The sequence below is a fragment of the Carcharodon carcharias genome, chromosome 1 (genome assembly GCF_017639515.1).
Source record: "Carcharodon carcharias isolate sCarCar2 chromosome 1, sCarCar2.pri, whole genome shotgun sequence".
NCBI classification, from domain to species: Eukaryota; Metazoa; Chordata; class Chondrichthyes; order Lamniformes; family Lamnidae; genus Carcharodon; species Carcharodon carcharias.
In genome coordinates, this window is record NC_054467.1 from 111,986,130 (window position 1) to 112,058,218 (window position 72,089).

The 72,089-nt window shown below is 43.8% G+C and overlaps 1 protein-coding gene across 2 annotated transcripts; it reads right to left on the bottom strand.

The window, feature by feature from the left end:
* Nucleotides 1–35,336: 35,336 nt before the first annotated feature.
* LOC121281891 (homeobox protein Nkx-2.5-like) lies at nt 35,337–38,387 on the bottom strand. Of its 2 annotated transcripts, none has more exons than XM_041195025.1 (3): nt 38,130–38,387; nt 37,243–37,567; nt 35,337–36,452 (listed from the first exon to the last, which is right to left on the bottom strand). In XM_041195025.1, exons 1-3 carry the CDS (start codon nt 38,130–38,132, stop codon nt 35,836–35,838), a joined length of 945 nt encoding a protein of 314 aa, XP_041050959.1. In that variant the 5' UTR covers nt 38,133–38,387; the 3' UTR covers nt 35,337–35,835. The 2 variants fall into 2 exon arrangements, with proteins under 2 accessions (XP_041050959.1, XP_041050967.1); XM_041195033.1 differs by having other exon boundaries at nt 38,280–38,290.
* Nucleotides 38,388–72,089: the final 33,702 nt, after the last annotated feature.

Genomic DNA, 72,089 nt, shown 5'->3' on the forward strand with positions numbered 1-72,089 from the left:
ACCATCAAGCAGCACTTACACAGCAATTACCTGCTCACTGGTGCCTAGTTTGAGTTCCACCAGAGCCATTCAGCTCCTGACCTCATTACAGCCCTGGTCCAAATATAGACAAAAGAGCTGAACTCAGGAGATGTGATGAGAATGCCTGCCCTTGACATCAAGGCAGTATTTAACCGAATATGGCATTAAGGAGCCCTAGCAAAACTGTGGGAAAGCTCTCCACAGTTGAGTTCATACTGAGCACAAAAAAAGATGGTTGTGGTTGTTGGAGGTCAATCATCTCAGCTGCAGGACATCACTGCAGGAGTTCCTCAGGGTAGTGTCCTAGGCCCAACCATCTTTCACTGCTTCATCAATGACTTTCCTTCTGTCATAAGGTCAGAAATGGGAATGTTCACTGATGATTTCACAATGCTCAGCACCATTTGTGATTCATCAGATACCGAAGCAGTCCATGTCCAAATGCAGCAAGTTCAGCTTGGGCCGATAAATGACAAGTAACATTCGTGCCACACAAGTGCCAGGAAATAAGCATCTCCAACAAGAGTGAATCTAACCTTCTCCATTGACATTACCTTCGCTGAGTCCCCCACTATCAACATCCTGGGGGTTACCATTGACCAGAAACTGATCTGGACTAGCCATATAAATATTTGTGGATACAACAGCAGGTCAGAGGCTAGGAATCTTGCAGTGAGTCACTCATCTCCTGAAACCCCAAAGGCTGTCCACCATCTACAAGGCACAAATCAGGGGTGTGATGGAATACTCTCCACTTGCTTGGATGAGTGCAGCTCCAACAACACTTAAGAAGCCCAACACCATACAGAACAAAGCAGCCTGCTCAATTGGCAACCATTCACCCGTTTAAACATTCCCTCCCTTCAGCACTGATGCATAGTGACAGCAGTGTGTACAATATGCAAGATGCACTGCAGCAGTACACCAAGGCTCTTTCAACAGCACCTTCCAAACCTGCAACCTCTACCACCTAGAAGGACAAGGGCAGCAGATGCATGGGAACTCCACCATCTGTAAGTTCCCCTCCAAGTCACACACCTTCCTGACTTGGAAATGTATCCCTGTTCCTTCACTGTCACTGGGTCAAAATCCTGGAACTCCCTCCCTAACAGGACTCTGGGTGTACCTACACCACAGGGACTGCAGCGGTTCAAGAAGGCAGCTCACCAACAACTTCTCAAAGACAATTAGGGATGGGCAATAAATGCTGACCTAGCCAGTGATGTTCACTTCCTGTGAAAGAGTAAAAAAAAACTGTCCTTAAAAGAATGGTGAGCATGGAGGTGGCCAATTAGGAAATGGCCTCCCAGAAAGTTATGCTGGTGGCTGAAGTGATAACTTGGATGGGCTCAGGACCCTCATTTGCCCTTGCCATTATAGTACCAAAATGGCTCTTACTTAAGTCACATATTATATCCCAGTTAACTGTGACAAAGGTGAATTATCTATCTTCAATCCCTCTGAGCTGCCTTTAGACTTTGACATGATTGACCATGAAATTTTGCTCGAAAGCCTCTCCACCATTAACTATCACATTAGGACCAGAAAAGCACCTGCAATGTCTTCTCTTCTTGCTTCTGTACCAATACCTCAGGTGTCCCTCAAGGATCTACCCTTGGCTCCCTCCTATTTTTCATCCACATGCTGCCCCGGACGACATCACCTGAAATCAGGGCGTCAATTTTCTGTCACTCACCCAACTTCGTATTTGTGCTGCCATTGTAACTTTTATTCCGTGAGCTTCAACTTTGCTAGCAAGCCTATTATATGATAGTTTATCAAAAGCCTTTTGGAAGTCCATATATGCTACATCAATTGCATTACCCTCATCATCCCTCTCCGTTCCCTTTTCAAAAGCTCAAGTGAGTTAGCAAAAAATGATTTGCCTTTAACAAGTTTGTTCTGGCTTTCCTTAATTAATCCACACTTGGTTCCAAGTGACTGTTAATTTTGTCTCAGGTTATCAGGCTGGATTTTATTGGGGTGGTGGTGACCTCAATGACGTGCCAGAAAACTGGGGGTAAACAAACTCTGGCAGTTTCGAGAAGGTTCTGTGGCAATTGACAGCTAATGAGTTGCAGTCGAGGTTCCTGCACCTTTAAGGATGGGATTCCACCTCCGAAAATAGGCTGCTCTTCCATTCCAGCAGCGTCACTGGGAGCATTGACACTGCTGGCACTATACTGAGCTGGGAAAAGGAGCTTGGACATTGTCCTTGGAACAAGGTAAGTGGGGTTGGGATTTCTGGGGTCAGTCAGACAGGCCATGTCGAGGGGGAGAATGGTGGTTGGTAGGGTGGGAGGAGCTGCTTCCGAGGGGTGGCCAATACCATGGAGGGCTCCTCACTGGGCCACAGGGTTCCCGATTAGGAGTGCAACCGCACCACCACCTCCCCCCCCCCCCCCCCCCCCCCCCACCCCCACCCCCACCCCCCCACCACCTCAACCCTTTTCTGCAGGGACCATAAGATTTATCCTGACTGTTAAAAGCTTTCCCATCACAGAGATTAAACTGACTGGCCTGCGATTGCTGGGATTCATCCTTCCACTCTTTTCTGGATAGGGTTTTAAAATTTGGAATTCTCCAGTCCTCTGGTACCACCCGTGTATCTAAGGCAGATTGGAAGATAATGGCCAGTGTCTCTGCAATTTTCACCATCACTTCCCTCTATATACTTGGATGCATCTGCTCCGGTCTCTGGTGTCCAACCATTTGGAATTTATAGGAAATCTCATCCACAGGCAAGATGAGGTTTCCAACAGCAATTAAAAATTCAACAAAAATTTTTAAAGTTAATTCAAAACATGTCCCTGCTCATGTGACAAGAGTCACATGAGGGGACATGTTTTTAACAGTGGTAATATTTTTATTTTTGTGTTTTTAAATCTTCAGCTCCCTGAGGCAGCTTTCATTGTGTGCACCCGCATGCATATGTGAACTTCTGCACTCGCCACTCTTCCGCCCTCACCCCGGCAATGCTGTGCGCTGCAGTGCACGTTTTGCACTGGCTGGCCATTAATTGGCCAGCCAGTGTGAAATCGATGTCGGGGCCCAATTGCCTGACGGTGGTCATCTTTGTGACCACTCCCTGGCTCGCCTGAGTGCCCTCCCAACATGGTAAAAATTCTGGCCAGTAAATGCTGGAAAAACTTAGCAGGCCTGGCAGCATATATGGAGAGAGAAACAGAGTTAACGTTTTGAGTATGTATGACTCTTCTTCAGAACTAAAGAGAAGTAGAAATGTGTTGAATTTTATACTGTTTAAGAGGGTTTGGAGCAGATCTAAACCTGTCATAATCTCATCAAATCTCTCCTCAATCTCCTTTACTCCAAGGAGAACAACCCCTTTCCCAACCTTACCTTACAGCTAAAATTGCCCTTCCCTCGGAACACTCTGATAAGTCTCCTTTGCACCCTCTCAAGGAGCTTTACATCCTTCCTAAAGTGTGGTGACCAAAACTGGATGTAATCCTCTAGCTGTGGTCTAACCAGAGCTCTATCGAGCATTCAACAGCTTCCTCCCATTTATACTCACTGCTTCTACTTATGAAGCCCATGATCCGTATGCTTTGCTAACTGTACTCTTAAACTAACTCTTGTCACTAACCTGCCATCTTCAAAGATCTATGCACATGCACCCTCAGATCCCTCTGTCTCTGTACACTATTTAGAACTGTGCCATTTAATAAATATTACCTCTCATACCTTGTGCTAAAATGCATCACTTCACACTACTCTGTATTAATTTCCATCTGCCACTTAACTGCCTATTCTGCTAGCCTGTTTATGTCAAGTTATAAATGATTGGTATCATCCACACTGTCAGCCACACTGTCAAGTTTGGTATCTTCAGCAATTTTTGAAATTTCACTCTATATTCTAAAATCCAAACCATTTTTGTATATCAAAAAAACAATCATCCTATCACTGATCATGCCATCTCCTTATTAAAGGCAGCCCATTTTTCCATTTCAGTTTTGCTTAGCAATATTTCTTTCCAGTTTACTTGGGACAAATCTGTTCTCAACCCACTGAAATTGGAATTCCTCCAATTAAGTATTTTTACTCTAGAATGCTCCTTGTCCTTTTTTCATAGCTGATCTAAACCTTATCATACTATGACCACTGTTGTCTAAATGTTCCCTGCTGACACTTGATTCACTTGACCTCAACTCCCAGAACCAAATCCAATAATGTCTCCTTCCTTACAAAAGCAGACTATACAGCTGCTGAAATCTGAAATAAGAACAGCTAGTCTATGATTTTATTTTATAAAATGCCGGAAATATTCAGCAGGTCAGGCAGCATCTATGGAGGGAAACAGAGTTAATGTTTTGGGTCAATGACCTGTCATCAGAATGTCACTCACCTGTTATGCATCCTTTGACCCCCCTTGCCCCACAATTAGTGGCTGTGCCTTCAGTCATCTTGGCACTTCACTCTGGGATATCTTCCCTAAACCTCTCCCCCTCCCCCTCCCCCTTTCTTTCTGTAGCATGTTCCAGAATGTCCCCCTCTTTGGCCAAGGATTTAATCATCTCATACTTCGCTTTGACATTCATTTTTATTTGATTATGCTTCTGTGAAGCGCTTTGGTATGTTTTTCAGCATTAAATGCATAGGATCATAGAAACTTAGGAGGAGGCAATTGACCCATTGTGCCTGTGCTGGCTCCTAGAAAGAGCAGTCATGCTTAGTCCCACTTTCCTGCTTTTTGTCAATAAACCTGTAAGTTTCTTATCCTCAAGTATCTGGCCAAGTACCTTTTACAAATATTTATGGAACCTGCTTTTTTAGGTATAGTGTCCCAGATTCCATCTGAGTGAAAAAAAAAACCTCCTCATCTCCCTTCTGGATCTTTTTCCAGTGATTTTGAAGCTATGACCTCTAATAATTGACCCATTCGCTAGAGGGAATAGTTTTTCTCTGTCAAAACCTCTCATCACCTTGTAAATTTATGTTAGATCCACTCTTAACTTCCTCTGTTCCAAGAAGAACAGTCCTAACTTTTCCAACTTCTCTTCATAACGAAGATTTGGCATCCCTGCTAACATCCCAGGCAGCCTTCTCTGTATCCTATCTCATGCCTGCAGCTTTCCTGAAGTCCGGTGCCTAGAAGTGTCTAAAATACTCCAGGGCCTGATTTTCATGCTTGGCGTGCGCACCAAGTCAGCGAGAGCGGAAGCGGATGTGGAATCCCCTCCCAGCCATTGTCATGTTGCAAACATGATTTCATGCTGGATGGACAATTAAGGTCTGCCCAGTGTGAAACACATCTTCTCAATGGTCAGGAAGGGCCGGGTAGGGGCGGGAGCCTGTTGGGCACCGGGTCCAATGGTAACCCACGGGCACTTTAAAACCAGCAAGGGCAGCTCCCGGAAGGCTGCCAGGGGAGAATCTTTGGAGTCTGTCCAGGAAACCATTTCATTTGAACAATGGCCTCACAAGCAGCTGGAAATGTCAGGCAGGAGGGCAAGTCGGGTGGGCACTCGGCCCCTCGTTTCGCAGACTAACACCTTGCAGTCCTTGTGGAGGAGGCCGGTGTCAGGTGGGACTCTCTAGTACCCAAGGATGGCTGGAGGAGCCACCGTACCTGACCAAACAAGCCTGGGAGGAGGTGGCAATCGAGGTCAACAGCTCCAACATTGTGTGGCGCATATGGGTGCAATGCCGCAAAAGGTTCAATGATCTGCTGCACTCAGCAAGGATGAGTACTGAATTGGCATGGTTCAGTCTGGAGAAATGTTAAGGGTTGGCTGTCCCCCTGTGGAGCTCGGGGGTGTTAGAGTCTGAGTGCCAACTGTCACTGACACTGGCGCCGGCCAAGGGGGTGAGCTCTGGCTGCTTGGCCTGAGTGCCTTGCAGTTTGAGGGCCACAACTCAGATGTGCCCTGCAAGGTGTCCCAGAGTGGGGTGTTTTGCCAGGCTGCAGTGACGCTGCAGGTAGAGAGTGGCCAAATCAATGCTCCTCTGCCATTTCAGAAGAGAAGCCATAACACCAATGAAAGAACTAAGACAGGCGGCGGGCCCCCAAGCCTCCTCATTCTGACAAAGTACGAGATGGATGCCTTGGAGCTGGAGTGCTACCACCCACCTCAGTCAGTCAGTTGCAGAGAGGCAGGGGTCTCTGATGAAGGCAAGAATGCAGTCCCAGAGGTGAGAGGGTCGGATTGTGCAAACATTCTTGTGTAGTCTCGTCATTAATGGGAGCCTCAAACCTAGAGTCCCCATTGACCATTGAAAGATGGTGGCACCATGATGCAGAATCCATTGTCTGACCAGGGCACCTGGCATGCACAGTAACAGTGTAATGACTTAAACTGGTGCTGACACACATGCAAGTCTTCAGTCGCCATGGCAATGGTTGAGGCTTGCTTCAATGGGCAATGGGTGGAGGAGATGCTGCCTCCCCCATCAGAAGTGTCATGAGAGGAACTTCCAGAAAGGGGCAGCTGCTGCTCGCACCGCCCCCACTCCCCCCCCGCCCCCCGCCACCCCTCCCCCACTACTGGAAGCAATTGGTCCTCCATGCCAACCAGTGAGGTTCCAGGAGCTGGGTAGACGACCAACCTCCTCGTTCCCCTGTCACACCAGATCTCAAAGCCATGGCGATGGTATGCAGGTCTGAGCACATCCCAGTGATTGCATCTGCAAAACTCTCGGTTTGCTCCTCCAGGACAGGCACCAGTCTGTCCATGGAGGAAGCTTGACACTCCGAAGAGTGGATGACTGCAGGGTTCAAGGTCTGGATGGGCACCTTCACGTCCAGGCCAGAGCACGCAACCCCTCTGGTATGCCTGCCAAACCTTCACAGATCTCGCACTGAACATCCAGCATGTTTAAACTTACGGACGACTCCAGAGGCTCATGATCCAACTTAGAATAAGGCTCTGGATCACCCCAAGCGCTCCACCCTCCAGCACTCATTGGGCAAGATGATGGTCTGTAACCTGCCCTTACTGCCAATTGGTGACAATTAAGGTATTATCAGGCGCGCATCGACGGCGGGCCCAGAGGTTGGAATGCCACCGACTTCTGGATGCAGAAACTGCTATTGGCGCATAAGTGTTCTGCCCGTAGTGCTAATGGTAGGGAAAAAGAGCAATTTTTGATATGTGCATGGAAGAGCTTGATCATTCAATATATACAGTGCCACAAGGAAAGAAGCGGTGTTGGATTTCTTTTTGGGAAATGAAGTTAGGCAAGTGGACTGTGTTACAATTGTTGAATATCATGCTATCAGCAACCACAAAATAATTTGATTCAAAGTAACTTTGAAAAGACACCAGAAAATGTCAAATGTGAAAATGCCCAGCTATGAAGAGTAAATGTCAATGATTTAAGAAAGGAATGAGCACAGGCAGATTGGAAAAGGTGATTGCTAAAGTGGTTGCTGAGCAATAGAGGGCATTCAAGGAAGAGATAATTCAAGTGCAAGCTAGGCATATTGCTCTGAAGAGGACGCCTGCCGAAGTCATCCAGGGCAAGGGAGTTAGCAGATCAGACTCTCCAGTGCAGCCACACTACACCGGAGCACTCATAAACTCATGAATAAGGGCACGTGGGTGAGATTATTATTTATTGATACTATTATTCCTTGAAAGCTTGCAGATAAACACCAAACTCACATTCCCTCATGCTGATGTTCTTATTGATTGCTATGGCTTTGTGACTTGTGTCACTTGAGGGAAGAAATCAAAGGTTGAAGAACAACAGGAGGAATCATGTTCTTATGTGGGGTGATGGACAATGTTTGGATATAAGGGCTACAGGACTCATTGCAACTAGGAAGATGAGGGGTGACATTTCACTAAACCCCTTCTATAGATGTGGCAAGGAGTTCTATAGAAACCTTTGCCGTATTAAAGCATCCCTGATGTCCTGGCGATTCACTCGATCATGGCCAGAGCCATCAGCAGGAGCATCACCATAGTCCCCCAAATCATCATCACCATTGTCCTCAGACAATTGACTCCCATCTGGCCAGTCTTCATCCTCTAGGGAATCTCCTCTTTGAATGGCGATGTTATGGAGTGCGCAACAAATCACAGCCATCAGGGACACACCTCCAGACCTGTCCAGGCATCACAAGCTAATTTTTAGGAATCCAATGGTTTGCTCCGCTATGGCCCTGGTGCTGGCGCAGCTCTCACCACCCCCCAGCACCCCCCCAACCCTCCCACCGCCCCTCACCGCCCCGCGCCCCCCACCCCCGTCACCCCCCCCCCCCCCCCCCCCCCCCCCCCCCCAACAACCTTAAACCAGCTTATATTTCACTCCTCTCCTAATATTCACTCAGTTCTGTTGAAGGGTCATGAGGACTCGAAACGTCAACACTTTTCTTCTCCGCCGATGCTGCCAGACATGCTGAGTTTTTCCAGGTAATTCTGTTTTTGTTTTTTTATTTTATATTGTCTGTCTATGTTCTTCCTATCAAAATGCACCACCTCAGACTTTTCCACATTGAACTTCATCTGCCACCTATCTGCCTACACCAACTTGTCTATGTCCTCTTGAAGTTCCACACCATCCTCATCATAGTTCACAACACTCCCAAAGCTTTGTATCTTCTGCAAACTTTGAAATTGTCCCCTACACACCAAGATCTGGATCATTAATATATATCAGGAACAGCAAGGGTCCCAATACCAACTCTTGGGGAGCTCCACTACAAACCTTCCTCCAGCCTGAAAAATATCCATTAACCATTACTCTCTACTTCCTATTTTTCAGCCAATTTTGTATCTTGATTGTCCCTTTTATTCCATGAGCATTGTTTCTTCTCTCTGTGTCAGATCTTGGCACCCTCACAAGCATCATTAGCTATCTTTTGAGTGGATAGGCCTTATCACCGACTAGCTATCTCTCCAACACATCCAGGCCAGTGAAAAGGTCTGGAACCTGTGAGTCCCTAAGAATATACGCGTCATGACTGCTGCCCGGGTACCCAGCACACGCCTTTATGACCCGCCGATTATGGTTGTGCACCAACTGCACATTGAGCAAATGGAAGGCCTTTCTGTTGGTGAAGGTGCATGGCTGTCCCACAGGTGCCTTAACGGCTATGTGTGTGCTGCTGATGGCTCCCTGGAGAAACCTGCAAATCCTCGGGCTCTATCCATCTAGCCTTGGACATCCTATGTGAAGTTGATGTAATTCTCTGCCCTTCGGAATATTGCACATGTGAACACAATGATGCAATGGTGTGCAGCAGGCTGTGTTATCCCACTAAGGTGTGCCTGGAACGAGCCTGTAGTGAAGAAGTTCAGCGCCTCTGCCACCTTTAACGTGACAGGCATCAGATGGCTCCCAAGGCAGCTGGATGTATTCTCCCCTGCAAGCATCTCACAAAGTGATATCACAGTTGCTCTTGAAAGCCTGAGTCTTCTCCTGCACTCACTCAGTCGCAGGCAGCTAAATCATTGCCTGTACACCCTCAGGGCGGCATAAGTTCGCCTGTGCCTCTGCTGAGGGTTTCTGGGCTCCTCCTGACTCGCAGGGTCTGGCGCTGCTCTGTCCCCTTTCTGAGGAACTACAGCACCCTGAACCTCCCTGTGTTCCCTTCTTCCTCTCACCCTTCACCCCCTCCTCCACCTCCTAATCCTTCTCTCCTCCTTGCTGCAGGTTGTTTCTCCAACTGAGATCACAATCCCCATCTGCCTCAGAGGCTTTTCACCCCTCAGCGCTGGGTAAAGGACAGGAATATACACAATCAAGAGAGCCCTCTGAATCAGAGGAGAGTCTCCCTCATGAAAAAAATTCTAAAAGGTTGCTCTGCCCACTCAAATGAGCTGTCCCTGCAGTCAATGGAGTTTGAACTGCAACGCCGAGACTCTGGTCCCTGTTACAGTTTTAAAACCCACCCGAACAAGCTTTCCCATGAAAAAGCGGGTTCCCCAACTGTCGCAAATCTCACCCTGAAGATGTATTATTGCCTTCTGACCATATTATGGGAGTGAGGTGGGTAGTTAATTACCTTAATTGGGTTTTCAATTGCTATTTGAATGACACAGGCAAGTTCCTGACTTTTTGACCCACTCGCTTATCATTTTATTGGGAACCATTGTGATGATGTCATAATCGGCGCCCGATGTCATCACATCCTATAAAACGCTCTGTGAAGCGGCAAACGCTCCCAATCTGGCAGCATATTATTCAGTCCTATGTTTTTCCCACTCCTCATTAGGATAATTAAAGTTTTCTAACATTACTACTACTGTAGTTTTGTTACACGTCTTTGAAATTTGCCAACAAATTTGGTCATCTATCTCCTGCTCACTGAACAAGTTGCCATTGTTTTGGTTTTGTTGTTCATCATCTGTCCTGTTTAACACTATAAAAATAATAAATTGTATTGTGGTTTTATGGAAAATCCTGAAGAAAGGAAAAGAGATAGTGAGTTGGAGGGGTTTAGGGATGGAATTCAGTTTGACTACTGAACTCTTCCTTCCTCCCTGCTTATTTGTTGTTTATGTTCCTGTATATGATTTAGTTAATTTTGGACATTCTTGTAAATTTTGACTTTCTTAGTTAAACTGGAAGCTTTTCTACTTATTTTTCCAACTCCTGTTTGCTGCTCTGTGAAAATAATTTGCACTATGATAAGAAATCATTCATTTTTAGTTTCTATTTTCACCTTATCTACAGCAGCCTAGTTACCAGATCAAGGATAGCTGCACAGAATAAGGTCAATTGACCTATCTTAATTCATCCATAGAATCAGAGAACCACGGAAGGATACCATTCGACCCATTATGTCTGCACTGGCTCTCCAAAAGTGCATTATGACCTAATGCTATTCTCCTTCCTTTTCCCCGCACCCCTACACATTTTTTCTGTTCAAATAATCATCGAATGTCCTCTTGAGTGCCTCGATTGAGCCTGCCTCCACCACACTTCCAGGCAGTGCATTCCAGACCCGAACCACTTATTGTGTGAAAAAGTTTTTTCTCATGATACACTTGCTTTTTTTGCAAATCACTTTAAATCTGTGCCCTCTCATTCTTGATCCGTTTATGAGTGGGAACAGCTTCTCCCTATCTACTCTGCCCAGCCCCCGCATGATTTTGAATATCTCTATCAAATCTCCTCTCAGCCTTCTTCTGTCCAAGGAGAACAGTCCCAACCTCTCGAATCTATCTGCATAGCTGAAGTTTTTCATCCCTGGAACCATTCTTGTAAACCTCTTCAGCACTCTCTCCAATGTCTTCACATCCTTCCTATATTATGGTGCCCTATACAATATTCCAGCTGAGGTCTAACGAGTGTCATATATAAATTCAGCATAATCTCCTTGCTCTTGTACTCTCTGCCCCTATTAATAAAGCCCAGGTTACTGTATGCTTTATTAACTGCTCTCCACCTGTCCTGCCACCTTCAATGATCTGTGCACATAGACACCCAAGTCTTTCCACTCCTGCACTTCCTTCAAGATCTCACCCTTTATTTTATATTGCACTCCCCCCCACCTTAAACCAGCTTAGATTTCACCCCTCTCCTAATATTCACTCAGTTCTGTTGAAGGGTCGTGAGGACTCAAAACGTCAACTCTTCTCTTCTCAGCCGATGCTGCCAGACCTGCTGAGTTTTTCCAAGTAATTCTGTTTCTGTTTTTTATTTTATATTGTCTGTCTATGTTCTTCCTATCAAAATGCACCACCTCAGACTTTTCCACATTGATCTTCATCTGCCACCTATCTGCCTACATCAACTTGTCTATGTCCTCTTGAAGTTCCACACCATCCTCATCATAGTTCACAACACTCCCAAGTTTTGTATCATCTGCAAACTTTGAAACTGTCCCCTGCACACCAAGATCTAGATCATTAATATATATCAGGAACAGCAAGGGTCCCAATACCAACCCTTGGAGAACTCCACTACAAACCTTCCTCCAGCCTGAAAAATATCCGTTAACCATTACTCTCTACTTCCTATTTTTCAGCCAATTTTGTATCTTGACTGTCCCTTTTATTCCATGAGCAATAACTTTTCTCACGAGTCGGTTGTGTGGTACTGTGTCAAATGTCTTTTCAAAGTCGATGTGCACCATATCAATAGCATTACCCTCATTGTCCTTTTCTGTTACCTCTTCAAAAAACTCCAGCGAGTTAGTTAAACACGATTTCCCTTTAAAAATCCATGCTGGCTCTTTCTTATCAACCCATATTTTTCCATGTGACTACTAATTCTATCCTGAATAATTGTTTCTAGAATCTTACCCACCACTGCAGTTAATTCAGAAAGTCCCCAGAGGGACCATGATACTGTATTTAATTGGTTCTTAAATAATTTTAGGGTTTTTACCTCAATCACTTTGCTCAAAAGTACATTCCAAATGTTGATCACCTGTGTGAAGGAGGATCTCCTGCAATGAGTCATAAAGTTGCCTTTTACCACTTTGAAATGTGTCCCATTTACCAACTCCCTCTGTTTAATTTAAAGTGAAATTCCAGCTTAATATTTTTTGCAGAACGCTACATTAAAATAAACTGTGGGAGTGAGATAAAAATGTTAGGATTCTTGCGCTTGTGATTTTATACGATGATAAATCAACTTCCGTTGAATATGTTTTCTTTTGGGGAGAACTAAATTTGAATTGCAGCCGGCTTCCTTTCTGAGAGTTTCTTCCAGCAAAATGCCCAAAATTGACAGCTTGTGGGTCATTTCCTCAACTCAGCCAAAAACTGAATGACAGAGTAACCTTCATCAAATTCAACAGCCTATTTTAATGTTTTACTTGATTAAATTAGTTTCTCATCAAGCTCAAGGTTTAATTTGCAGTCAGGGGAATACAGCACTACATAACAGCATCTGTGATTCATTTTGTTTTAAAATACTGTACCCTTCTTTGAATTATTCTCTTCACATACCTTGCCAAATTGATTTGATTCTTGGCTTGTATTAACCATCCTGACACTTAAAACATTTTTGTCAAAAAAAGTTTCATCACCACTTTGCAATACTTTTTATCATTGTGATAGTGAGAAGCCCACGACAGGCTGAATTAGAATTTATTTTCCTCACATGCTCTTTCAAAATGTCACTCCGCATTCACTGAGACCAGCAATTTTTCTATTTAAGTCACTTTCATCAGTGGAAAGGCATGTAAATGTAATTACAACTTCATTGCTACAGCAGTACTGTTCTCAGAGCAGTGGTCAATTCAGAATAGAACTTTAACCGGTTAAACATGATAAGTTTGTAGGTATTTTATGACACAATCTTTTAAAGTTATTAACGCCTTGTTCTGTTCTATGGTGGAGCTTTTGTTGCATAGATGTTGGGCAGGAAATTGGGCTCAGTTGGGCACCACAGATGATGCTCAGGGATCATTTTAGCATCCAATGCGAGCATGCACAATTTTGCGGCAAATCACGTTGAAAACCGTCTTGTTGAAGGTGTGAGAGCGCACGCACAACTAATGTCCATCAGAAGTATTCGGAGCAGTCAGATAATGATGTCAACCAGTTATGCACTGCTGACTTAATGCTAGTGGTGCCATTTTGAAGCTGAGCTGACAACCTCTCTTAATCTTGCACAGCTAAACATGGGGAGAATTTTCTCCCCATTGGGCAGGCAGTTCGGGAGCGGGCACCGGCGGGTGCATAGCCGATCACCACCCACGATTGGCTGCCCGCCTCCATTTTGCCTGGACAGTCCCTGGAAGCGCTTTGCACTACCTGTGCGGGTGGGGGGATGAGGGCGAGTCGGGGCCTGTGCTCTGTTGTGCGTGCACATGAAAGAGTGCAGAAATCTCCCTGAGGTAGCTCAGGGAGATTGATTTGGAAAACGTGAAAAAAAGAATTTAAAAAATTATTCAGACATGTTCTCTCATGCGACAGTGTCACATGAGCTGGGACGTTTCAATGAATTTTACTAAAAAATTTTATTACATTTATAAACCCTTCATGAAACCTCATCCTGCCTGTGGATGAGGTTCTATGAAAAATGTAGAGGCCGCCTGGGCTCTTCGCCTGCCCGACAACCTTAAAGTTGGATGGGCAGCCCTGTTAATTATTTCAATTGCCATTTAAATGGCCTTAATAGGCCTTTGACAGTTTGGTGGGCGTGCAGCCAACTCCGGTGCGCGCCCACCTAACTGAAGATTGGAATGACGCACGGTGGCATCAGGCTTGCATCCCGCACATCATTTTACATGTCGGCGAGAGGGGCCCATCCCCGCATGCAAACCAGAAGATTCTGGCCCAAGTGTTCAGTAACATGAAAGAACCTCATCAGTGCTAATTAGTGGGATAATCAATTACTTAATATTTGTTGCTGGTTGATTTCTTCTGGCTGTTGTGATGTTTCTACAAGGGTTTAGAGTTTTCCATCGTTCTTATAAGTTGCAAAAGTCTACAGGATGTGGTGTGGAAGCTGCTGAAGGACATTTTGCTGATTTCAAAGTTCTGCACAAAGCAGTTTCTCAATGTCCTGGGTGTAAAAGTAGGCATTCCCCTTGGAATACAGAATGACGGGGAGAATGAGCAGAAGCTATCCAGAGCAAGATAAGTTGTTAGAAGAGTGAGGAGAAGAGAGTGAAGGGCTTTCAGCAGGAGGCCAACTCTGCCCAGGATGTTCAGGGAGGTGCACGGTCAGTGAGAGGAGGCTTCCCCCTGAGCGAGACAGAGACAGGGACCAAGTGGGTATATTTGGGAATTTGGTTCAAAGTGGGAATTTGGTGTATAGGAGGAAAGAGGTAGTTTAGGTAAGGTTTACTGCAAGAAGTAAAGTGGGCTGAGTGGGGAGTTCGCTGAAGGGTGGGGAGGAGGTGCCATTTTTCTTCTACTCTTTTTCAGCCCCCAATGTTTGAAGAAGCAGGTAAACCAGTAACTGGTATTATTAGTTTTATCAGTACTGTAAGTACTGTATTGCTTTATCAGTATTGCAAAGTTCACTGGCAGTGCCGAAACCTATTGGGAATTTTAATTAATTAGCAACTAATTAATTAACACATATTGGGGATGGCAGGGCAGGCGATGCAATGTGATTGCAGGATGTGGGAGCTTCTGGATACCGGTGTGATCCAGGACAAACACATCTCACAGAATCACAGAATCTCACAGTGCATAAGAGGCCTTTCGGCCCATCGAGTCTGCACCAACACGTGAGAAACACCTGACCTACCTACCTAATCCCATTTACTAGCACTTGGCCCATAGCCTTGAATGTTATGACGTGCCAAGTGCTCATCCAGGTACTTTTTAAAAGATGTAAGGCAACCCGCCTCCACCACCCTCCCAGGCAGCACATTCCAGACCGTCACCACCCTCTGGGTAAAAAAGTTTTTCCTCACATCCCCCCTAAACCTCCTGCCCCCTCACCTTGAACTTGTGTCCCCTCGTGTGACTGACCCTTCAACTAAGGGGAACAGCTGCTCCCTATCCACACTGTCCATGCCCCTCATAATCTTGTACATCTTGATCAGGTTGCCCCTCAGTCTTCTCTGCTCCAACAAAAACAACCCAAGTCTATCCAACCTCTCTTCGTAACTTAAATGTTTCATCCCAGGCAACATCCTGGTGAATCTCCTCTGCACCCTCTACAGCGCAATAATCCTTTCCAAACTGTGGCGACCAGAACTGCACACAGTACTCCAGCTGTGGCCTCACCAAGGTTCCATACAACTCAAACATGACCTCCCTACTTATGTAATCTATGCCTCAATTGATAAAGGCAAGTGTCCCATATGCCTTTTTCACCACCCCATTAACATGCTTCTCCACCTTCAGAGATCTATAGACACACACGCCAAGGTCCCTTTGTTCCTCAGAACTTCGTGGTGCCATGTCATTCAATGAATACTTTCTTGTCAAATTATTCCTTCCAAAGTGTATCACCTCACACTTTTCAGGGTTAAATTCCAACTGCAGCTTATCTGCCCATTTGACCATCTCATCTATATTTTCCTGTAGCCCAAGACACTCAACCTCACTGTTAACCACCCGGCCAATCTTTGTGTCATCTGCAAACTTACTAATCCCACCCCCCACATAGTCATCTATGTTGTTTATATAAATGATGAATAATAGGGGATCCAGCACAGATCCCTGTGGATGCCACTGGACACTGGCTTCCAGTCACTAAAACAAACTTTTGTCATCACCCTCTGTCTCCTACAACTAAGCCAATTTTGATTCCACCTTATCAAATTACCCTGTAGCCCATGTGCATTTGCCTTCTTTATAAGTCTCCCATGTGGGACGTGGTCAAAGGCTTTGCTGAAATCCATATAAACTACATCAACTACACTACTCTCATCTACACACCTGGTCACCGCCTCAAAAAATTCAATCAAATTTGTTAGGCATGACCTCCCTCTGATAAAGCCATGCTAACTATCCCTGATCAAACCTTGCCTCTCCAAGTGAAGATAGATACTCTCTTTCAGAACTTTCTCCAATAGTTTCCCTATCAATCTCGTGAGACTCACTGGCCTGTAGTTCCCTGGCTTATCTCTACAACCCTTCTTAAATAGCAGAACCACATTAGCTGTTCTCCAATCCTTTGGCACCTCCCCCGTGGCCAGAGAGGAATTTAAAATTTGGATCAGAGCCTCTGTGATCTCCTCCCTTGCCTCCCTCAGCAGTCTGAGACACAAATCATCCAGACCTGGAGATTTGTCCACTTTTAAGCCTATCAACACCTCCAATACCTTGTCACTCCCTTTATCAATTTGCTTAAGAACCTCACAGTCTCTCTCCCCAAGTTAGATACCTTCATCCTCATTCTCTTGAGTGAAGACAGATGTGAAGAAGTCATTCAACACTCTAGCAATGTCCTCTAGCTCCACCCATAGATTGCCCCCTTGATCCCTTATGGGCCCTACTCTTTCCTTGGTCATCCTTTTCCCATTGATAGACTTATAGAATATCTTGGGATTTTCCCTACTTTTACCAGCCAGAGCTTTCTCATATCCCCTCTTTGCTCTCCTAATTGCTTTCTTAAGCTCCACCCTTATCCACTTATCTGCAGTAAGTGTTTGCAGCTGCAGGAACTTTGGCTCAGAATTATTGAGCTGGAGGCCGAGCTGCAGACACTGCAGCATATCAAGGAGGGGGAGAGTTACCTGGACACCTTATTCCAGGAGGCAGTCACATATGTTAGGATTGGGTGTTCAGATTTGGTCAGTGTTCAGGGACAGGATGGTGTGACTGCAAGTGAGGCAGGCAAGGGGACCCAGAGGGCAGGAGTGCAGGAGCCTTGGCCTTTGCAATTGTCCAACAAGTTTCAGGTTTTTTTCAGCTTGTCTGGATTCTGCAGGGTGGATGTGCTAACTGACCATGGCTTCAAGGTACAGGAAGCCATTCAGGCAGGGGGAGTTACAAGGAATGCAGTGGTAGTGGGGGACAGTATGGTCAGAGAGATTGAAATGATTCTCTGCAGCAAAGAGCGTGAGCCCAGACAGCTGTGTTGCCTGCCCAATGCCAGGGTTCATGACATCTGCTCGGGGCTGGAGAGGAACTTGCAGTGAAAGGGGAGGACCCAGTCGTCGTGGTCCATGTTGTTACCAACAACATAGGCAGGACAAAGAAGGAGGTTCTGCTTAGTCAGTATGAGGAGTTTGGCACCAAATAAAGAAACAAAGGTCATAATCTCTGGATTATTACCTGAGCCACATACAAATTGGCATAGGACAAATCAGATTAGGGAGATGAATGTGTGGCTCAAAGACTGGTGTGGGAGAAGTAGGTTCTGGTTCGTGGGTCACTGGTACCAATACTGGGGAAAGTGGGATCTGTACCGTTGGGACAATCTACACCTGGACCTTGCTGGGACTGGTGTTCTTGTAAGCTGTATAACTAGAGAAATAGAAAGGCTTTTAAACTAAGTAGTGGGGGAAAGGGATCAAATTTGGGAAGATGTGGTAAATCAAGGCAAAAGAGAAAGGTATTATTACGGGAAATGAAAAACAGACCATGACAGGAAGGGATAGAGAGTACAAATCTAATAGTAAATCAACAGATGAGACTAGAGGTTATAAAAAGAATAAAAGGATAAAACTAAAGACTCTGTATCTGAATGCACGAAGCATTCAAAACAAAACAGATGAACTGAGAGAGCACATAGAAATAAATAAGTATGATTTGATAGCCATTGCAGAGACATGGGTGCAGGACGACATGGATTGGAACCTGAATATTGAAGGATATGTGACATTTAGGAAGGACAGGAAGCGAGGAAAAGTGGAGGGATGATTCTGTTAGTTAATGATGGTAATTGCACAATAGAGAGGGATGCCCTAAGCTCAGGAAACCAGGATGTGGAAACAATTTGGGTAAAGATGAGAAATGGTAAAGGCAAGAAGTCACTTGTGGGAGTCGTATAATAGTAACCACATGGTACGATGGAGCATAAAGGAAGAAATAACAGGAGCTCATCAGAAAAGCACTGCAATAATCATGTCTATTAATCTACATATAGACTGGAAAAGTCAGATGGGCAAAGGTAGCTGAGATGAGGAATTCATAGAATGTTTTCGGGTTAGTTTCTTAAGATACCTTGTTCTGGAGCTAACCAGAGAGCAGGCTATAATAAGCCTGGTATTGTGCAACAAGATGGGATTAATTAATGATCTCACGGTGAAGGTGCCCCTACATAACAGCAACAATAATATGATTGAATTTTACATTCAGTTTGAGGGAGGAGTGGGTCCAAGACTATGTTTTTAAACTTAAATAAGGGTAATTATGAGGGCATGAAAGCAGAGCTGGCTGAAGTGAATTGGCAAATTAGGTTTGGGGATAGGTCAACAGAGATGCAGTGGCAATTATTTGAGGGGATCTTTCAGAATACACAGAATAGATACATCCCAATGAGTAAGAAAAGATCCAAGGAACGGACGCACCATCCGTGGTTAACTAGAAAGATTAAAAATAGTATCAAACTTAAAGAAAAAGCATATAATTTTGCAAAGATAGATGGAAAGTCAGAAGATTGGACAGAATATAAGGAACAGCAAAGGATGACTAAAAGATTAATAAGGAGAGAAAAATTAGAGTATGAGAGAAAGCTAGCCAGGAACATAAAAACAAGTAGAAAGAGTTTCTATAAATATTTAAAACGGAAACAGGTTAACAAAGTGAGTGTTGGTCTTATGGAAAGTGAGTCTGGAGAATTGATAATGGGAAACAAGGAAATGGCAGATGAATTGAACAGGTACTTTGCATCAGTCTTCACCGTAGAGGATGCAAGTAACATCCCAGGAGCAGCTTTAAATCAGGAAATTGAAGGGAGGAAGGAACTCAGGAAAATTACAATCACCAGAGAAGGGGTACTAAGTAAATTGTTGGAGCTGTGGGCTGACAAGTGCCTGGGTCCTGATGGACTTCACCCTAGGGTCTGAAAAGAAGTGGCTAGTGAGATAGTTGGTGCATTGGTTTTAGTTTTCCAAAACTCCCTAGATTCATGGAAGTTCCTATTAGATTGGAAGATAGCAAATATAACTCCATTATTCAAAACGGGAAGGAGACAGACAGCAGGAAACTGCAGGCCAATTAGCTTAACATCTGTCATAGGGAAAATGTTAAAATCTAGTATTAAAGAAGCAATAGCAGGGCACTTGGATAAGCTCAAGGTAATCATGCGGAGTCAACGTGGTTTTGTGAAAGGGAAATCATGTTTAACCAACTTGTTGGGGTTCTTCAAGGAAGTAACATGTGCTGTGGATAAAAGGGAACCAGCGGATATACTGCACTTGGATTTCCTTTTGCTAAAGTGCCACATCAAAGGTTATTGCGGAAAATAAAAGCTCATGGTATAGGGGGTAACATATTGGCATGGATAGAAGATTGGCTGGCTAACAGAAAGCAGAGAGTAGACATAAATGGGTCATTTTCTCAAACAAAAACAGAAAATGCTGGAGAAACTCAGCAGGTCAAACGGCATCTGTGCAGAGAAAAACAGGCTTAACGTTTCGAGTCCATATGACTCTTCTTCAGAGCTAGAGTCATTTTCTCGTTGGCAAGATGTAATGAGTGTTGTGCCACAGGGATCAGTGCTGGGACTTCAACTATTTACAATTTATATAAATGACTTGGATAAAGGAATGGATGGGATTGTTGCCAAATTTGCTGATGACACAGAGATAGGTAGGAAAGTAAGTTGTGAAAAGGACAAAAGGAGGCTACAAAAAGATATAGATAGATTAAGTGAGTGGGCAAAGATTTGGCAAATGGAGTATAATGTGGGAAAATGTGAAATTGTCCATTTTGGCAGGAAGAATAAAGGAATAGCATATTATTTAAATAGTGAGAGATTGCAGAGCTCTGAAATGCAGATGGATCTGGGTGTCATAGTGCATGATTGCAAAAGGCTAGTATGCAGATACAGCAAGTAATTTGGAAAGCTATCATTTATTGTGAGTGGAATTGAATACAAAAGTAGGGAGATTATGCTTCAGTTATACATGGCACTAGTGACACCACATCTGGAGTACTGTGTACAGTATTGGTCACCTTATTTAAGGAAGGATGTAAATGCATTGGAAGCAGCTCAGAGGAGGTTTAACAGACTAGGAAAATACCTGGAATACCTGGAATGGGTGGTTGTCTTATGAGGAAAGGTTGGACAGACTAGGTTTATATCCACTGAATTTAAAAGAGTAAGAGGCAACTTGATTGAAACAGATAAGATCCTGAGGGGTCTTGACAGGATGGATGTGAAGAGAATGTTTCCTCTTGTGGAAAAATCTAGAACTAAGGGTCACTGCTTAAAAATAAGAGGTCGCCCACTTGAAATGGAAGTGAAGCAAATGTTTTCTCTCAGAGGGTCATGAGTCTGTGGAACTCTCTTCCTGAAAAGGTGGTAGATGCAGAGTCTTTGAATATTTTGAAAGTAGAGGTGAATAGTTTCTTGGTAAGCAAGGGTGTGATTTGAGGTTACTATCGGATCAGCCGTGATCTTATTAAATGATGGAGCAAGTTTGATGGGCTGAATGACCTACACCTCCTTGTTTGTATGAACCTCAATGAGGAATAATGTGTAAGATATCTGTGCATCAGTAAGGATGTCCTCACAGAAATTTTGCTGCATCCACCGCTGCAACTTTAGAGCAGGACAGCATTGGCAGTGGCTATGAAAGTGAACGTGGTGATGAACTTTTATGCCTCTGGCACGTTCCAGGATGGAGTTTAATATATTTGCAACTTTTCACAGTTTGCCATCCATGGTTGTGTAAGGGAAGTCACTGAAGCATTCTATTCAAAAAGATCTAAATACATTTCATTCTCTCTTGCCAGAGATCTCAGGCATAGTGAGCACATAGCTTCTCAAGAATTGCAAGTTTCTGCAAGGTGGAGGATGCCATTGACTCCATGTGCATCGTTTTGTGGGCATCACATCTCAACTCTGCCCTGTGCCGAAACTGACTGGGATTCCACTAACTCAACATCTACCAGGTGTGCGACCATAGGCAATGCAGCTCAATACCTGGTATCCTGGAAGCAGTCACAATGCCTTCATTCTGTGGCAAGCTGCTTGGTCACTTGTATTTAAGCCACCTTGGGAAAACCAAAGTGTGCCTATTGTATAACAAACTATTCGCTGATGACATGGCTCATGAGTCCAATGCACAACCCACAAGCACATTCACAGCGCAGATATTATGATAGCCTTGCTGCCACATAAAATGTGATAGAGCAAGACCACTGTTGTGCTGAAATAACATTCTCACTGTCCGGACCACTCTGAAGGAGCCCTGCAGTATTTGGCAGAATAGGCATTAAGATTGTCATGCTGCGCAGCCTCGCCATCATGAGGGGACATCCATAAGTGTTCTCATGGAGTTGGCTATCACTTCCACACTGGAAAAGCAGGGCTCCAAGCTCTGCATAAAGCCCTGTGTCAAAGTGGTGCTGAATTCCTCCATTTTTTTGACACTGAAAACCAAGTTTCTAGCAATTAGTCATGCCTACCAATCAGCGATTTTCCCCATCAAAACCTTACCTGAGTCTTCTGCAGCGTGACCTTTGTATGACTTCACCCTCCAGTGAGCTGATATCTGTGATATTCTTTCCCTCTGACCTGGCTGATGCCTATTCATGCCCAGTGTCTCGTCATGTGCAGATCCTGTCTCTAGTCTATCTCCTAAGATAGAGTGCAATGTCAGTGCCAGAACTGGTGGCTGTGAGTGAGAGATCAAGTGATTGTGCTGGCTTTTCATTATCACTCCCTTCTTGGAGTTTACCCATCACCTGGTCAGGTTGCACTTCTTGGGTGTCTGAAAGGGAAAAGACACAGGAGTAAGGATGCGGTGAGCGAGAGGGATGGGGGAAAGAAGAGGTGCATGTTTACACCATCAGATCTGTGTGCGGGATGAGGATGAAGTGGGATGAGGGAGGAGATTTGTTGTGAGGATACTGTCATCTGCAAATGGTTCAGCCTCGCAGCTGGCCATGACCTTAGCAATGGTTGTTTCAATAATGGTGAACAAAATCTCCTCCATGGAGGTGAGGACATGCAGATGTGCCTGTCCCCTGCAGATTAGCTCTTGCTGCCTCTCATCATATATCACCTTGTCCTGGCAAGAGAGAGAACATATTGTCAATGGCTGTTGTGCAATCTGCTGGATGATGTGCCTTTCATGGTAGAATACCTGGTAGTGCGTGCAAGTTGTGAGATGTGGGTGTGAGGCTTGCAGTAGTGCTAAGTGTGTTAGGTTGCAGTGAAATTTATGAATGTTAGGTATGAGTGCTGATTGATAGGAGATTATTGGGAGATGAGGGGTGGGTGTGGTGAATTGAGACTAGTGGTACAGATGGTAGAGTACACCACTTAAAAATGCATTCATTGACCTTAACCACTCGTGTGAGGTCATTGAATTTCTTGCGTCATGTACCCAGGTGCTTGGGGCTTGACTTGTGGTGTTGACCTCCCACTGTCTTTTGACCATGTGTTTGGAGGGCTTTCTGCCCCCAAGCAGATGTAGGACATCTTTCCTATTTTCTACCTCCTCCACCAAGACCTCCAGTGCAGCGTCAGAAAACATTGGGGCTCATTCTCTCCCCTGTGCCATTCCTCTCTGTTTCCCAGGACAGATACGCTTTCTGCATGACTCCCAGCATCTGCTCCAGCCACAATGCACCTCTCTCTTAAGAGTTGCAGCCTAGCTTTAAGTGGTGCAAGTTTGCTTTATGTGGTACAGGGAAGTGACAATTTGGACCCTCTGTTGGTGTGTACAGTCAGTGAGTGATGTGTTTAGTACTGGCTGCATGCAGGTTTCATTATAATCAGCAGGCAGCATGAAGTTGGCATGCTGCACGCATTTCAATCAAGACCACAGGTTAATTGTGCGTCATAATATCCGCATCCATTTTTGAGGGCTGTTCACTTTAGCTCCCATTGTATTCAGTTAACCAATGTCATATAGTTCAAGACAATTATCTATTGTTTCAACCATTTTTGTATTTAATTCTATTGAATAACTTTGCTATTATCCCAGGAGTCAATGCTGCCCATGTCACAGTAAAGAATGAGGCATTAGCAATATTGGATAGGATAAACACATATAATACCCACATCCTCAATGATGGACCAACCCTACACATTAGTGCAAAAGATAAGGCTGAAGCATTCACCACAATCTTCAGCCAGAAGTGCCAAGTGGATGATCCACCATGGCCTCCTACAGAGGTTCCCAGCATCACAGATGCCAGTCTTCAGCCAATTCGATTCAATCCACGTGACAATGGCTAAAGGCACTGGACACTGCAAATTCTATGGGCCCTGACAATATTCCGGCAATAATACTGAAGGCTTGTGCTCCAGAACTTGCCACACCCCTAGCCAAGCTGTTCCAGTACAGCTTAAACACTGGCATCTACCTGGCTATGTGAAAAATTACCCAGGTATGTCCTCTACACAAAAAGTAGGACAAATCCATCTAGCCAATTACTGCCCCATCGTCTACTCTCCATCATCAGTAAAGTAATGGAAGGGGCCATCAACAGTGCCAAGAAGTGGCACTTGCTTAGCAATAACCTGCTCACTGATGCTTAGTTTGAGTTCTGCCAGAGCCACTCAGCTCCTGACCTCATTACAGCCTTGGTTCAAACATGGACAAAAGAGCTAAACTTCCAAGGTGAGGTGAGTGACTGCCCTTGACACCAAGGCAGCATTTGACAGAGTGTGACATCAAGGAGTCCTAGCAAAACTGGAGTTAATGGGAATCAGGGGGAAAACTCTCCACTGGTTGGAGTCATACCTAGCACAAAGGAAAATGGTTGTGGTTGTTGGAGGTCAGTAATCTCAGCTCCAGGACATCACTGCACGAGTTCCTCAGGGTAGTGTCCTTGGCCCAGCCATCTTCAGCTGCCTCATCAATGACGTCCTTTCCATCATAAGGTCAGAAGTGGGGATGTTCGTTGATGATTGCACAATATTCAGCATATTCAGATACTGAAGCAATCCATGTCCAAATGCAGCAAGATCTGGACACTATCCAGGCTTGGGCTGACAAGTGGCAAGTAACATTTGCACCACACAAGTGTCAGGCAATGACCATCTCCAACAGGAGAGAATCCAACCATTGCCGCTTGATGTTCAATGGTATTACCATCACTGAATCCCCCATTATCAACATCCTGGGGGTTACCACCATTGACCAGAAACTGAACTGAACTAGCCATATAAATATTGTGGCTACAAGAGCAGGTCAAAGGCTAGGAATCCTGCAACGAGTAACTCATCTCCTGATTCCCCAAAGCCTGTCCACCATCATCTAGAAAGCACAAGTCAGGAGCATGAAGGAACACTCCTCACTTGCCTGGATGAGTGCAGCTCCTACAACACTCGAGAAGCTTGACCGCGTCCAGGACAAAGCAACCCACATGTTTGGCACCACATCCACAAACATTCACTTACTCCAACACTGATGCACAGTAGCAGCAGTGTGTACCATCTACAAGATGCACTGCAGGAATTCACCAAGGCTCCTTCGAATGCACCTTCCAAACCCACGAGTGCTACCACCTGGAAGGACAAGGGCAGCAGATAGATGGGAAGGCCACCACTTGGAAGTTCCCCTCCAAGTCAATCACCAGCCTGGCTTGAAAATATATCGCCGTTCCTTCACTGTCGCTGGGACAAAATCCTGGAACTCCCTTCCTAACAGCACTGCAGGCGTACCTATGCCACATGGACTGCAGCGGTTCAAGAAGGCAGCTCACCACCACCTTCTCAAGGGCAACTAAGGATGGGCAATAAATGCTGGCCCAGCCAGCAAAGCCCACATCCCGAGAATGGATTTTTTTTTTAAATAAAGAGGACCAACTTAAAAGGTTGGCAGGCCTCAAAGCAGAAAAGTTACCTGGTCCAGATGGGATACATTTTAGGTTACTGAAGGAAGTATGGGTGAAAATTATAGAGGGTCTGGTGACAGTCCTCAAATCCACCTTAGATGTGAGTGTGGTGCAAGAGGACTGGGGGATTGCAAATGTTACTGCCCTGTATTACAAGGGGGACAAGGGTGAACCTGAATAGTACAGGATATCAACTTCATGTCAGTGTTATGGAAGCTTTGAGAAACAATAATCTGGGGCAAAAGTAATTGGTATTTGGAAAAATATGAGCTAATTAATAGAAGTCAGCACAAATTTGTTAAAAGCAAATTGTATTCGAATAACCTGATTGAGTTATTAGATGAAGTTACAGAGAGGGTTGCTGAGGGTAGTGTGGGCAATGTTATGTATCAGAATCTCAAAAAGTACTTGATAAACTAAAACATGGGGCAGGATTTTATGGCCCCATTGCAGTGCAGGGGCATAAAATGCATTGCATTCACAAGTCCATTAACTCTGGCGGGACTGCAAAATCCCATAAGTTTAAAATTCCACCCATAATAGGTTTTTTTTTACGATATTGAAGCCCATAAGATTAAAGGACAGTGTGGATGTGAAGCTGACTAAGGAACAGAATGTAGAAAGTAATGATGAATGGTTGTTTTTTTAAACTGAAGGCAAGAATGCAGTGGTGTTCCCCAGATGTCAGAATGAGAGCTACTGCTTCTTTTGATATACATTATGAGTTAGACTTGGGTATAGGGGGCATAATTTTAAAATTTGTAGAGGGCACAAAACTTGGAAATGTAGTAAACAATGAGGTGAACAGCAACAGGACATAAACAGAACTGTGAATTGGGCAGACACATGACAGATGTGGTTTAACACAGAAAAATTGTGAAATTATACATTTTGGTAGAAAGAAAATGGATAGACAATATCGTCTATAAGGCACAATTTCACAGGAGAGACCTAGCAAATATTTAAAGGTGACAGCATAAGTTGATGGGCTATTAAAAAGCCTGTGGCTTTCTTAATAGAGGCAGAGCATACAAAAGTATGGAAGTTATGCTAGACCTTTATAAAGCAATGTTTAGGTCCGATCTAGCATATCATGTTCAATTCTGGATACCAGACATTAGGAAGGACGTCAGGGCCTTAGAGAGAGTGCAGAAGAGATTTATTAGAATGATACGAGGGATGAGGGACCAGTGATGCTGGGTTGTTCTCCTTAGAATAAAGATTGATAGGAAATTCGACAGAGGTGTTCATAAGCAAGAAGGGTTTTGATATAGTAAATAAAGAGAAGTTATATCAAAGGCAGAGGTTGGAAACCAGGACTCAGGTTTAAGGTGATTGACAAAAGAATCTGAGGCGACATGAGGAAGCATTGTTTAACACAGTGAGTAGCTGTGATCTGGAATGCACAGCCTGTAAGAAGCATTTTCAATGGTAATTTTCAAAATGGAACTGGATAAATACATGAAGGAAAATATTTGTAGGGTTTTGGGGAAAAGAGGGGGCATGTGACCAATTAGATAGCTTTATCAAAACCTGGCATAAATATGATGGGGTGAATTATCTTTCTCTATGCTGCATTCTATGACTCGACCAAACTATTCAATGAGTATCTTTTTTTGCTCAAATGTTTAGAATTCAAATTAATTTCTCTGTCACGTGTTGCAAGCTTGTTGTTTAATTATTGGCATCTACAAAGCAATAAATTAAAGGTAATAATAGTTCAAAACTACATTTGTAAAATTCTACAAATTACAATTTAAATCATATAATAAATTCCAGAAGAAATAAAACCTTAACATCTCACATTGAATTCCTCATAAGGGAATATTTTTGATAAGTGAACAGTCTATTTAGAACAAACTGTTATTTCCTTATCAGAAATTTATGTTTAAAAAGTGTTTGGACATAAGACAGATACATAGTTCAACCTAGCTTTGTGTGATAGAGACAACTCTCTTCACATGAGCTCATGCAGGCCAGCATTTTAGGAAAGATTGTCTGGCATGCGGCTATTCACTGTTGCCCTATTATTAGTCTCGAGCCACCAAACAATGTAAGATACACAGTATATAAAAATGCAGTCATATAAACTGAAACATCATACTATTCCTTTAGGCCAGTATTATTTGTGCCTATGCTATAGCAGCTGTCACAACTTCTCCAATAATATTGCATCCCATGCCAGACAAAAGGTGAATCTAGATAGCTTACAGGTGTGGGCTGACATGTGGCAAATAATAGTTGTACCACATAGGGCTCATATATGTTTACAGCACAAAAGGAGGCCATTCAGCTCATTGTGTCTGCACCGGTCAACAAAGATCTGACTACATTAATCCCATTTTCCAACACTTGGACCATAGCCCTGGAGGCTATGGCAATGCGTGAATATCTAAGCACTTCTTAAATGTTACGAGAGTTTCTGACTCAACCACCCTTTCAAGCAGTAAGTTTCAGACATCCACCACCCTCTGGGTGAAAAAAATTCTCCTCAACTCCCCTCTTAGCCTTCTACCTCTTACCTTAAATCTATGCCCCTGGTTATTGACCTCCCTCCTAATGGAAAAAGTGCCTTCCTATCTGCCCCTCAATCTTATACACCTCTATCAGATCCCCTCTCAAACCTTCGCTGCTCCAAGGAAAACAATCCCAGCCTATCCAATCTTTCCTCATAGCTCAGACCCTCCAGCCCAGGCAGCATCCTGGCAAATCTCCTCTGCATCCTCTCCAGTGCAATCACATCCTTCCTATAATGTGGTGACCAGAACTGCACGCAGTACTCCAGTTGTAGCCTAACCAGCATTTTATACAGTTCCAGCATAACCTCCCAGCTCTTGTATCCTATGCCTTGGCTAATAAACGCAATTATCCCACATGCCTTCTTAACCACCATATCTACCAGCCCTGCTACCTTCAGTGATCTACGGATATTCAAATCAAAGTCCCTCTGAGCTTCAGTACTTTCCAGGGTCCTACCATTCATAGCATAATCCCTTGCCTTGTTAGCCCTCCCCAAGTACATCACCTCACATTTTTCTGGGTTGAATTCTATTTGCCACTGCGCTGCCGACCTGACCAGTCTATTGATATCCTCCTGCAGTATACGGCTATCCTCCTCACTATTTACCACCCTATCAATTTTCGTGTCACCCACAAACTTGTTGATCATACCCGCTACATTTGTCCAAATCATTTATGTACATCACAAAGGAAGAGCCCCAGCACCGGGCCCTGCGGAACCACACTGGAAATAGACTTCCGATCACAGAAACATCCCTCTACCATCACCCTCTGCTTCCTGCCTCTCAGCCAATTTTGGATCCAATGTGCTACTTTGCCTTGGATCCCATGGGCTCTTACTTTCTTAACCAGTCTGCCATGAGGGACCTTATCAAAAGCTTTGCTAAAGTCCATATAGACCACATCAAATGCATTACCCTCATCAATACTCCTGGTTACCTCCTCAAAACATTCGATCAAATTTATCAAACACGACCTTCCCTTAACAAATCCCTGAACAAATCCCTGATTAATCCATGTCCCTCCAAGTGCTGATATATTCTACCCCTTAGAATTCTTTCTAGTAACTTCCCTGCCACCAAGGTTAGACTGACTGGCCTGTAATTTCTTGGTCTATCCCTTCCTCCCTTTTTTAATAATGGGACAATGTTAGCAGTCCTTCTGTCCTCTGGCACCTCACCTGTGGCCAGAGAAGATTTGAAAATTACTGCCAGGACCCCTGATATCTTTTCCCTTGTCTCCCTCAGCAGGCTGGGATACACCTCATCCAGGCCTGTGGATTTATCCACTTTTAAGGTCGCTAAACTGCTAGTACCTCCTCTTTCTCTCTGTTAATTTCTTCTGATATTTCACAGTCCTCCACTCTGATGTCTAAACCTGCATTGTCCTTTTCCATTGTGAACCCGAAACAAAGTATTCATTGAGGACTGCACCCACGTCTTCCGGGTCCACACACAGATTACCCCTATACCTGGTAATGACCATCCTAGACCTTCAATGGCACTACCATCACTAAGGCCCCCATTATCTGCATCTTAGGGGGTCACCAAAGACCAGAAGCTGAACTACACCAATCATCTCAATACAATGACTACAAAAGTAGGGCAGAGACTAGATGTTTTGCCATTTGTGGCTCACCTCCACACAAGCTTTGCTATCTACAAGGTTCAAGTCAGAATTGTGATGCAATTTGCCTAGATGGATACTGCTACAGCACACTCAAGAAGCTTGACAACATCCAGGATACAAAAGTTTACTTGGTTGACATTCCTGTTACCTGGCTTAATACCCACCACTCCCCCACTGGTGCAGAGTGGCCACAGTGTGTATAATCTACAGAATGTGCTGCATAACTCACCAAGGTTACTTTCATTGTACCTCCCCACCGTGAATGCTTTATCACAAAGAAGGGCAGGAGCAGCAATGTCATGAGAGCATCACCACCTTCAAGTTCCCTTCCATGTCACACACCATCCTGACTTGGACATATTTTGTCAAGTTTTCACCATCACTGGAAGAATATTTGGACCATTGTAGGAGCAGCAACAATTGCAAGGTGTGCAACAAATCACAGAGGTTTGCCACCATCCTCTCAGAAAAACTAGGGATGTGCAATAAATGCAGTCTTGTCTGTGCTGCCCAAAAATGCCATTTCTGACACCTGTGAGATTGAACCTGGAAATTTAAATCATCAAAATTTCTTTGGGATGTAGAATGAAGACCACTCCTTAAGCTATTAACCTTACATCTGCTAACAAACATTTTTGTCACCAGTAACGATATTTTCCCTTCTTCTATTCCATTTTGATTATGAAAACAAAATTACAATTACATGAAGAAATTACAAGAATGGAAAACAGTCACTTGAACTTTCAAAAATAGCAAAAACTTCTCTCACAATCTCTTTGGAAAAGGAGCACAGGTTAAAATAATCCCAGAGTTATTAACATTTTGTAAGAAAATTTACTTTACACTGTTCTCATTTTTTTTTCATTTTACAAAATTTGCAAATTTGCATCCAATTGTAAATTTATAGCTTAATGCATTGAAACAAAATATATATTGAAATGCAGTGGCTTGTTTTTTCAGGCAAAGCATGACTTACTCATAACTACAGATCATAAGTTAGAAGTTTTCTAACATTATTTGTTTATTAATTACAGGAATTGGAAGTATCACTGTGGAAAATACAAATGTTTCTAACACCAAGTAATTTTAATTGGGTAAAAGTGCATCACAATCAGTGTATAGGTTCCATTTCAGATAATGAGCTTCCAAACTACTTTTCCATGCCATCATTAAGATGGCCTATTTCCACCTCCGTAAAATTGCTCAACTTGCCACCTGCCTCAGCTCATCTGCTGCTGAATCATCAATGCCATTGCTACTTCTAGAGTGAATATTCTAATGCACTCCTGGCCAGCTTCCCACATTCTGTAAACTCGATGGCATCCACAACTCAACTGCTGTGTCCTAACACATACCAAGTCCCATTCATTCATCACGCCAGTGTTTGCTGACCTACAGTGGTTCCCAGTTAAGCAACATCTTGTTTTTAAATCCCTCCATAGCCTCCCGCATCCTATTTCTGTAATCTTCCCCAGCTGCACAACCCCCTGAGATATCTATGCTCCTCTAAATCTTGCCTCATGAACATCCCCAAATTTTACTGCTTCACCAGTCAGCTACCTGGTCCTTAGCTTTGGAAATCCCACCCTAAACCTCTCAGCTTCTCTACCTCACTGTCCTCCTTTAAGACACTCCTTAAAACCTACCACTTTTATCAAACTTTTGGTCATCTGCCTTAATATCTCCTTTTGTGACTTGGTGTCATATTTTGTTTTACAACATTCCTGTAAAGCACCTTGGGAAATGTTATTATGTTAAAGGTGTTATATAAATACAAATTGTTGTATCAGACTGTAATAAACTTCTCCAGTGCATGAATTCTGTGTGAGGTTTTCAGATTATGTATCTGTGATACCTTTACTTCTGATAATACCTTCCTGAACATGATGAAAATGCATCATCTAGCATTGTGGCCCTTATACTTTTCCAATTGCTTTGTCCTGATCTGACCTCTTCCTTTAACCTCGACGTTTTAAAGACATCTCATCTTCTATATTTTTGTGCAGCAATAACATCCTTAAGTTGCTGTTTATAAATATGTTTCTGCTCATTACTGTTGTTGTCATTAATTAATGCCATAATATATTTTACATTATAAAAAACAACTGATATGTGTTGTTATTTGAAGACAACAACTGCATTTATTGCCAAATTATGAGCAATACCTAGCTCTAGTCATGGATTCAACAGCCACACAAGTCTCTGTAAAAAAACATTTCCCCTGCTTTCTGACCTAAGTCTCACATGTAATCTTATATTTTTGTTCATAATTTAAAAACATCTATCAAATCATTTCATATCATCTGTTTGAATGAAACACCCTGATTTTATATCATTCCCTGTATTTTCCCATGTAAAGAGCCAAGGCTAATAAGAAAATGTGGGAAAGTGCAATATCAGGATATGCCTATCTAAGTGATAATACATAAATAAACCTATTGAAAATGCTGACAGCAATTTGTGTCCTGATTCATCCTTTGAAGCTGTCTTCTGGCAGCTACTCACCCAGGGACCACATGATGCAGGAGCATTTTGTTTCTGCTTCAACATTGTGTACTGAAATAAACATGGCAGAATATATACCCATCTCAATTCTGGTCTTGTTTTCTTGCACATGATATAGTATTCCAAGATAACAGTTGTATTTATTGCCAAAATATATGCAAAATAATTTAAATTGATATTTTGAGTCTTTGTGCTAAAATGGAAATTTCATATTAAAACGAGTTATCCTCATCTTAGTCTGTGGCTGGCTTCCACCTCACCATCCCAAATGATGGTGTCATTCCACAAACAGATCTCAATCTGATTGCAGAGCATATAAGCATGAAGAACACCTTGATGAGACCATCTCATGCACTGAGGTGATCATATGGAAGTCACCAGAATGCAGACTGGTGAGAAAGAAATGCTTGGACGGAGGTTGGGCCCCACACATCTGAGGCGCTGTATGAATGAAACGACAACCTCTAAAAAAATACTTTGGTTCTCTCAATATATTTAAATTTAACAACCCAGATGGATCTCTTTCTGAACTTTGGCTAATACCACACCTCAAACCAACCGCATACAATTTCACCACTTACCTTGCATTTCGATGGGAGTCCAGACGAATTGCTGATGAATTTACTTCAGGCTTGAACGAATTCTTCAGAGGCCTTGAAATCCACTCAGAGCGTTTAGTGATTCAATAGCTAAAAAGTATTTCGCACCTTATCCCTAGGATGAACAATCAATTGTGAAATGATCTGAGACAATTATTCCCATTTTAGCCCTGCTAAACTTTGACTGTTACGGTCCAGCTCCATTGTGTTTACGCTTTAGTCTTTAAAATGCGGAAAATTCAACATCTGTAATTCCTGTTCCAATTGTCTCCCTCATTTCATCCGGGGACAAAGTTTATTCCTGGCTCCTCCTATGCAATCCTACGGGAGATAAACAAGTTGACTGAAACACAATCGAAACATAATAAAGACAAAGCTATTTTATCATTGCCAGTTTCTTTCCCAAATAAATAGTGTTCAAAATGAGTATTAAAGCAATTGCATGGAGGTGTTTGGGATTGTTTTTCGGAGGGCAAAGGCTTGGAGTGGCATCTACGTTATATGAGAGGATATTCTAGTACCATTTACTCCACAACTTGTGTCACATGCTCTTCACTAATGGATGTTTGCTGATTGTATTCATTAGTGAAGAATATTGGTAAAAGTAACTGCGATTCTTAAAGGTTCTTGAGAGTCAGTGGCAGATCTCTGGAAACAGTTTAGATTGTGCCCGAAGGGCTGTCATTTATCTAGCTCAAGCATCAATAATTATGGCCTGAAAGACTAATGTTTTTGATCACTATTGCCCTAAATGATCGATGCTAAGAGCATAGACAGTTTAACATTTTAGAAAAACGCTTCACTAAAAATTAAATTATTTTAATGTTCAATCACTTTTATGGACTGCAGATCCAGATGAGTAAACAGGCCCGCAGTGGATCTTAATTCTACTCTTATAGACATAAGAAAATGATTAGTGAGTTCCACTTCTTAATAAATGATATATAACCATGATTTGCGTTTTAACTTCACCAGTAGATCCGAGCATTTGTCTGATTGCCCGGGATTTTTACCAAACTAAATTGAAAGCTTCCCGTTGGATTAACTCCTGATAGAAATCCGAAAATAACAGACTAGATATGTGTTCCTGTAAATGGTCTGTTTAGTTTCTCTCGCCCTGAATAAATACAAACAGGATTATAAGGGTGATAAAAGCGATTTTTTTCTCCAGGCAGCGACAGGCTGACGCCGCTCCTGTTTACTCCATTAGCTCCATTAGCACTGAGTGAGATCCCACTGCCGATTGTCATTGGGCAACAGTCAGAGAATGTCGAGAAACAACAGTCTTCAACATCTTGACTATAGACAGTTTAAAATATTGTTTTCTCCAATATTAGTCACGTTTTCCTCAAGAATAACGAACCGTGTAACTAACAGATGGCAATAAAAGCAGGACAATCTGTTTCAGAGGAAGAGCCACGTTAAGAGGTTACAGTACTGGAAAGCACGACTGGGTCATTTATAAAACGCTTAATGGGCGCTTTGCGACTGTTCCATAAATAATAGTTGTGTATGAAGGGACATCATTGCGACAACAAAGAACACCGCATAAAATTAACTCCAGTGACAGACAAAACTGCTCCACGTAATTTTAATTGCACAGGGCGCTAACTTATAAGAGAAACAAAAATACGTTAAAACGTTGGGGTTTGACAGTGTAAAGAGCTCAGGTACATCCAACAAGGTAATGCACTCTTATCACACCAGGCACAATCAATAGACTCAACTTGTTCTTTAAGCAGATTGGACACAGTTAAGATTCTTTTCATTCTATCGGACTTATTGTTTATATAAAAGCCATATTAAAAGTAAATTTTAATGCCGTCTTTCTAGATTAGACCCCATGAAGTACGCATATCTTTCTGTATAATTAAGCACGATTATACAGCTTTTCTTGGTCGTAGGTATTTGGCGATTAAACATTAATATAATGGCACAGCAAAGGTACAATTAGTCTACATGCAAATCCGCGAGAAATCAGTATCACGCAAAGTGCTCGTGAGTAATAACTTCAAACCACCTTGCACTGTCTTCCAGAAACAAAAATCAATAAAACATAATTTCAATTCCATCAGTACCCGTGGTTCGTGCTGGGTTGCTAGCGGTTGTCAGATCAATAAACGCGCCCAATATTAAATAATACAACAGCCGCGTAGACTTCGTCAGTAATAACAACAGAAAGTGCTGGGAAAACTCAGTAGGTTGGGCCGCAGCTGTGGAGAGAGAAATAAAGTTAACGTTTGGAGTCTGTACGACTCTCTTCTTCAGAGACTGTCAGGACCTGTCTTGTTAGGGGCAGCAAAGAGATTCCACTGAATGGACTCAAATCCATTACTGCTCGGTTATTTTAATTATTACTGCATCAATGTGTGAGTTACTAGTGAAAAATATTTTAAAGAATGACATAAAGGTTACAGAAATCAGATTTTGCTGAGTTTAATTCGATTTAATATTCGTTGCAAACACAATTCGCTTGTTGCCAACATTCCCATCACAGAGTTCATCCAGCTCCCGCATCTTCCTGGCGTTCGGATAATAATTGGTTAACCGGCTATGGGTGACCCGTGCCTCCCTGGCGAAAAGCCTATTTTAGCTGGAATCTGGTAGCGAATGATCTGAGCCAGAATGTGCAAAGTAGGCAAAATAATAAATAGAGCCCTACCGATTCATGTAAACGACACATTTTCCCCTTTTTACGTCTGATTTGCAACCAAATATCTCATTTGGTTCTCAGGTTTGAGTTAGCTAAAATGGAGGGATTTTACTTTCAACACTTTCTGGCGAATTCTGAACGATGACATTGACATATTTAAATAAACAGTTGAGTTTCAAACATGGCATTACCAATTAAATAATATCTCGTACATCCGTTTCAACAATTGAATTAACACACTGCTTTATTAACTGTTCAAAAGTTACAAAATGTTTCTGTTATTGAGGTGGCGAGTCCAAAGCCTTACGTTTATCAGAAGACAGATCGGAAACTGTTTGACACTTAAGGACTATCATTAGCACATCTGAAAACCTCCTTAGTTTCCTGATCAAATAGATCCGACCACACGTTACAAACAAACCGAATATTAAAAGAATTAAAATACTATAATAAATAGAGTTCCTCGATTTCTTTTACTCAAATTTCTTACCATTCCAGGGATTCATTGTCTTCTTAATTTATTTATAAATTGAAAATTGCTCACATTATACTAAAGTCACCAGCTTAGCTGTCTCAGTCTCGTTTGCCAAGCAGGCTGGTTGTAATCTTACCACGCTCTGATTCCATGGAAAGTTCCTTGCAGAGCCGAGACCCCGGGGTTTTGGTGGGCCTGAGACTGCGCTGCCGAGTAATTCATGTTGCCAACGTTAAAATTCATGCTCATGTTGGCAAATGGGCTGGCAGAAGCATTCTGCTGCACGGCGGGCATGCTCGAATACATGCAGCTGTAGTCTCCGTCACAGGCTGCAGCGTTGTAGCTGGGGTAGATGCTGTAGCTGTACGGTGCCATGCTGACATTATATGGTGCACTGTATGAGGGCGATGCTCCCAGGCAAGGCTTCCCATCATGTACCAACACAGGCACTGCAACCCGGCGAGGGGCAGGAGGGGCTGGGCCCAACTCCAAATGCTTGTCCTGGCGCTGCCGCTTGCACTTGTACCTGCGATTCTGGAACCAGATCTTGACCTGTGTCGATGTCAGTTTTAAGACATTTGCCAGATGATCCCTTTCTGGGGCGGACAGGTATCTTTGCTGCTTAAAGCGTCTCTCCAGCTCATAGACCTGGGACTGAGAAAACAGGACTCGCGGTTTCCGCCGAACTCTCCTTCCAAGGCCTTCCAAAGCGTCGTTTTTCTTTGCTTCGCGCGTTAGATGTTTTCCTTCTAGGTCACAACACAAACACGAGAATGAAAGGAAAGTAAAGCGAACGGTCTATTATCGCGTTCATTTAAACTCTCGGTCTTTATAAGGTGACAGCCCTGCTCTCGCTTGGCATTCGCTTTAAAACTCGCTGAGATTAAGCGCTCAAAGGTATAGACTACGGAAAGAATGAACATTTCAACCTGCGGGCTCCTAAATTTGTGTCATTTACCTAGATTGTTTTGTACCTTATTCTAACTGAACGAAGGTAAAATCAGACCATTTATTTTTTTGAATTCCTGCTGGTCTTGTTGATGAAGGTTTAATGAAGATGTGCAACATTATCAGGTCTCGATACCTTCCTACCCATTCCAGTCCACTTTAATAAACAGCCGACATCAATATCATTCAGGGACTCACATCAACCACTGACAAGCCTTTCCTGACACATTCCCCTACACACTTCAAAGGATCACAACAATTGTAACTTGGCCCTATCATCCAATCAAGGGGGGCACAATATATTGCAGGAAAATACATTATAACTGTGGCCTGCCACATTGTGGAGCAAGATCAAAAGCGGACTGAGCAGAAATGTGCAGTTAAATCGATCCAGTTAATCCGATTCAATAGCACCACACTTCGATTTGATGATTTTTCTAGCCCTTTTGCCAAAATCAGCTCAGTGCAGTGCTCTCGGTTGTACTGGGGTACTTTCCTATGCGGTCTTTAATGATCGGGTAAACTACCTGAAGAGGCTCTGCTCACTGATAATCACTTAGCAAGTATTCGCCCCAGTGTTAGGGCATTTACCTTGACTGCTGCTTTGAAAAGACATGTCCATCTGCGATTCGCTGGAGTTCTCAGTATCATTGACGCTCAGGCCAGGTGAAAATGCCACACGATTCCTCTGGACCTGGGGTTTGCCAACTTCATTTCCAGCGCCTGAGAGGAGAGCGTTTTGAGGTTGAGTCGCCTGCTCCAGCATATAAGGAGAAGACAAGAGGTCCAAAGTTGCACTCAAATGATCTGGAATCCACTGCTTTTGCTGGCGATGTTCGAGATTGAGAATATCCTTTACAGAGAATGGTGTCGTCGATATTGCAGGGCTTGGAAGCATCTCGGGATAACTCCTGGGCTGTAACGGTACTTCTAAACTGTTAGGAGGACGGTGTGCAAATCCTGCCCTACTTTACTGTTTTAATGACGTCAGCTTTAATGGCGCTTACCCAGTTAAAGCGTGACTGACATTAACAGAGGCAGAGTCGGAAAGCTTCAAGTTAAATACGGAGATTTCTATTGGCCACAAGATAGCCCTGGGAAAACATGGCTTTATCCTGGGCTACGAACAACGACCAATTTCCCCTTTGAAGAATGACATTGGCGACGATTTCTTTAAAAGCCAGCATTCTTTTTATCTGGGCTACACTAAAAATATTAAAATGCCCAATTTTCCAGTCGGATTTAATAACCCTGCTACAAAATTAATTGCAATAAAAATTCGTTTAGTGATATTGCATGTTTATATAAACAGAAAGACCCAGCTTTTTAAAAAGTGTCAGAAATTAGCGAGATTTTTACAATGAGTTTTAACGCTTGAAGGTAACAAACACACCCTTTTCAGTTATAGGACCTTTTAGATGTGCTATGAACTAGGTGTAGCAAATATTTATGCAATGAATATCGTAAAACTCACCTACCATAAGGATGCCCTGCGATTTTAAAGCGCCTAGCAAATGTGTACAACGCGATTCTTGCACAGCCACCTGTTGTTGGTGGCCCTTTCCATTTAGATAATGTTTCCAGTGTCATTGAATGGAAGGCGAATTTAACTGAACGGATGCTTTCACCTGAAGTAGCGTTTTCCCGTCCACTGCGAGACTTCTCCGTCCTTCGATCATTCCTCCTGTTCCTCAGCCATCCTGAAAACACTGACAATCCTGTTGCATTTCGTTTATACAGACGTCAGTACATTATTTGCATCTATGTTAAATTCCCGATTCTGTGCTGTGTTATATTAGCCCAACTGCAGCGAAGGTTCCTGCGAACTTAACGTGCGCTTGATAGATAGGCGGGATGGAAAAGGATTTATCTAATCTTGGAAATGTGCTGGCACTTTTAAATGACCTAACTTATTGTGGAAACTTCAAGAGTCAAGTGAAGGATGTTTTCAGATGAAGAGCAGGGGTTTAAATTTGGCTGCAATCGCCATTCATCTAAGAACGAGAAAATAAGGGACTTGCTTTAATGGGTTCTAAGTGCTAGAGTTTGGTTCAAACAAGAAAAAAGATCACAAAAATTATATTCGTTATATTAAAGTTTTTTGTTTATTTCTGTGCTTAGAATTGAAGAGGCTTTAATAAGCTCCCTTTAATGTGCCCCGATTACTAATGTAATACATTTCTCCGCTGAAAAAAAATTCCAGAATTTTGGCAAATACCTCGGGTTTAAAGTACACACATAATTTTATTCAGCGAATGACAGAAAGGTAATTGTATAATTAATGCCTTAGGTGAGTAGGATCTGAAGCACCGACAAGCGGTTTTAATGGTTGACTTTGTCACAGATACAGTGTTCCGGTGGATCATAGGGCATGATAAGTGCTGACCTGCAATCTCTCCCTCACTCAATTAGCATTTTGAGAAGGACATTGTCGAGCTGCATGTCTGTCTTTCTGACTGAGTAATTAAACGCCAGATAGTTGAAGAGGCGAAAGAGCTAAAACATGTACCTCCGCTGTTTTACCGACTGACATGCTGAAAAACGGTTCCGTGCCTACAGTATTATGTAAATTCTATTGAATTAAAGGACATCTGTAAATTGACAAGAAATCTTCCGCAAGACAAGGAATATTAAAATGATTTTTAAAAATTCACAGTGGAATTAATTTAGCAACAGAATTCGATTCGTGGATTATCTGTTTGTTTAATCGATCAGGAGTATGTGGTTTGAAATTGTCTAAATAAAAATGGTCACTTTCTAGATTGCAATGTTCATGTAGACGCACTTATTCCTGTCATAAGTGTAGGGCTGTCATCAGGATTATATTTTGAGTATTTACTTCTACAGACAATAAGGCCAGAAAATCAAATCAAGAAATTAAACAGACTATTGCTATAACTTTGCTTAGTTTAAATTGTGGAAGCTATGTAATTCTAAGAACCTGTAAATAAAAATCAAAGGAATATATGTAGGAAAAGCTCATACAGAATGCAGATCACAGTTTCAATGCCAATGAATTTTCTACTTACAGACATAACGTGCGATACTTGATGTATTACTTATGAATATTTTCAATGTAAAACTCGCAATTGAGATCACACTGTTTGTAATATTGCTTTCCACAATTACACCTCCATAAATTTTGAATTGTTTGTCTAGCATGACATTGCGGGCATATTAAACGACTCATCCATGAAAAGTAATCCTCCTTGTTGTGACATCCATTCTATTAGGAATTCTTGCTGTTAGCACCGTTAAAATTATTTACTTTAAAAGCGCATTTTCTTGCTAAACAAACAGTACACATTATTGTTTTATTTGGAAATAAATATTCCGAATGGACATTCATGGCACATACCATTTGAAGGTGAATTTTGTTTTGGACCATATGTTCCTCAGACAGATATCTCTTTTAATTTAAAGTAATTTCCGATCTTTACCAAGCCGATTATTTTGATCTGATTTTTAAAGAATGATAAGTAAAAAATCGAACTTCGGAAAGTTAGCTCGTATCTTCTCCTTCACTTCATTAGCTGTGGTGCTGATAGTTACAATCCAGGGTCACCTGATAAAAAAACACTTTATCAGCAACGCATTAATACTTTTATCAAACAGATATCACGGCGTCTGTTTCAATTAAAATTCCTTTGGCAAAAATAATGAGTGATAATGCTCGGCAGTTTTCTGATGCAGAGCTGTGTGGAGCTGCCAGCCTGGGCATTTGGACAGCTCACCCGCCTGCAGCAGCCTGCCAAGCAGAAATAAAAAGCCAAATCCAGAAAGTAGAAGGGCCAAGGACAGTGTCGGGTCTGTTCAAAGCAATGAGCTCAATTCGACCTGACCGTCCCTTGCACCGTGAACATCAAATATGTTAACAGCAACTAGAAGCAGTGCGATTTTAGAACGTTTCACTAGAGAATGGTGACCTGACATTGCCCCGTATGGTGTGTGAACCCTTTTCCTTGACTTCTTCAGCCGAAGTGACGGAGTGGTTAGATTTCAGTGAATAACATCTTTCGAGAGGGTTTTTTTTAGATAACAAAAGTTGGTCAGTTTCAAGATATAAACTGCCTTACAATGGCGGGGCGTTTTGTGTTGAAGGATAGTTTTCGATGGCGGCGGAGAGCTAATCGGCTCCCAACACAAGGCACCTATTTCTCAGAAAGTAAACACATGCCCAAGTATTATTTAACTGTTTTGCTTTAAGATGATTAATAATACCCCAGACTGCCCTCACACTTATTAATAAGAAACTTGGAATACATTACAACCTGCTCCCACCACAATCTCACACTCCACGTCCTGAAATCTGTCCAATATCATTTATATAGAATTTAAAAGCAGTATAAGAGTGTTTTTCAAAAAAAAGTTAGTCTTGATTTTTGGGGGCTGGAGTATTTCACTTAGATAGTCACTGACAGAATTATACCTTTGAAATATCCCTTCCCCAAGTTAATTTGTCATAAAATAAGTTAGGCGAAAAGGTGCACATTTATTTGGTTAAAAAAAATCAAGCTAAACTAAATATGGGACTAAACAAGGAAACATGAATAAATGTCGATTTTGGATATCTTCTTGTACATAGTTTACTACTTCAACAAATACTCCAAACTCTGTGCGAATATATTGTTATCTCAATATTGGATTCTTTATAAAGTTGTTTATAAGTTCTCTTAATATGGGATTTCGAGTAAGAGGATTTTTCATCGCGTTTAAAATGCTCGAACGTTGTTGGATTTAATGTAGCAAATATGATTCGAGTTTTTTTGCTTGGTGTAACATAAACTGAAGCCGCTCCTGACCAACTAAATTACCCCCAGTATTAAATATTGTCTGCTAGTTATAAAGGCGGCCGACGATGTAGAAATGTCAGGAGGCTTAACTTCTTTATCAGAGGCAAATCTCCAAGCCGCCGCTGTTCGGTTGCGCTCTGGGACGCATCCATTTCATGCGGCTGAGATAGGAGAGAGGAAGTCGCCAAAAGCATTAAGTGTCGGGCTATTTCTTTTCCGCCCTCTTTAGCTACTGTCAGTCAACATTTCAGAGGCAGCAGCTAATCACTGACCCGGCAATCGACATATTCCCAGCAGCTGTTAGTTGGATGGCCTTACGTGCGTTAACTCGGCATAACTCACTCAAACAAGCGGGTCAAATCTGTCTGGTTTCAAAGCAGCCAAAATACAGTGGTGAGTCATGAGGCCGATTCATGTCCTACGCTGGACAATTGGGCATTTAAAGCGTTTTACATCTGTTGCTGGTTTTTTTTAAAGCCGGTTCATATGAACACGCTGAACTATATGAAGAGGTTGATGTGGAAGCCCAGATAAATACATATCACAGTGCCTTGTAATATTAAGATAAGAATCAGCTTAGAAATGTTTAAAATGATGAGCGTTTCCATTGCGCAAATTTTATTTTACATAGGGTTAACAGCACAAAATAGGCCATTCAGCCCAACCAGTCCATGCCAGCGTTTAAACTCCATTCTAGCCTCCTCCCTTCCCTGTTCATCTAAATCTATCAGCGTAACCCCCTATTCCCTTCTCCCGCGTATGCCTGTCCAGTTTACCTTTAAATACATCTAGACTATTAGCTTCTGTGGTAGCGAATTCCATTCTCACCGCTCTGAGTTGTAGTAAAGCTGAGTGTGACAATAACACAGTATATTCCGCACACATTAAATGAGCTTTAGACTTTGGAGGGCAAAATTAGATCCCAAAACGAATAATGCAAGTTTCAAAAGGCTGGCCATTTATTCCATAGAGTTCCCAACTCGAATCGATATAGATTTTCTTTTGCGCCAGAATATAGGACTCGTTTGTGCATGAATAGGTTTTTGGACGATTCAATGCACGAAAATAACCGAGCTTGCTAATAAAGGGGGTCTGCTACTAAAAGCAATAACACGTGTATTTAGGAATATTATTACTAAAATATTGCAGGGTTATTTTGTTACCGCATCTACAAAAAACGTTCGTTTTTTTTTGTAGTGACAGCGGATACATTTGAGATGATAACTGACCTAAAGGCGATGGGATGGGCATTTAGAAGTACACGTTATTAGGTGTGGTTCATTCAAATATCAACAGGAAGAGCAGCAGAAATCTAAAGGGTTTTCACAGCAGTACTTCATGTTTATTTTCATGTTTTGGAATAAGGGACAAATTTTTTGTTCTCTTCAAAGTGAGAGATATAATGGAGTGCTAAAGTACCCAGTCAGCATTAATCCCTCATAGGTCTGAATATTTCAGTGACAAAGCTAAAAGAAACTTTACACCAATCAAATATGCACTGAAAAAATAAATAAAATGAAATATTTCAAACATATTTGCTTAAATTAGCTTTACATTTCTTCGTCTTTCTTTTCCACAGTTCATCTTTTTTTAAATCATTTTACCTTTGCCTTTTCCCCTAAAGTAATTCCAACCTATATATATAATTTTATGTGAAATTAACCTTTATCCAGTGCCTACCCCTCCAATTGTGAGTGGCTCAAAACCAACCTCAAGAGCTGGAGTTTTAGTCACTGAAACTGTAGATATCTGAAGGTTGACTTGGTCAAGTCTTGGAAGCCAATAAGTCAGATGTGAGCTCCTGCCCTGAGTCAGAAAGAGGAACTCTACCACTGTATAAGTTATCTTGTCCAATGTATAAGATAAAGAGCAATGGGCTACATATATTTAAAGTGCATATATAAAATTAAAATGTGACCAACGGAGGAGGGAATAAAACTTTTTATTAGTTATATTCACAGAGGCGGGGGCTCCAACGTTTGAAAATAGTTGTATATAAAAGGTTCACTGGTTCTTAAAATATATCGTTCGTTACACTTTCCTAAAATCAAAATGAATGACAAATGAATGCTGAAAATAACATATTTTTCTCACTTTGGCCAATCCGTATCAGTCTTAAGCCACAAGCACTTGCTGGTCAGCTGTAGCACAGATATGGAGACCAACATGTCCGAAATACAAGTAGCCCTTCCTTACATGTACAGGAGTTATAACTCATGTGGGCTTTCGAGTGCACCGGTACCTGCGCAACAACAGTTGATGGAACTCGCACTTGATAGTGAAACCCTTAACTTCCAAATATCCTTACTGTCAGAAGCAATTTTCTTCAGCTGGGTCGCTCTGCTTACAGAGGAATCTTCTAACTTGACGAGACAGTGTGTGGAATCCATCAAACACAGGATTAATAAGTCTAGCGGTTACCGTTTCATCTTTAAGAACTGATTTCAAGGCGTGGGACGCATATATAGGTAAACAGTGAAATTAGTGATTAGCGTTGGATTGTGGCGAAACAATTTATGAACAGAAGACATGACGACACTCCCAGAAAGACTTTCGAGCACTTTACTTTGTACAGAAAGTCTCTCAAAGCGTTATTCCCAAGACTTTAATGGACCTTACTAGCATTTATGGTAGATTGAAGTAACGGCTCTCAGTGGTACAACCCCATCACCATTAATATCGATCTCTGTACTTGAGGTGCCCGCGTTAAGCTCTAGCATACAAGAAAGTGCACTCGTCAGCAATAGTCTGTGAAAAGTCCGTCAGCACTTAATTATATTAACCAGTTAAATGATTAATTATTGCCTACACATTAAGGTAATAGTGTTCATGGTTAATAGAATTATATTTTAAATAGAACCTACACAAATGATACACAGTGCCACAGCCTGCTGGTAGAATTGGAAATACAATTGAGATGATTCCGACACTATTTGCTGAAGTGATGTACATAATTGTCTGTTGACTATAAAAATGAAATAACTCAAAATTAAACACAAGATGGGAATACTATAAATATTTTTAAGACAACCTAATGAAATATACCTGTAGGTTCTAGTTTAAGTTGCTTATAATGAACATAACGGCCAGTGAATGTATATCATGGTCGGGTTTTAGCAGCAAAAGAATGGGATGTGTATCAGGTCAGTCAGTATCTGGAAAGGCAGGCTGAGATTTGGGTTATCAGACAAAACCTAAGCTGTGGCTCAGTGAGAGCACACTGGCTTCTCCGTCAGAGGGTTGTACTTTCATATACCATGGCCCCCACCCCCAAAGACGTGATCATATTTATCCGGACAAAACCCCAGTGCAGTACTGAGAGTTTGTACTCTCAGAAGTGCCTTCTTTTGGATCTGAAGCTAAACAGAGGCCATGGGCGGAATCCTGTGCCCTCTCCGTGGTGAGTCTGGTGATGGGGGCCAAATATTCAGGCGGGAGGGTGGGGAAGCCGCCATCTTCCCACCTCCACCCCGATTATACTCGTGGTGGGAAGGCCCGTGGGCGGCTTTCCTGCCCCACTGCCAATTGTGACACTTTCCTGGGCAATTAACGTTCACTTAAAGGCTTCACCCCACTGCCGCTGGCATTCAACCTTTTTCCTTTATTAAGGGGTTTTAACAGTGGCATCCCGTCATCCGGACACACACACTGGGCTGGGGTTCCCGCAGGCTCACCCCGCCTCCGCTAAAATGTCGGGGGGGGAGCCCATCCACGATCCTGATAGCTGCCGAACAGCAATTTAGCGCTGGGAGCAGCATTAATTGGTCTAAGGTGAGACCTCTTTCTTGGGAGCGCAGGCAGCCCCACCAGCTGAGAAGCCCAGGAAAGTGCGGGGTCGGGTGTCTCAGCAAAATTGGGTGGGGGGAGGGAGAAGAGGGAGGAGTGGGTGTGGGGAGAGGTGGGGGGGGGGGGAGGGAATGGAGTGGGAGGAGTGGGGGGAGTAGTGGAGTGTGGGGGCAGGGGGAGTGGGGGAGGGAATGGGGAGAGCGTGGGGCAGGGGGGAGGAGTGGGGGTCGAGTGGGGGAGAATGGGAAGGGGGGAGCAGTGGGAGCGCGAGTGGGTAGAGTAGTGCGGTGTGGGGGACAGGAGGGAGGAGTGGGGGGGAGTAGTAGGGTGTGGGGGCAGGAGGGAGTGGGGGGTGGGTGGGGTGTGAGGGGTTCTGAGGGGAGGGGAGCCAGGGCTGCAGATGGGGTGTTCAGCAGCATCAGGGGCGACAGGAATATGAAGACACTCGACCTGATTTAAAGAACTGCATTACTAGCAGGTTCTATGCCTGTTAGGAACAGCGCTAACGAACCAGGGCAAGAAGTAGGAAAGTCGGTGGGCAAACAACCCAAGTCTACATGCTAACAGGATGGGAGCCTTTTTGCTGAACTGGAAGTTCGGAGTTCCAGCGTAAGTCATTTCCCCGGAACTTCCGAATCCAATATGAGCCTCAATGGCAGCGAACGTTTCAGCGTCCATCCTTCACAGGACATCTTCGGATAGGGGAGTCAAACGGCAATTGAGTTTCCACCGTTTACCCACAGGAATCACGCCGAGAGACTGGGATAAATAGTAAGCAATTGCAGGGACTGATCTGTCATTCTAAACCTTGCTGACTGGACCTGGAAGAACTGAAGACTATTTTGTAAAAAGTCAGCCAGGTTAGATGTAATGGAGCTTTGACAATTGTGCCATGTAGTATGATGTTTTTATCTTCCGGACGCAAAGGGCATGGCTGAAGTACTAAATGAGTGTCTCCTCTTAAGAAAGGCACATTGCCAATGTCACAGTAAAGGGGAAATAGAAGAGGAAATTGATAGAATAAAAATCGATGAAAAAGAGGTGCTTAAGGTGTTGGTAACCCTCAGGGTCCCGATGAAGTGTGACCTGCTTTAATGAGGGAAGTAAGCATGGAAATTGCACTTGGAAAATGGGGCGGTGCCAGAGGACTGGAAAATTAGAAATGTCACAGACATGTTTAAAAAAGAGGTGAGGTATAAACCCAGCAACTACAGTCTAATGTCAAAAGGAGTGACATTTTCAGAGACATCTCTAGGAAAAAAATGCCACTTGGAATAATATGAGTTAATAAATGAAATCAAACACGGATTTACTAGCAATGGAGAGGGAGAATGAGGGTAGGCAGTGTGACTGAAGATGTGTATATGGCCTTTGAAAAGTCATTGATAAGACAATGCTTCCCAAACGTTTCCTCAGAGAGTGTGACCCCATTTTAATACCTCACATTTTGTGTCATTTCAGTGTGAAAGTTTGGGAGGTAAAAGAGATGTTTACTAGGGTGGGGGGTGTGGCGGGGGGGGGGGGCAGTTGTGGGGGGAGAGGCTTCCACCTACTTCACTCCCATCTCTCTCTCCTTCATTTCATCGCTCCCTCCTTCATCTCATCTCACCCTCCTTCACTCCCATCTCTCCCTCCTTCACTCCCATCTCTCCCTCCTTCACTCCCATCTCTCCCTCCTTCACCTCATCTCTCCCTCCTGCACCCCATCTCTCCCTCCTTCACCCCATCTCTCCCTCCTTCACCCCACTTCTCCCTCATTCACCTCACCTCTCCCTCCTCCACTCCATCTCTCCCTCCTTCACCTCTCCCATCTCTCCCTCCTTCACCTGCACATCTCCCCTTCTTCATGTCCTCCATCTCCCCTCCTTCAACCTCATCTCTCCTTCCTTCACCTTTGCATCTCTCCCTTATTCGCCCCATCACTCACTCCTTCACCACCCCATCACCCCCTCCTTCACCCCATTTCTCCCTCCAACTCAGCATTCATCCCTCTTTCACCTTCCCAAACTCTCCCTCCTTCACTTCCCCATCTCCCCCTCCTTCAATAGCCCCATCTCCCCCTCCTTCATCTCCATCTGCCCCTCATTCACCCACATCACCCCGACCTTCGCCCCAATCTCTCGCTCCACCTCCTCATCTCCCCTTTTTGCACCCCCAATATCTCCCTCCTTTACCTCATCTCTCCCTCTGCTTCCCCATCACCCCCACTTTCACCCCCATCTCTCCCCTCCTTCACCTCCCCATCTCACTCTCCTCCCTTCATCTCTCACTCCTTCACCTCCCCATCATTGCCTCCTTTACCCCCATCTTTCCCTCTTTCACCTCCCCATCTCCCCTCCTTCACCTCTCCATCTCCCCTCCTTCACCTCCTCATCTCCCCTCCTTCACCTCCCCATCTCCCCTCCTTCACCTCCTCATCTCTCCCTCCTTCAACTCCACATCCTTCATCCCCATCTCTAACTACATCACCTTCCCATCTCCCCTCCTTCATCTCCTCATCTCTCCCTCCTTCAACTCCATATCCATCATCCCCATCTCTAACTACATCAACTCCCCATCTCTCCCTCCTTCAACTCCATATCCATCATCCCCATCTCTAACTACTTCACCTCCCCATCTCTCCCTCCTTAATCCCCATCTCTCCCTCCTTCATCTCCCCATATATCACTCCTTCACCTCCCCCATCTGCTTCTCCTTCAACCTCTTTCATCCCCACCTCTCCCTCCTTCAGCTCCCCCTCTCTCCCTTCTTCACCTCTATCCCCTCCTTCACAGCCCCCATCTCTCCCTCTTCATATCCCCCATCTCCCCCTCCTTCTCCTCCTCCATCTCCCCCTCCTTTGCTTCCCCATCTTCCCTCCTTCACTTCCCAATCTCTCCCTCCTTCACCCCCAACTCTCCCTCCTTCTGATCCCCTCTCTTCCTCTTTCCCCTCCCCATTTCCCCTCCTTCACCTCCAAGTCACCATCCTTCACCCGCATCTCCCCATCCTTCAATCCCATCTCTCCCTACACCTCATCATTAGTACCCCTTCTTTCACCTCCCCATCTCTTCCTCCTTCACATCCCCACCTTTCCCTCCTTCACCCCCATCTCTCCCTCCTTCATTTCCCCATCTCCCTTCCTTCACCTCCCCACCTCTCCCTCTTCCACCTCCCCATCTTTCCCTCCTTCAGCTCCCCATCTTGCCCTCCATCACCTCCACCATCCCTCCCTCCTTCACCTCCACATCTCTCCCACCTTAACCCCCATCTCTCCTTCCACCTCCCCATCTTTCCCTCCTCCACCATCCCATCGGCCCCCGCCTTCACTGCCCCTATCTCTCCCTCCTTTAACTCGCCATCTTCCCCTCCTTCACCCCAATCTCTACCTTCTTCACCTCTCCCTCTCTCTCTCCTTAACCCCCATCTTGCCCTCCACCTTTCCCATCTCTTCCTCCTTCAACTCTCCATCTCCCCCTCCTTGACCTCCATATCCGCTCCTTCACCTCCCACCCCCCCTACTTCAGCCCCCTCTCTCCCTCCTTAACCTCCCCATCTCTCCCTCCACTACCACATCTCTCTCTCCTGCACCTCCCCATCTCCCCCTCCTTCACTCCCATCTCAAACTTCTTCACCTCCCCACCTCTCTCCCTTTAACCGCCATCTCTCCCACATCTCCCCATCTCTCCCTTCTTCAGCTCCCCATCGCCCTTCCTTCACCTCTTCCGTCTCTCCCTCCTTCACCTCCCCATCTCACTCGCCTCCCCCCATCTCTCCCTGATTCACCCCGGCGCCCCATCCTTCACCTTCCTATCTCTCCCCTCCTTCACCCCCATCTCTCCCTCCTTCACCCCATCTCCCCCTTCTTCACCCCCATATCCCCCTCCTTCACCCCCATCTTCCCCTCTTTCACCTCCCCATCTCCCCTCCTTTACCTCCCCATCTCTCCCACATTCACCTCCCCCATCTCTGCCTCCTTCACCCCCATTTCCCTTCCTTCTCTTCCCCATTTCTTCCTCCTTCACCATGCTAATCCCCTTCCTTTGCCTCCCCATCTCTTCCTCCTTAACATCCCCATCTCTGCCTCCTTCACCCCTATCTCTCCCTCTTTCACCTCCATCTCCTCCTTCTTCACCCCCATCTCTCCACCTTGTCTCCCTTTTCCGGCTCCCATCTCCCTTCCTTAACCTCCCCCATCTCTCCCTCATTCACTGCTCCATCTCCCCTCTTTCACCTCCCCCAGCTCCCCCTCCATCACCTCCCCCATCGCACTCTCCTCCCCCCATCTCTCCCTCCTTCACGTATCCCATCTCCCTGCCTTCACCTCCTAATCTCCCATCCTTCACCTCCCCAAGTCTCCCTCCTTCACCTTCAATCTCTCCCTCACCTCCACATTTCCCCCTCGTTCACACCCGCATTTCCCCCTCCTTCACCCCCATCAACCCCTCCTTCACTGCCATCACCCTGGTCTCTAAATCTCTCCTCCCCAATCTTTCCCTCCTTCACCCACATATCTCCCTCCTCCACCTCCCCATCTCGCCCTCCTTCACCCCCATTTCTCCCTCCTTCACCTCCATCTCCTCCTTCTTTGCCCCCATTTCCCCCACTTTCACTCTGATCTCTCCCATCACCTCCCCATCTTTCCCTTCTTCAGCTCCCCATCTCCCTTCCTTAATCACCCCCATCTCTCCCTCACTCACCTCTCATTCTCCCCTCTTTCACCTCCCCCAGCTCCCCTTCCATCACCTCCCCCATCTCACTCTCCTCCCCCCATATCTCCTTCCTTCACCCCCTCTCCCTCCTTCACTCCATCTCTCCCTCATTCACCCCATCTCACCCTCCTTCATGCCCTTCTCTCCCTCCTTCATGCCCTTCTCTCCCTCCTTTACCTTCAATCTCTGCCTCACCTCCCCATTTCCCCCCTTCACCTCCCCCATCACTCCCTCCTTTGCCCCCATCTCTCCCTCCTTAACCTCCCCACCCTTCACCACCCCATCTCTCCTTCATTCACCCCCATCTCTCTCTCCTTCACTTCCCCGCTCCCCCTCCTTCACCTCCCTCACCTCCCCCTTCTTCACCTCCCCAACTCCCCCTCCTTTACCTTCCTCACCTCCCCCTCCTTCACCTCCCCATCTCTCCTTTCTTCACATCCTCATTTTCCCCTCCTTCATATCCCCATCTCTCCCTCCTTCACTTTGCCATCTCCCCTCTTTCTCCTCCCTAATCGCCTCCCCCTTCACCCCATCTCCCTCTCCTTCACCCCCATCTCTCCCTCCTTCACCTCCCTCATCTCCCTTCACCTCCCTAATGTCCCCTTCTTCAATCACCATCTCCCCCTTCCCCTCCCTCATCTGCCTCTCCTTCATTCTGACCCCCACCCCCCAATCTCCCCACTCCTTCAACCCCAATCTTTCCCTCCTTCACCCACCCCATCTCCCTCATGTGTTGGGCTGATGAAAAGGCAGGGTTTCACCAATAACAAACACCTACCTATTGTTATGAAGCCATGCTGTATAGTAAAAATGACCTTATGGATTTACTGGCTGAAAACACTGATAAGGATTTGAAAAAGCTGACACTGCATCCCAGTGATGTTTAAGAGTATGGGGAGAGGGGGAGGGGGGGAAGTGGTGGTGTAGTGGTTTTGTCACTGGACTAGTAAGTCAGAAACCTAGGGTAATATTTTGGGGACCTGGGTTCAAATCCCCCCATGGAAGATCATGAAATTTGAAATCAATGAGAATCTGGAATTAAAAGTCTAATGATGACCATGAAACCATAGTCAATTGTGGTAACCATCTTTTTCACTAATGCTGCTTCAGGGAAGGAAATCTGCAGTCCTTATCTGGTTTGGCTGACTGACATGTGACTCCAGGCCCACAGCAATGTTGGTGGCTCTTAAATGGCCTAGCAAGCCACTCAGTTGTATCAAATCACTAAAAAGTCAATAAGGAATAAAACCAGATGGACCACATGGCATTGACTTAGGGGCTGGAGATGACAATGGTAAACTCAGCCCTGTTGACCCTGCAAATTCCTCCCTACTAAAATCTGGGCACTTGTGCCAAAATGGGGAGAACAGTCTGAAATAGTCATCCTCATGAAATCATACCTTATAGATAATGGCCCAGACATCACCACAGGCAGGACAGACCCAGCAGAGAGGGAGTTGAGCTGTGAGTTCTCAACATTGACTTTGGACCCCATGAAGTCTCATAGCATCAGGTCAAACATGGGCAAGGAAACCTCCTGCCGATTAATCAGTAATCCTCCATGTTGAATGCCACTTGGAGGAAGCACTGAGGGTAGGAAGGGTGCGAAATTCAATCTGGATGGGGGCTTCAATGTCCATCACTAACAGTAGCTTGGTAGCACCAATACGGACTGAGTCCTAAAGGACATAGCTGCTAGGCTGCGGCAGGTGGTGAGGGAACCTACAAGAGGGGAAGACATACTTGACCTCTTCCTCACCAACTTGCCCGCTGTAGATGCATCTGTCCATGAAAGTATCGGTAGGAGCGACCACCACACAGTCATGGAGACAAAGTCCCATCTTCACATTGAGGATACTCTCCATTGTGTTGTGTGGCAAGACCACCATGTTAAATGAGATAGATTTCGAACAGATCTAGCATCTCAAGACTAGGCAACCATGAGGCGCTGTGGGCCATCAGCAGCAGCAGAATTGTACTCAACCACAACCTGTAACCTCACGGCTTGGAATATCCCCCACTCTACCATTACCATCAAGCCAGGGGATCAACCCTGGTTTAAGGAGGACATGCCAGGAGCAGCACCAGGCAAACCTAAAAATGAGCTGTCAACCTCGTGAAGCTACAAATCAGGACTATTTGCAGGCCAAACAGCATAAATAGCAAGTGATAGACAGAGTTAAGTGATTCCACAACCAACAGATCAGATCTAAGCACTGCAGTCCTGCCACGTCCTGTTGTGAATGGCGGTGGGCAATTAAATAACGCACTGGAGGAGAAGGCTCCATAAATATTCCCATCCTCAATGATGGAGGAGCCCATCGCATCAGTGCAAAAGACAAGGCTGAAGCATTCGGAACAATCTTCAGCCAGAAGTGCCGAATGGATGATCCATCTGGGCCTCCTCCAGAGGTCTCCAGCATCACAGATGCCAGAGTTCAGCCAATTCGATTCACTCCACATGATATCAAGAAACGGCAGAAGGCACTGGATACTATGAAGACTATGGGCCCCGACAATATTCTGGCAAAAGTACTGAAACCTTGTGCTGCAGAATTGCCAGGCCCCTAGCCAAGCTGTTCCAGTACAGCTACAACATCGGCATCTACCTGGCATGTGGAAAATTGCCCAGGTATGTCCTGTACACAAAAAGCAGGACAAATCCAACCCAGCCAATTACTGCCCTATCAGTCAACCCTCCATCATCAGTAAAGTGATGGAAGTGGGCATCAACAGTGCTATCAAGAGGCACTTGCTTAGCAATAACCTGTTTACTGATACTCAGTTTGGGTTATTCCAGAGTCACTCAGCTTCTGATCTCATTACAGCCTTGGTTCAAACATGGACAAAAGAGCTGAACTCCAGAGGTGAGGTGAGAGTGACTGCCCTTGACATCAAGGCAGCATTTGACAGAGTGTGGCATCAAGGAGCCCTAGCAAAACTGGAGTCAATGGGAATCAGGGGGAAAACTCTCCACTGGTTGGAGTCAAACCTAGCACAAAGGAAGATGGTTGTGATTGCTGGGGATCAATCATCTCAGTCCCAGGGCATCACTGCAGGAGTTCCTCAGGGTAGTGTCCTCAGCCCAACCATCTTCAGCTGCTTCATCAATAACCTTTCTTGCATCATAAAGCAGAACTGTGGATGTTCGCTGATGATTGCATTGTGTTTAGCACCATTCGTGACTCCTCAGATACTGAAGGAGTCCATGTCCAAATTCAGCAAGACCTGGACAGTATCCAGGCTTGGTAAGTGGTAAGTAACATTCAAGAACAAAGAACAAAGAAAAGTACAGCACAGGAATAGGCCCTTCGACCCTCCAAGCCTGCGCTGATCATATTGCCCGTCAAACTAAAACATTTTGCACTTCTGGGGTACGTATCCCTCTATTCCCATCCTATTCAAGTATTTGTCAAGCTGCCTCTTAAACACCACTATCGTACCTGCTTCCACCACCTCCTCTGGCAGCAAATTCCAGACACTCACCACCCTCTGCGTAAAAAACTTGCCCCACACATCTCCTCTAAAGTTTTCTCCTTTCACCTTAAATCTATGTCCCCTAGTAATTGACTCTTCCACCCTGGGAAAAAGCTTCTGACTATCTACTCTGTCCATGCCACTCATAATTTTGGAAACTTCTGTCAAGTTGCCCCTCAATCTCCGTCACTCTAGTGAGAAAAATCTGAGTTTCTCCAACCTCTCTTCATAGCTAATAACCTCTAGACCAGGCAGCATCCTGGTAAACTTCCTCTGCAGCCTCTCCAACGCTTCCATATCCTTCTGGTAATGTGGCGATCAGAATGGCATGCAATATTCCAAGTGTGGTCTATCTAAGGTTCTATACAGCTGCAGCATGACTTTCCAGCTTTTGTACTCAATACCCCTGCTGATGAAGGCAAGCATGCCAAATGCCTTCCTGACAACCTTATCCACCTGCGTTGCCACTTTCAGTGACCTGTGGATCTGTACATCCAGGTCCCTCTGCCTGTTGATGCACTTAAGGGTTCTGCCATTTACTGTATAATTCCAACCTGTATTAGACCTTCCAAAATGCATTACCTCGCATTGACTGGATTAAACTCCATCTGCCATTTCTCCGCCCAAGTTTCCAACTGATCTATATCCCGTTGTATCCTTTGACAATCCTATTCACTATCTGCAACTCCTCCAACCTTAGTGTCATCTGCAAACTTACTAATTAGCCCAGTTACATTTTCCTCCAAATCATTTACGTATACAATTGCACTTGCAATGATGATGATTCACACCACATAAGTGCCAGGCAATAATCATCTCCAAAAAGAGAGAATCCAACCATCGTCCCTAAACATTCAATGGCATTACCATCACTGGATTCCCTACTATCAACATCCTAAGGGTTACCATTCACCAGACACTGAACTGGACTAGCCATATAAATATTGTGACTACAAGAGCAGGTCAGAGGCTAGGAATAGTGTGATGAGTAACCCTCCTGCTGACTCCCCAAAGCCTGTCCACCATCTAAAAGGCACAAATCAGGAGTGTGATGGAATACTCCCCACTCGCTTGGATGACTGCAGCTCCCACAACACTCAAGAAGCTTGACACCATCCAGGACAAAGCAGCCCATTTGATTAGCACCCCATCCACATACATTCACTCCCTCCACCGCTGATGCACAGTAGCAGCAGTGTGTACCATCTACAAGATGCACTGCAGGAATTCACCAAGGCTCCTTAGACAGCACCTTTCAAACCCACGACCACTACCATTTAGAAGGACAAGGCCAGCAATTACAAGGGAACACCACCACCTGGAAGTTCCCCTCCAAGCCACTCACAATCCTAACTTGGAAATATATCACCATTTCTTCACTGTTGCTGGGTTAAAAACCTGGAATTCCCTCCCAAAAAGCACTGTGGGTGTACCTACACCACATGGACTGCACTGGTTCATGAAGGCAGCTCACCACCACCTTCTCATGGGCAATTAGGGATAGGCATTAAATGCTGCCCTAGCCAACGATAACCACGTCCCATGAATGAATTTTTAAAAATCATCGGCAGTAGGAAATGGAATCCTTATCCAAATATGTAAAAGAAAAACAACTAGAAATTCAAAGTATAATTAAAAAGTATTCAGCAAGGATTTCAAAAGGGAAAGTAACGTAGTAGATGTAATATACTTGAATTTCTTAAGGGCTTCTATAAGGTAGGCTCAGGACTAAGTTCAGAACATGTCCAGTCAGGGGACAAGTAACAGAATGGATAACAAGCTGGCTGCAAAACAGAAAACAAAGAGTAGGAGCTGAAGATAGTCACTCAGATTGGCAAAAGATGGGAAGTGGTGTTCCACAAGGAATGTTGCTGAGATCAGTGTTGTTCACCATTTACATAACCAAATTGTACTCAGGAATCAGATGTACAATTTTAAAATTTGTGCATTACCCCAAATTGCAAGTGCAGCTAATATAGAAACAAGACTGACACAATAAAGCAAGGTATTAAGAAATTTGCATAATGGCATGTAATTGGCAAATGAACTTCAATATAGATAAAGTGCAAGTTAGTAAGTTTTGGTAGCAAGAATAAGGAGGCCACGTACTCAGTGGAAAATAAATGGTGTAGAGGAACAGAGGGATTTGATGTACAGATACACAAATCACTAAAAGTAGCAATGCAGGTCAATAAGGTGATTAAAACAAAGCAAAGCACTGGAGTTCATTTCTAGAGCAATAAAATTGAAAAGCAGAGAAGTTTTGTTAAATATGTATAGAACCTTCTTTAGAGCACACTTGGTGGAGTTTGAATGTCCCTTCTGATCTCCATGTTATACCAAGGATATAAAGGCATTGAAGAAGGTGCAAAGTTTATAAGATTTTATAAGAATACCTTTCAGAAAATGTTGACCAGGCTTGGGGTTTTTTTCTAGAAAATGGAATTGTAATGGGTAATCTGATAGAGGGTTTTATGTTTATGAAAGTGTTTGATAGGATAGACAGAGAGAAGATGTTTTGACTTCTGGGCGAGACCAGAACTATGGGCCAGAAATATAAAATAGGCGTTAATAAATGAAAAGGAAATTCAGGAGAAACTTCTTTATTCAGAGAGCAATTTGAATATGGAGCTCACTACCACTAGAAATAGTTGGGATAAATAACATTAATGCATTTAAGAGTAAGCTAGATAAGCACAAGCTGGAGAGAGGGATAGAAGGATTTGATGAATGGGTTAGATGAAGGAAGGGAGAAGCCTCATATAGAGCTTAAATAATAGCATGGATCTGTTGGGCTGAATGTCTTGTTTCTGTGCTGTAAATACCTTGTAATACTATGGGCAGAATTTTCTGAGCCCACTGGTGGCGGGCATGATAGGTGGCATGTGTGGAAAATATGGTGGGACCCACTTCACAACAGCACAAAGGCAGGTTGCAATCATCCACTCAGCCTGCCAACGGCAGGCCGCGTTTCCTGCCATCGGTCAGCGAGGAGCTAATTGTAATACATCAGCCTATAATTAAAAGGCCATCCCGCCAGGCTCTTGGAACCCTGCCATATTGTCCGTCCACGTCAGCGGGAAAGCACGCCGACGTGTTTCACATCAGCACACAGGCAACGTGCACCTGGCAGCCTTCACTTTGGGGGACCTGAGGTGAGTGAGCAGCAGCGTTCACCACAGCTCGACTGTTGTTTACAGGCCTCAGGGGTGCTTGAGGGCAGGAGCAACTGATGCCTGGCAGCGCATGCGACTGCTAAGGAGTAGGGGTGTCTGGGGGCAAGTGCTCTCCAGTCTCAGAGATGACTGCTGAGGGATGAAGAGTGTCTGGGGGCAAGTGCTGGCCAGCCTTGGAGGCGACTGCTGAGTGCCGGGGGGTGGGGGGGGGCAGGGGCGGTATGGGGGTCAAGTGCTGCCCTGTCTCTGCATCCCGTGCACATGCAATTGAGGTGGGGGCAGGGTAAGCGAGGGGAATGGCCACACATCAGGGACACCTGTATAAACTGACCATTCCTCTGCAACTGAGACAGAACAGGCACAGCCATAATGATATGACTGGGGTCAGACTCCTAGCCTGCCCATCCACTCAAGCATCGCAGAGGCACCAAAGGGCCACCAAATGCTCCATATCTTAGCCCACCCACCCCGCCCCCCTCCCCAACTCCCCCCACGGCACAGACTTCGAGTCCATCACCACTTTACTGGACCGTGGAGCAGTTGGACTGCACACGTTGTACAATCTCCTCGCCAAGTGTACCAGTCACTGCTGGAGGCGCTCACAGCCCCTTGTAATCTCAGCATCCTGGTTTGGACCAGTGTCCCCATGTCACAGGTTGACAGGGCAGCCATGCAGTGCACTCATCTTTGGCCATCCAAGGGGTGACCAGCACTCTCTGGGAAGCATTAAGGTGTGGTCACATGGCCAGGAAAGGTGCTAAGTACAGCCATGATAACTATGTCTCTCTCTCTCCTTCATGCTGCAGGAGGACCACGGCAGGATCATGGATCCTGGTGACCTAGCTGTATGCCTGATGGCCTACAGAGACTGTAGAAGAGAGGAGAGTGACTGGGGGTCCTGGCTGTGCAAAGGCAGGAGCAGCAAACTCATGAAGACAGGAGCTCCCACATACACTGTCCAGGAGCAACAGCGAGCCATGGCTGGTCAGTGCCTAGCAACACCCAGGGTCTATAGATGCCGCCTGCCATTCCTGCAGATAATTGAGAACCAGTGTTGCCAGCGACTGCGTATGTCTAGGGACCTGGTGGCTCACATCTGCCACTTACTGCAGGACTTGGCGCCAAGGGGACATGGAGGGCATCCACTGCCAGTGGCTGTGAAAGTGACTGCGGTGCTTAATTTCTATGCCAGTGGCTCCTTTCAGGGCTCCACAGGTGACCCTGTGGGATTTCACAATCCACCACCACAAATGCATCCATGAGGTCACGGATGCCATCCTCTCCATGGCACACAACTTTGTGCATTTCGCCCAGGACCGGAACAGCCAGGATGCAAGGGTCATTGGATTTGCCCTGATCTTGGGATTCCCACAGGTGCAGAGTGCAATGGGCTGCACTCATGTGGCGCTCAGGTCTCCATCGCTACACTTGGTGGACTTCATCAACCACAAGGGATCCACTCACTGAACGTGCAGCTGATAGCGACCACCAGAAACACATCCTGCAGGTATGTGCATGGTTTCCAGGGATTGTGCATGATGCCTACATCCTGAGTCACTCACAGTCTGCCAGTCTTCCAGGGTCCACAGAGCCTGCAGAGTTGGCTCCTTGGGCACAAGGGCTACCTACAGAGGGCGTGGCTGATGACACCTGTGCGGCAGCCTCAGACTGCAGCAGAGCAACACTATAATGAGGCTCATGCAGCAGTTCACAACTTGGTGGAGCAGACCATCGGGATGCTGAAGATGCGGTTCCGGTGCCTGGACCAGTCTGATGGAGCCCTGCAATATAGTCCACAGAGGGTGTCAGGCATCATCATCATCATTTACAACCTGGCGCTGCAATGTGGTGAGGAGCAGGCTGAGGAAGAGATGAAGGAGCAACATGTCTCCTCCGGTGAGGAGGACGCTGATGGGGATGAGGGCGAGGGGGTCCTCGATGGTGATGATGATAGGGATGAGGCTCTCGCACTGGCCAGACGAGGCAGGTGCAGTTGAGAGGCCCTCATAGCTGCCAGATTTGTGGAGGATGATGACAACATGCAGTGAGGTATCCCCGTCAATCCTCACATCACAATTGTAAACGTTTGACTCCAGTCTGGCTTATCTCAGTGCCAATACCCTCTGTGAGAATACTCCTGTCATGGAGATGCAGTGGAGGCCCTAATAGTCACTCAATTGCAGGAGGATGATGACAACATGCAGTGAGGACACTCCATGGATCATCACATAGCCTCTGAGAATGTCTGACTCCTGTCCGACCGAGGGCAGCTCACTTGCACTCCATGATCAGGGACATCTTAGAGACGCAGTCATGAAACTTTAGATGCATCTGATGCTGTGTCCGCCTTCAGCACCTCAGCCCTTCAGGAACTGGTGCATAGCATCACTGGTAGCAGATGCTGGTGTGTTGGGCGCCAACTCCACCTTAAAGATGGTGAGAGCACACAGAGAGAATGAGAAAACTCTGTGGTGCCTGCCCACTACATTCTGGCAGCAATGACCAGCACTGCCGAGGTGCAGGCATCAGTAATGTTTCCACGGAGTGTGAGGCTGGACCATCAATGTGGTCTCAAGGCTGCACAAAGCACAGGGAAGAGGACCTGGACTGAGACACCTGCCTTTTATCTTGTGCAGGAAGGTTTCACATCTGAGTGACAAGAGCACTGCTCATCAAAACAAAGAGCCACAGGCAGGGAGACATTCTTCGGAGTTTATTGATAATAGTGAACAGTATGTACAAGTGATTAAACCCATGCCCAGGCTGTGCAACTAATTTTCCTTAACTTTCCTAATCCTGCTGCTGTGTCTTGGTGCTCTCTGAACATCCACGGTGGGGGTCGAGGCAGCCTGCTGACTGCTACGCCCTGTCTGTGATGACTTTGGCGGGTGTCCTGTAGAGGGCTGAGACCTGGAGGGCTCTGGCCTGCTTTCGGGGCCCTGTTATGTGGCAGCCTGTGAAGCTGGATCTTCGGATGTCACAAGAAGAGTAGAGTCAGATGGGCCGGTCACTCCCAGAGTCACCTGGGTGGATGGCCCTGGAGTGTGCACCTGCTGATCCTTCTCCCTATGGATGCCCGAGGGCCCCTGGTTGACTCCTTGAGTGGAAGGGGTAGCTGGAGTGAGATTGAGCTGCCCATCACCCCTCCTGTGTACACACTGTTGGAGGCCAACTATGGTATCAGCGATGGAGTTAAGCCCAGGCAGCAGTGCAGGAGTGATGTCCTGGACCAAGTTCTCTGTGGTGGCTGCCATCCTGCCAGTGTTGACCTCGGTGCATTGCAATGCCGGCGCTATCACCTCAACCTGAAGACAGACAGACTCCTCCATCGTGCCTTGCAATCTGAGGCATGCAGCAGCCATCCCTTCCAGCAACTGTGACATGCCGGAGTCAGAGGCTCATCATCTGACTCGGACTCAGCAACATTCTGGCCTCCAGCAGTCCTCCAAGTGCTTAGGGACCTGGGAAGTCCCTGCCTCCGCCTGCTGTGGATCAGAAAATGCGATGTGCTCACCAGATTGTGATCCTGAGGCTACTCTAACGCTAGATCCCGCCGAGGTGTGTCTCTGCGATGGCGGAAGGTGTGGGTGAGCGCTGTTACGGGACTTCAGGGAAGGTGCCTTCAGATTCCTCTTCGGAGGTTGCTTGGAGGCCGTCTACTGCTTCCCAGATGTGCCTGTGAAAGCAAGAGGAGATAATTAGTGCATGGCAGTGGCCTGTGAATGAGGACACATCACTCACAGCATGGTTGTCTGATGGATGTTGCACTGCTGGATCCTCACGTGGTAGAGCAGCGCCGATGTCACCATCAGCACAGGACTGGTCCCGGTCATCACTGGCCAGCTGGATGGCTCTGTTTTCAAATTCTGTGAGGACTTGAATTCCGGCATCCCTCCACCTGTCTGCAACCTTTCCCTCCTGTTGTGACCCAGTTTGTCCTGCATTGATAGAGATGAGTAGAGTCTATCAGGACCCCTGCCCGGCCAGAAGATAAGTATGCCTGGCCTGTGTGGGTGGTGAGTGGTCCCATGGATGGGATGAAAATAATGACAGTGTGTGTGAAATAATGAATGGTGATGTCCCTTGCACTAGCAGCGAGTGAGGGTCCTGTGGATGTGTGATGGGTTTGTGAGTGTGTGAGTTTGGAGTGATGAAAAGTGACTTACCCTGGCAGAATGGAGGAGATCATTCATCCTTTTGTGGCACTGGGTGGCTGTCCTCCTCTGCAGGGCGTTTGTGCCGACCACCGCTGCCACTGCCTCCCAAGCTGGGTTGGTGAAACATTGCTATCTTGCTGCCAGAGCAGGGGGGGTAGAGCACATCTCAGCAGGCCTCCATGGCATCCAGCAGTCGCTCGAGGGACCCGAGGTTGATGCGGGGGGCTGCAGTCTTTTTGCCTTTTCTGGCCATGTCTCCCAAGCAGCGGTGGTGAGCTGGTGGTGATGAGCACTTTGCTGGCGGCAGCCTTTTAAAGATGGCGGCCAGCATGATGCAACAGCCGGGTGATGGCGAGCGGGTGAATGAGAGCTTGCCCGCCATGGAAACGGCGTGTTTTGCGGGAGTGAATATATAACGAGGTGGGCTCAGGAAGTTATGGCGTGAAAACCATTTTCATTGGCAGGTCGGACTCCATTTTACCCGCCCTAACGCACTTGGTGCAATTCTGGGAAAATTCAGCCCTATGTAATTGATAATGTTTACCTGGCACTTTTGTTTCACAAATATTATAAGAAAGTTGTTAGCCCAAGCTAGTCTTTTCAAACTTCGCTGCAGGGTGGAATGGGCGGGTTTTTTACTGAAGCAGTTGTGAATGGATTTGAATACTTTTATTTTGCAGTTAGCAATGTACAGTCATCAGGTAGAGGTTGCATTTACACATATCTGAGTCATTGATAAAATATGTCATACTGTACATTACACTTGTGAGAAAGCAAGCACACATATTTGTTCTAGACAAAAATGGAATAAAAACTTCTGGCAATTTTCACATATTGCATTAACCTGAAAAAATATAATGAATGTTTTCAAAATTACATCTTGAACAGATGGCCCTTTAATTGTATTTTTTGTAAATATCTTTCATTTTTTTTGTTGAGCAGGTTTTTTATCCATTAAAAAAAATACATTAAGACTGACTTCATTACTTCAATGACACAATCAGGCCAGATATGCCATAAGATAGGCAGCAGTGTTTTGGGTGAGCTGAAGTTTATGGAGGATGTTCGATGAGAGACCATCCAGGAGAGCAAAAAAATACTCTGATTTGGAAGTGGTCAATAAATGGATGAAGGTCTCAACAGCAGCTGGGTTGTTGTAAGGACGGAGGTGGGCAATATTGTCAATGTGGAAGCAGAGGATCATTATGATGGAAAGGATATGAGGGGTTTCAGACAATTTTATTTAGAAGTAAATGTATTATTGGGTGAATTGTATAAAGTCTTTCATCAGCAAAAATCTATATTTTTCTGAATGAAATATTATAGGTACAAATTCATTTCTTCTGATAGCTAATAGGTATTTATCCAAAGAGCTATTTCAATTATACTTGTACCTGCTAAACAGCTTGTTTGTCTTTTAAAATTCATTGCACATTTTGTGGTTCTATGAAAATGATTTAGCCATTACTGTGTCTAGTGTAAATTGCAAATTGTAACAGTTCAGTCATATCTACCAGTAAAACACCATCACATCACTAAAACAAGATATAACTTAAAAGTTTGCATTTACAATATACAAGATTAATAAATAGTACAGGTCATACCAAAAATAAATTCTAGATTTGCAACACACGCAGAATGTGAACAGTTTTAAGTTCCAAATGCAGGTATGGTTATTGGAGAGAGCCTGCTAACCATTGGATTTTTCTAGTTTCTGAAGGTACACAATTGGATTCAATATATAAAAAATGACTCATATCAGGTGAAACTGGACAGGGTCAAAGCTTTTTAGGAAACTGATCTTGTTTCGTCTGCAATTGAAGGAAGAATTAAATCATCTAATAGAGGCTGAATGATGGAAAATTGATACATCAGTCACAAATTTTTGTCATACTTTAAATCTGTGGAAATTCAGTTTTGCATTCATTGCCATTCTTACAGAAAATGGACTTCTCCTGATTTCCTGCTTTTCTACAGGCGGGCAACTGTAGAGAAAAGATTGACACATTGTTCACAAGCATACATGTTCTGTACAGAGAGGAATATTTTTAAATCCAGAAGGTGGTTAAGTTGTAATTACGTGCATACAGAAATCATTTCTAACTGGTTTGTTTTTTTAATATATTGTAAAATATATATTCTCTAATGATATTAGTAATGATGACATGGTTGTATCCAAATGCAATATTCGCATCTTTGCTGGAATAGAATTGCATAATGTCTCCTGAGATTACTGTCAATGTTGCCAAGATTAGCAATTATAAAAATAAATCTTTGAAAATCCTGTTCCAATTCCTAATTCTTGCATCACACTACCATCACCTAACACACAAGATATCAATCAGCCCTATTATGTTTAACACAATACAATGATCTGCCTCGAAGTCACTGAGAACAGCATCACCCTCAGGAGTTCATGAGTCTCAATAATATGCTAAAAAAAAGTAGCACTTACTGGATATTATACTAAACTGAAAGAAAAAACAGTGGAGAGTCGGCTAAAGGTAAGAATAACCTACTCATGGTGGGGGCTCAGATGTACCAACCCCAAATCTGAATCTTTATCTGGAATTATTGTCTGCAACTTATACCAAGCAGCCTGTCTGAAAAACCATCTAACAAAACAGAAAGGTCTAAGATATTAAAATGGTGCATTTACCCAAGATCAAATTTTAAACAGGCTAACTGACTGTTACATATTTCAGGCTAATGGTTGAAAAATGTTTTATGCTGCATCTTTTTGTGAAATTTTAAAATACTTTAGTTTTTCAGGTAATTGGAGAACTCCAGAAAGAATTAAATGTATTATTTACACTTTGCTATTGAAGAAAATGCTTAGAAGATGATCCAAACGCTTCACCCTGGACAGAAAGTGTTTATTAAAATTATGTAATTGTTCAAAATCATCCAGCTTTTCTCTCTCTTAAACATTGTTACGTGATATCCCATGATAATGCTCAGAGATGTCAAAACCAAGTACAGTCTTCAGGTGGGTTAGAGGGCAGGAACAGTTCATCTATGGCATACGGGTAGAATTCAGTTCCCATTTTAAAGACATGCATTCTGTCCTTAATTTTATATTTCCTTTATGAAATGCTATATCTATATTTATAATGGACCTTGCCTATGTAAACATAACAAACTGCAATCACTGCCTTTTGCCAATGGTGATGCTGCAGTACCTCCACAAGAGGGAGACTGCAATTACAATGTGACAAGTTTACATGGACAGTCTCATTATAAACGTGGCATTGCAATTTATTATGGAAAAAGTTGACATGCAGACATAACATTCTTATTCTAAATGTTAATGGGCAATATTTTTTCTAGAGCAGGGCATAGCGTGTAGTTAGCCATTTTTCTTTACCCTTCAGCTTGAACATTTTTGCCCGATAAATTGCTGGATGCACAAGCTGATTACAGCACAGCAAGAGCAACGAGGCTAGGACCTTAGTGAACAGGGGGATCACCCATCTGTTTCCATAAGGATTTAAGGATTGAGAAACAAATATAGGAATGATAGAGAAAGGAAATTGGATGAATTAGAGTCAAATCAGGCACAGAAAAAAGGGAAAGTACTTTCATATGGAAAGGAGAGGAGGATCAATGCTCAAATGTTCTCAAACAACTCCTTGCATTAGCAAAGGCTTGAGAACAGCAATATTTCTTGCATTCTCAGTGGGAAAGTAATAGGAAGCAATTGAAACCTTAAATATGCGACTGTATTAAAATAGAATCTTCTTCTACATATGTTATACCATACAAAAACTTGCTGTCATAGTTTGGACCAATTCAATTTCAAATTTGTCTTAATTATTTGTGAGTGCCATTAACTAATGCAAAAATAAATATAAACTTCAGGTCACCCTATTAGAACAGTGACCCATAATAAGTAGTTTTATGGGAAAGAGAAGGAAAGACAAAATGGAAATGTCCAAATATGCAAAAAAAGGCCACTAGTAGGTACAACAATTGCTCTAAAACCAGCAGCTGTGCAACTACATGCTCAATTCAGATTATCCTTTTATTTAATGTTGAATATACAATGTACATACAAGTGTCTCAAGCTGCATTATAAGAAAAATTTATTGGTAATGATTATTTCAGTTTCTCCCCAGATGTCACTGGAATGTCCATGTCTATAATAGTGTTTGATTATCTAAACTCCAGTTTTTATAAATTAAGCACTATATACATGATTATATATTTTAAATCTGTACAACATATGATGATTGAAACTATTATTTTTTACATATGATGCATACCAATTAATTAATCATAGCAATAATAATTAATGGCCTTAACATGATTGATTGGAAAGAAAGATTGAAGATGTGTGTATTTTGAAGATACCTTGACAGCTCTTGGATTGAAATGCAGCATTTAACTGACCCAGTGCAAAAGATTAAACAGGAAAGTTCCATTACATGGTTCATGACCTCCTGCAGTGTAAATAGCCGTAACTGCAGCACACTTTAAAGATTCATTTCCTTTCCTTAAGCATACTGATTAAGCTTTAGGATTTGTTAATTTACTGCTACAAGAATCAGTTGTGCTTTGTTTCAATCCTGTTAAGAAAAGCAATAACTTCAAGGGGTGTGGTAACACCTTGAACCTCTTTATGGTTTACTGGCAGATAGTTTGCCAAAATAAGGTGTAAGATCTAGATAATACACCTGTTATCAGTACCAAGTATTGAACTGCAAGCTCATTTCTTTGTGACAAATTGCTGTTCATTTTAAATGTCTCCCATTGTTGTTGGATGATTTATTTTAAGCAGTCCATTGCCACAGCTTTTTTTTCATTACAGGCAAGTTAATGGGATGTGTAACAATGCCACTCAGTATACAGAAAAAACCCACTAACCCAAACACCTCATAAAATGCTGCTGAAACTGCATGGTAAGCAGTTCAATGAACTCACAGACATTTGTACACAGTCTGGCAGACAGCAGCAACCTTATTTGGAGCGCCCCTGGGAAATGTGACTGAAGTATTATAAACTGTTAACACTTCCAAATGATTCAGCATGACATGCTACAAGTTTGCCTTAAACAAGCGAAATAAAACAACCATCTGGCATTCAAAGCAAAAATAAATTTGTTGAAGGCAAAAGGAATATTTTTTGTGAAATATTTATCCATATTACATAAATCCTTTAAAATAATATGGATAATAATAAATTAATTAATATGGATAAATATACACTGTGACTGAACTAAATGATTTGATGAAAATATTTGTAACCAAAACACCAATGATGATCAACATGCACACTGAGGCTTTGAACCCTCGATAATCACTTTTGCTGAAATTATTCCAAAGTCATCAATAGCTCGCACTGGTAATTAATATAAAGTTCAAAATTATTTTGTAATATTAACAGAGCAAAGTGTAACCCATTTGCATGACATTTGCATGGCATTTTCCTGTCCACTACATTAATGGATGAATTATAATTAGGTATATGTCATTTTTTTCTGCAGAAAATTGGGTGTTGTGTATTGTGGACAATTGTTTTGGTTCTGTGAAGTGGCCACAAACAATATTCCCCTAAGCTGCATACATTTGTGGCTGTGCAGCAACCCACAAAGTACCATGCAGGCCACCCACAGGTTGTCTCCTTTAAGATACCAAGGATGAGCAACGGCACAAAGAAATTTAAAGGTACTGTGCATTGAAATGCACAGGCCATACAGATGAAAGGGCTATTGGCCATGTTTATATCCCAATCAAATCAATACTGCAGACTGTTTACAGAAGCCATGACATTCAGTAAACTATAATTATGGAAGATGAAGATTCTGTTTCAACATGTTATAATCCTGAAATGAAAAATTAAATTAAAAGACCTTTATGTTTTAAGTTCACGTCCTCGAAATTGTTATCACTTTTCAAATCCATGCCAATCTTTCCAGCAATTCAACATTTAAAATCCTCCAATCAGGCTTCGGCCCTTACTACAGAACCAAAATAAGCCTTATCAAAGTCACAAATGACATCCTATATGGCTGTGGCAAAGGTAAACTATTCTTCCCAAACCTTCTTAATCAGCCTGAAGTCTTTTACCACACCGTCCTCCTCCAACACCTCCTCTGTGTCATCTAGCTGGATTCGATTGCCTTCTCCTGGTTCTATTCATATCTTTCCGGTCATGGCCAGAGAAAAATCTTCAGTGGCTTCCGTTCCCACTCCTGCACCATTTCATCTGGCACCCCCTAAGGATCAATTCTTTGCCCCCTTCTATTTCTCATCTACATGCTGCTCTTCGGTGACATCATCCATAAATACAATGCCAGGTTCCAAATGTACACAGAGGATACCCAGATCTACATCACTGTTACCTCTATCAAACCATCCATTGTCTCTGATTTATCACAATGCTTATCTGACATCCAGTTTTGGATGAGTAGATATTTCCTCTAACTAAATATTGGGAAGACCAAAGCCAATGTCTTCTGTCCCAACCACAAACTCAGTTCCCAAGCCACTGATTTCAGTCCTCTCCTGGCAAATTCCTGAAGCTGAATCAGACCTTTCAACAGCTCGGAATCACATTTGACTCTAAGATGAGTTTCCAATCACGTGCCTGATTCGTCATCAAGATTGCCTTCTTACAGCTCTGTAACATTGTCCAACTCTCTCCTGGTATCAGTTCCTCTGTTGCTGAAACCCTCATCCATGCCTTTGTTACCTCTAGACTTGACTATCCAATGGTCTCCTGGTTGGCATCCCATCTTCCATCCTCCATAAACGTAAGCTTACCCAGATTGCTTCTGCCCACATTCTAACTCACTCACCCTCATTCACCCTCAGCCATGTGCTTACTGATCTAAATTGACTTCTGGTAGGGCCTTCACCAAAGTTGTAGGATTGCTTTTATGGAATCCCATCCCACAATTCCAAGAGATAAAAGCTAGGAGCTGGCTTTTGAACTACAAGAAGGGAATTCTCTCAAGTGTTCATCCATGACTTTAGGAAAGCCCCTTACTTCAACCAGAAAGTGTTATGAATATGAAGTTTTATAAGGTGGCTACATTTTAAATGGTTTCTTTTAATTCAAGGTGCAATGGAACATGTGATCTCCTACTAGTTCGGCCCCACGATAAGCCAATGTGAAATGGTTACCGGGTGGGTGTCCAGATCAAGTCCTATTGAAACCCAAGTGCCACATTTAACATCTGAACACAAAGGCAGCAGTTCTTGCTTTGGCAGACTTACAGGCTGTCAGGTTACTGATCCAGAAACCCTGTACATAGAGAGAGATGCTGCTGGATGAAGACTTGGGGGAAGCAGCAGGGGGAAAAGCTGTTTTGTGTTAGTCACCAGGCAGAATGTAGGTGGAAGTATGTTCTCTGGTCGAAGAGGCAGAAGCTGTGGAAATAGAAGGACACTGAAAGATTCACCCTGGTGAGGCTGGGTGATGGAATCATTGGAGTGGGCCTTGCTGCTGAAATTCATTTTGGGGTTCTCAGAAGACTAAGAGAAATGACTTTCAATGGACACGGGTCATTACAACTCAGTGAAATGGGGAGAAGCGAGCCCATCAGAAGCTGGGAGTAACTTTAGAAGGGTTCCTTTAAAGAATACAATTCTGCAGAGAGTTCAGAGTGAAGTATAAATATGTCATGTGGTTATTGGTTGTGGTAAGAAGCTAATAAGTTCTGTAGTTTAGAGTATTAGTTGCCTACAAAGAAATGTTTAGTCAATGTTGATTTTAGAGTTTTTTTTTGTTACAGTAAAAGTTTTAAATCTTGAAATCTTGTCATGCAATTCCTTTAAGTCGTCACTGGGAATTCAAATCTTTTTTTAAATGTCATCGGTTTGTATGGGGATCATAACAAAAGACGTTAAACAACAGGCCTTTCCCCAAAAGTTGTGACTGCAAGAGGAATTAAATGTTCTTGCTGAGAATATTCCTCCACTTGAGTGGCCATTTTTTCCTACCACTAACCTCGCCTTTCCCTCCTACCGCTGACCACCCCTGTATCTGACATCTGCGGCTCTATGTCCCTACCCCTGCTCAGCTGCCAGCAGTGACCTACATCTCAAAAGGCACTCACGATCTGTTGGACAAGAACAGTGTTTAAATCTCAACTCACCCACTTGGTTATTTCTTCTCCCTCATCACCAGCCACCCCAAATCCCTGTTGCGCACTCTTTTTCTCTCCCACTACTTTCCTCTTCTGGGTGGATAGTTCTCTGCTTGTTGCCTACATTTGTCATCAGAAAAATCAGCCCAGGGACTAGATTCTTTTCCCTGCCATGACCAATGGCTCAATATGTGAGGTTATGCACTTTGGCAGGAAGAATAGAGGAGCTGAATATTATTTAAATGGAGAAAGACTGCAGAAAGCTGAAGCACAGACAGATTTGGGGGTCCTCATGCATGAATCACAAAAAGTTAGCATACAAGTTCAGCAGGTAATGGGGAAGGCAAATGGAATGTTGGCCTTTATTTCAAAGGTAATGGGGTATAAAAATAGGGAAGTCTTGCTAAAACTGTAGAAGGCATTAATTAGACCACACCTAGAATACTGTGAACAATTTTGGTCCCCTTAACTAAGGAAAGATAAACTGGCATTGGAGGCAGTCCAGAGAAGGTTCACTAGGTTGATCCCAGGTATGGAGGGATTTTCTTACGAGGAGAGGTTGAGTAGGTTGGGCCTGTACTAATCAGAGCTTAGAAGAATGAGAGGTGACCTTATTGAAACATATAAGATTCTTAAGGAGTTTGGCAGGGTAGATCAGAGGTTGTTTCCCCTTGTAGGAGAGTCTAGGACCAGAGGGCATAATCTCAGAGCAAGGGGGTGCCCATTTAGGACAGAGATGAGGAGGAATTTCTTCTCTCGGAGGGTAGTGAATCTGTGGAATTCTTTACTGCAAAGGGCTGTAGAGGCTAGGTTGTTAAGTATATTCACTGCTGAGATAGATGGATTTTTAATCAGTCAGGGAATCAAGGGTTATGGGGGAAAGGCAGGAAAGTGTTGAGGATTATCAGATCAGCCATAATCTCGATGAATGCAGGCCAAATGGCCTCCTTCTGCTCCTATGTCTTATCATCTTGTGGTCTAATATACACCCACGGCCAGTTGGCCTGCACCACCAGTTGTCGGCCTACTCTGTCCTATAACACACAGTCATAAGGCACTGCCAGAGTACTCATCACCTCACATCCAAAAGTAGAAGGAACAAAATATAGAGAAAAGCTTTTTAAAAAGGAAAGAAAGAGTAAAAATGCAGTCAGGAAAAAAGAAAAGCTGCAGTTTCAAGATAGGCAAGACAGAGGGCAAGTTGTGCAATTTGTATATTTAAGCTACTTTATGCGTTTCAGCTGGGTGAGCTGCTCAGCTATTCACAGTGCTGGCTGAATATTTCATCAGCTGAGGCTGGAGTGTCAAAGGGATGGAGGAGGTATCTCTTTATCCCTCCTGCCCACCTCAATTTTCAATTGCTGACTATCCATTCTTCAGGTGCAAAATGGATGTCCATGAGTTAAATTTCTCCCCTGTAATGCCATATGGTATTTTCAAAATTTACCAATCCCCAAGGTATGGCTTTTATAACCCCTTTCATCTAAATGTAGTGTGAGATGCTACTCTAACATGACCATTCATGTCAGAAAGAAAATTTGGGAATAGCTGATAATACAAAATAGAAACAAAATCATAACTTAATATTATAGCGAACATAAAATATTTAATTTTGAAAAGGTTTTTTACACAATACATTTTGAAGAACATTAATATTCACAGTCTGCAATATAGGAAATTGCACAATTATGGAGATTACACTGATCTTACGCACACAATAATACCATTTTTGTGTAAATGTCTGAGTGCAACCTGGCTAAAAACAGAAGAAATTCCACAATGTAGGCCAATAGTTCATATTTAACTTAGTTTCTTTTCTGGCCTATCCACTGCCTGAATATATTGTACAACCACAAGGTGGCATACTAAAAAGAATTATTTCATCATAATTTCTCATCAATTGGGTAAAACCTGAAAAACAACATTGAGCCTCTAACATAGTAAAACGTCCCAAGGTGATTTATAGGAATGTTATCAAACAAAATTTGACACCGATTTAAATGAATGAAGGAGATGGCGGGCCAATGATCAAAAAACTTAGACAAAAACGTAGGTTTTAGGCAGCAGCTTAGAAGAAGATAGAGAGATAGAGAGGCGCAGAAGGTTTAGGGATGGAATTCCAGAGGCTGCATCCAGGTGGCTGAGAGCACACTGCCAATGGGCACGCTCAAGAGGTAGGGGTTGGAGGGGTACAGATTTTCAAAGGCTTGTTGAGCCAGAGGTGGCTACCAAGGTAAAGAGGGGTACAGGAAGTTTAAAACAAGGATGCAAATTTTAAAATTGTGGTGCTGCTAGATTGTTGGCCAGTTGCAATGGGCATAGTGGTGGTAGGTGATTGGGACTAATTTTGAGTTCGGATGTGGAAGCAGAGTTTTGGATCAGTTCAAATTTATGGGAGGGCAAACTTGGCCAGCAGAGCATTGGATAAGTTAAATCTAAAGGTAACAGGATATCAGTGTGGATTTTAACAGTAGATGAGCTGAAGCGGGGCAAAGTGAGGTGATGTTACGGAGGTGGAAATAGGCAGTTTTGATGATAGATATTTTCCAGGGCTCATATTTGTGTTAAATATGTCGCAGAGGTTGTGAACATATTTCCTGGTAAAATTACCTACAAATTATCCAAGTTTCATGTTTCAAAATAATCCATATTTTGCTCGCATTGGCAATAAAGGTCATTTTATAGTGCTGTTCTTTGTATAAAAAGTCTTGCCTGCCAAGAGCATATATTAGGAATTCAGGTGCATTAATGGTTGGAATTCATGTATAGGACCCTGAAGTTTTTTGCTCTCGGTGGGCAAAGTTCACCGTCAACACCACAAGCTTAGGAAATCGCACCTTATTGTCACACACCTATAAAAAACACTAACCATTTAAGCTTAGAGAGGCTGCAAAACTATGGCAAGTAGCTACATTTCAGTCCAACACAATACAAACTTCCTATATTTAATCACTTAAAAATAAGATTTTTATAAATTGAATAATACTGTTGGAAGACAGGCCCCAGGTTTAGCTTCCTGGCACTATTTCTGTAACACAAATCCAAACAATTACATAATATACAAAATTAATTTAATGCCAGTCCCAAGGCTATATTGCTATATTGCACTTGATGGACAACTCTGTGTAGTTAGTTGGCAACCAGATGCTTCAATGCCAGAACTCAAAAAGGTGCAACAAATGTAAGAGTTCCACTAACATTATTCTTCCCCTACATCTCATGAACTTCCTATAGGCTTATTGTTCCCCACATTCCTGGCTCTGAAT

Bases quoted from the DNA above. Each gene is read 5' to 3' on its own strand.
- LOC121281891 (XM_041195025.1), bottom strand. The intron at 36,453-37,242 runs GTAAATGCCCTA...GTTGTGACCTAG, and splicing joins TTTTCAAAGCAGCAGTCAAG to AAGGAAAACATCTAACGCGC.